The following is a 59895-nucleotide window of genomic DNA, read 5'->3' as shown; positions in this document are numbered from 1 at the left end:
ATCTTCAGAAATTGTATAATTTATAAAAGACATCATTAGTATTATTTAACATATGTATATTATTTATGGTTTTATAATTATGTTTTACTTTAGATATAAGCAATTATAGTGTTATAATTATTTTTTTAATGCTTTTTTAAATTTACTATGTTGTATCTAGAGATTAGAAATACTAATATATAAATTATACTAAGAAGTTATAGTTATTAAAATTACATTCCATTAAAACGCACGTATTCCACTTAATGATATATATATATATATAGCATTTACTTAAAAATTAATTTTATATAGTTTATATTAAGACATTGAATATTTTCTTAATAGTATAATTCTTTATATATATATGTTCTTACATACAATTATATGACCACTTTTAAGTATTAATGATTTAATATGGACTAAATCTTAATTAAAATGTATATTTCTTTCTATTAATTAATATAAATATAATTGTTCACTTATTAAAAAAATAACATATTACTGAGATATATTAGAGAAAATTTAATTATAACATATACTTTATGAAAAGCAAAATAAATAAATATATGGTAACAAAAAAAGTAATAATATAATTTAAAGCAAATAGAATAATATATCACATTATATAATACAAAAATATTGAAATCTTATAATTATTTTACTCTAATTATTTATAGATATACTCTAAAGAATAGTTTAAAAAGATGTTATTTGTTTTTTGTTTTTATTATATATTTCATAACTATAAGAAAATATCTTATAACAATATTAATAAATATTATTTTTCCATTTAAAAAGAAAAAATTAAGGTATTGTTTTATAATACTTTTTAATGCTTTAATCATTAAATGAAATAACAGAACCTTTTAAAAGTATTTACAGCAGTTAGGATTACTCTATTACAATTCAAATATATTATTTCTAATTTCAACTTGTAATTTGAAAAAAATATATAAGAGATACGAAATAGTTATAAAATTAAAAAAAAAATTTATATTAATGAAATATTTTCGTAAATAATTACTTCACATAGATAATTAAGTTATCACAGTATGGTTTAATCAATGTACGGTAAAAAAAAAAAAAAATTTTGTTTCATTTATTTCAAAATTTTAAACTAAAATTTATTTTAATTTATTGTAGTATTTTTTCTTTTTATTTTAATTTCTTACATTCCTTACAATATGTTTTAAAAAATATATTGATTAATACCAATATACGGAAGAATATAAATAAATATATATTATTTCTTAAGATATTAAATATTTAAATTGTTGTATTTGTATATGTTACATATATGATAAGCATAATAAATAAAGAACTTACAAAATGGGTTTATATATATCAACATAAAAGAAAATATTATTTTCTCAAATATATATAAAGCACCATAAATATATGGAGAAATATTTATTTTAAAAAATATATATACGAATATTTATTTTCTATTTTATTTTTTTTTCTGCTTTGTAATTATATGAAAATATTCTTTTTTTGTTTATGTATTTTTTAATATATAATTGAATAAACCACATGCTTCTGAAGTTTGTTAATCACATATTATTTAAAGGAAAAAAAATTAATATTCATATGAATTATTCAATATCCTTTCTCGCTATATGAATATATAATTATTTTATTTGAAAAATATTATTTAACTTTAAAATATATGCTTAACAGGTATTTTTTTTCACATTAGATACAATAATAAAATTGGAATATATATGTGATGTAGCAGAATAATGAATGAAATATACGTACAGGTAACCGTATTTAACATTATTTAGTTAAGATAAATAATATATTTTAACTTTTTCATATTTAATATATATACATACACAATATAAGAACCGTGGTATATATTATTAAAAAAAATAACTTACATATTTATATTTATAGTTCACATTATTTCATACTATATTTCAGATTATCTATATATTATGAGAGTGGAAACAGCCTTATAATAAAATATATCTGAAAAATAATATAAAAAAATTTATTTTGATAATATGTATGTTTTAATCTTTATATTATTCTTTTATTTTTATGTATAAATATAGAATGGAAATATATTATACAAGGAACTCGCCTTTATGAATCATTTCGCTTATAATGTATTAAATTTTATTTATACACATTATCTTAATATAAAAAGAGTGATATTAATGTTCATTTTTAATTAATATAATATAATTTCATAGATTACATATTACTTTTTTGTATAAAATATATTTAATATGAAATTCTATATACATAACTCAGAACTCTCAATATTTTAGTTATGGAAAATGTCGCATATCTGAGAATTTAGTTTTTCCAGTATAAAAATAATTATATAAACATTAATTATACATTAATATATATGATGAATTTATAATTTTAACATTTTAGTACATTTAATAAAAATTTCATTTTTACACTATAACGTTTAATAAAATTATGCATATATATTTATTGAATTGCATCATATATGTATATGATATAAATGTTCTTTTCATTATAAATAAGACGTATCCTATGTTAAACTTGAGTAATAATATCGATGTTGTTTGTGTAATTAATATTAACTTATCTGTATATTTGCGTTATCTTTTTTTTATAAATAATAAATTTCCATAAAATAATTACCCCTTAACTTCATATTATATTTTCTTATCTACATAAACATGTTTTATAGCATATTTTTATACGATTTTTCTATAGTATTATGTGAATTAGCTATATTTGCATAATAATATATTTGTAATTTTATCACTTAAAAATCTTATTTTAATATTTTTGTTTTGTATTTTTTCAAAATAAATTTGAATTAATTTGTTCAAGGCTCCATTATATATGACGAAATACATGTATTAATGAAAATTTTTAAATTAGAATTTGGTACATTATGAAGTGTTGTAAAACATTTGCTTTCACATAATTGTGTCGGATTATTTTAGGAATCTTTTTTTAATATGTGTTTATTTTGTTCAACTATATATTTCAAAGTTTTTATATTTGTTCTTAATGAATATAGTATAATGGTACAAATGATGTAAGCTAGTTTTCGAGAAATTACGTGTTCGTAAATACAGTACTACTGCTACAGTAATTATATATTGTATTAAAGTAGAGAGATGTATAAAGACATTTACATTTTTAATTGGTATAATTCATGTTATTAGAAAAAAGTAAAAATTATAAAAATACGGTAATATATGTTAATGTGTTTGTTGGAAATAAAGAGATAAATAAATATCAGCTGAGTATGAATGTGTTTCTTCTGATAATAGTGAACACTTGATTACGAACTTTTTTGTAACTTATTTTCACTAAGATATAGTAGCTTTAAGTAGATAATTAATACGTTCCATGAACGGTTCACTTATGCATTAAGTTATATAATCTTTATTATTACTATACGTATTTTTAATCATTTGTTACTGCATACGAAAATTACTGCGATTTTGCATAACTCATCTATTAAGAGGACTGCTATATAATTAATAGCATTCTTCGGTACAGATAAAGGGATAATACATACTAACTGGATTATGAGAGCGTTTTAGAAATAGTAAAACATATAATTAATGTGTTAAACTATAAGAGTATAGAACGTTACACAGTTTTCTTTGTGTATAAGCGATGTATATGTTTCTCTATGTAAATTATAAAAAAAAATATATGAGAAAAATTTTACTTTCCACAAAAATAAAATATTTAAATGAATAAATTAATTCTTGCAGGTATAGTACTATGCTGATAGTAAAAATATGAAAATAATATTTTGAAAATTGAAATTTAATATTATTTTATATTTTACTTGTTTTATTATTAAGCAATAATATTTTTTATTATATATAAAGAAATTATAACAGGGAAATCATGTAAAATTTATTGAGCTATGCATGTATATAGGGAAAAAATTATATTCTAATACATATATACTGTATAAGAAGAAAATTAATTATTTTACGAGAAAATTAAAATATTTGTCTATAGCTTCTTAATTTAGAATAAGAATAAATAATTTAAAAAAATAAAATATTACATAAAAGAAAGAAAGGCTTTAAAAATTGTTTACAAAAAAGGAATATAGCTAAAACGAAAAATTTGCATTTATAAGCTAATATATAACAGTATATTATTATACATACTCTTTCTTTTCATAATTTATTTTATAATATATATATATATATATATAATTATAAAGTTTAAAATAGGTAAATTTTTATTACACAGAAATATTAACAAAGATTAAATAAATGACATGGATAAAATATACGAAATTCTTATGAAACTAATTAAATATTACAGAAATGTCAGATTGAGAATAGAACTAACTTAATTTAATATAAATACAATAATTTTAACTTATGTACGACTTTTTTTTTTGTTTTAACTCTTTTCATAGGAGTATGATATTTTAAGAGAAAATTATATGTTTTCATATTAGATGATCCACTTAATTTATTAAATACATAGTATTTTTTAATTTTTCATTTTGTTCTGTTATAATATGTAGGAACATAAATATTTCGAGAGATCGAAATTTTGCCGTTAAAGATATTTTTATCAAAATATAATTTTATGTACATTAATTTGTATCTCTAAAAAATATTTTTAGTATAATGTTTTTGTACATGAATAAACAAAAAAAAATTATTTTTTCAAATATTATCGGCAGTAATATTACGAAATAAAACATTTTACAGAATTATTTTGTTATTTTGTTTATTTATTATATACATTTCATAGCGCGTATATAATATTCATATGGTAAATATATTTCATCCAAAATATCTATGACTTATATTGTGTACACGATTTTTACATCAATTTTAACTTCCTTTTTTTTTTTTTTTTCTTTTCTTTTTTCCTTTAAATTTTATTAATATTTCTTCTAAAAGTATAAATTTTATTACAAAAAAAAAAAATATAAATAAAGTAGACTAATTTTAAAACTTATCATTTAGAAATATCCATATAAATTAATTATAAATTATAATTTATAATATTTAAGGTTCAAATATAAGAACTCTGTTTTTTTTAATTGATTTTAAAATTGATATTTTTTTAGTACATTAATATCGTATAATTTTGATTTTTTAATTATAAAATACATCAAAAAAAGTACGAGTTTTAAAATTAAAATTATACAAAATTTGTAAAAATGTTTTTATTTTAGTTCATTATTACTATTATTATATTGTTACGATAATGAATATTTTTTAAAAATAATAATCATTTGTTCCAAAATATAATGTTTATCAAAAATAACTATTAATAAGGAATTATAATTAAAATTAGCATTTATTCTCTTAATATACAAAACATTGTAATATATATATTTTATACATTATATATTTTATATAAAATGAATGTTTGAAGTATTAAGAAATAATAATTTTTTTTATTTAATTTTGAAATGGATTAATATAATAATTATTTAGTTATTTTACTACACAGTATAACATAATTAGATATTTTAAATAACTATTAATACATTAAATTATTTTATTAAATTAATGTTAGTTTTTTATAAATAATATTAAGGTTAAAATAAGATAATAAAATTTTAAAGTTCTCTTATATTTTCTATATTGTAAAATGTATTATACTTATTATATGCATGTTATTAATTTTTTATGAAAAAAAAATTTAGTATCTCATATCATTGAAAGAATATTTATTATTAGTAATTTGTTATTAACAGGAAATAATACAATGTTAATAATTTACATTATGAAAAGGAAATTTAAGTTATTCATTTTTATTAAAATTGCTACGTTTATCTTTTTAAAATGAATATGTCATTTTAATATTCATGTGGTATAATATATTTTAATTAAAGATATCTTTATTATCCATTTTCGTGTTTTTTTTTTATTTTTATTAATATTTCTTAATAGGATGAATTTATTTTTTTTTTCAAATCGTGAATATTTCTTTTTTTTATTTTAGCATACCTTTTGTAAATATATGGATGAGAAAGACATTATTGATGAAAAATTCTATACAAGAACTTGTCGTTTACTAGCAATGAATAAAAAGAAAAATTATTTAAATGTCACATGGAAAAAAGAAAATATTCGAAATAATGGAAAATATGAAAAGAAACATATATCTAATAGTGAAAGTGTAACCAAAGGAAAAAATAAACTTCGAAAGAAATGTACATCAAATAATTCAGGAGGCTGTAAACAAGCTCGGGAAAGTAAATCTTCTGTATGAAATAATGTAAATAACTATTCTGATAAAAGAATGTTAGACAAAATATATTATAATAATGTACTTAGATATAGTAGAAATGCTGATTTTAAGTTTTTAAGAAATAGTATACAAAGAAAAGTTGCTGTATACATTGCTTTATTTATCTTCCACTTAATAGTTGGAATATCAGGTGCTATATTTTATCGTTTTATAACTTCTGAAAGAGAGGGGATAAGTGTTTCGTATTTATTTAAAATATTTTCACCAATATGCATATTATGGATTATAGTTTTAGTAGGGCTTTTTTATATTTTTAGAAAAACTATAAAATATGGAAAGTTATTACATTTAAAAAGTAATTTTAATTACACAAAATAAACTTATTTACTAAAAATAGTACTTTATAGTGATTAAAATCTACAGTTTTCTAATTGATTTATACAACTAACAATTGTATCTATAATTTCATGGATTTAATAGGTAGACCTACAGGTAACGGGGTTTTTTGATCCGCAACAGTAAAAAGTTACACTTTCAATTTTTTTTTTTATTCGCATTTTATTTTAAAATATTTTTTCATTTAAATGAAATATTTTAATATAAATATTTATTTTTGTATATAGCAATAACTTTTTGAAAAATATATCTATCTTTATACAAGTATATAAAAGCACAGTTTATGCAATTTTATTGATATATATGCCAACTTATATTTGTAATTGTAAATAAAATAATGTTTGCTCAACTTTATATTATTTTAGTTTTATTTACTATTTTCTGATGTAATTAAAAAATGTATGATTAGTCTTTTGAATTAAGAATAATCATGTAATGTTTTTTGTTTGAATGTAGGATATGAATGCATGTATATATATGGTTTTATATAGATTTTATTATTTTAATTTTTTTTTTTTTGTATATAAATAATAAATGAATTATGATTTGAACTAAACTCATAACAGTACTTTTTTTTTAATTTAAAAGATAAATGTGTTTTATAAGAAATAAGATTAAATATTAAAAAAAGAAAACCAATGAAACCTATTGAATTAGATCAATAATGTAATTTTAGTTAATATATATAATAATTGATTTTTTTTTTTTTTTTTTTGTTATATTTTTATTATTTTAAAATAACTTGTCTAATCAATAATAATATTTTTTTTAATAAACAAATGTGTATAGAACATTTATGTCATTTTATATAGTAGAAGATAAATGATAAGGAACTTTTTTATTTATTTTTATATTCTAATTCTGTTAAAAAATTTTATTGAATTATAAATATTTTTATATTTACACATTATTTTACTGCACAATTTATGGTTAATAGCAGGTTCCACTATATAGTGTAACATAGAATATTATTTTCAATTTTTATTTTAAATGTTTTTTAATGAATCCCATTATTATTATTTATATATAAGAAAAGGAATATATATTTAGTGAATAAAATTGATTATTTTATATATGTTTGTTCTACATTTTGTTATATATGTTTATTGAATTATACATTTTATAATAGGAGCATTAATTATTTTACCTTTATTTATTTATATATATATTTATTTTTCTGTTATCCTTATATTAGTTAAATGTATATAAACTTATGTATTATACTAATGCGTTAAAAACGTTTTGAATGTGGTAGATTAATCATAAAAAAATTAATATTAATAAAGTATTATAGTAAAATAGGAAAAAGTATATTGGAAAAAATCACTAGATTAAAAAAGGAGTTTCAGTCATTTTCGTGATTAATTAAGATATATATGTTTTTGTGGTGATATAATTGTATGTTTCTATTAGTAGTAATAGCTTAGTTGAGAAGAAATAATATATTTATAGTAAATATCCATTTAAAAGGGTTATTAATGGAACAAAAGAAAAATAAAGTTTTGTGTGAAAATACGTGTAATATACTAGCATTTAATTTTAAACAATATATTGGAATCAAAAACGTTATACGTCCTATAATTATATAACATTAGTAACATTACTGATTGGAAGAAGTATAATCAATTATTATAAAGCACATACTCAAGATAAATGAGTATTGTGTGTGATATTATATATAGGAGAAGTCACAGAATATAAATATTCATATACCTAATAATATTACACTTTTATATTTTATACATTTAATCAAGGGCAAATTAAATATTACTAGCTTTAATGTTCAGGTTATTTCTATGAAATATTTTGTATTTGTTTGTATTATTTAATTTTTAGTAGAATTTTTTTGTGAAGGATTATTAATTTTGTGCATTTTTTGGTTGCTATATTGAATAAATTACTTTTATAATTATCTTTCTATTATTATACGTAAATAATTTTTACTTAATTATATAAATATATTTAATTATTTATGATAAAATATACTGATGAAAAAATAGAATTTCTATTTTTATTTTTGACGTAAATAAACAAATAGATCTATACATATTTCTATTAAATATATAGTAAAATAAATTTTTTTTTAATAAATATATATATTTCGAAGCATTCTAGAGAATGTAGATTAATTTAAATACTATCTTAAAATAGAATATTTATGCTTTTGTAATTTATTTAATAATATAACTAATAAACTGCTTTTTTTACCAATTTTTATGAGTTAAACATTTTTTTATTAGTAAACTTTTTTTTAAATTATTAAAATATGTCTGTAAAAAATAAGAGATTTTAAAGGATATTAAATAAGCATTTTTATGGATGTTGTAAAATACGTACAGATAATATTATGGAATAAAAATATAATTATGCTAAATTTTCAATTTCGTAATTCAAAAAAACTCCTTTAAATATAATATATGTGTTTTTTTTAAATTATAATAAATTTTTTTTTTACATATAATAATTTATTATTATTAGTCGTTGTGTTATAATTTAGATGTTATAATAATAGTATATAAAATAATTTTCTTGTTATATGAAATTATAATATATTATAGAAATATTAATTGTATAAGGATTCTCTTAAATATATTTCTGTAGTAGTATGTAATTAAAAACTCATAGTATATTTTGAATTTTTTCAATATATTTGCATTAGAAAAATTAAAGTTTTCATATTACTAAATTTCTTTTATTATCATTATTTGTAACTTTATTTTATATTTGCTTTGTTGTAATATTATATGCCTATAAAAATTTTTGAATTTATTGAATTGCATGCTTGCTTTTATGATAAATTTATTTTTATCTTCTGTTTTTCAATATATTAATATTTCTGTATGTATATGTTTATCCATTTTTTTAAAATGAACATATAAAATATAAAATTTGTAATTTTTTATGTATGACATTAGATGAGAAAAAATTATATTTAGATAGATATACAAATTATAATAATGCAAAAACATTACGAAAAAATATAACCTTAATTATTATAGTAAATTTAAAAACATATGTCAATTACGAAATTATTTGTAGGAATAAATTTTATTTTGTTAATATATATCAGTTTATAAAAAAACTTGTATTTTTTTATATGGAAAATGACCTATATTTTATATAATTATAAATATTTTCCTGAACTTTGTATACTTTTTCTATTATTTTTGTTTCTACAATAATTAATGTTATTTAACTAAAGAGGGAATATATAAACAAAAAAAAAAAAAAACATATAGAATTAGATTTATTACCTGGAAGCAATGTAAAATTTTGTGATTGACTTCTAAAAGTATATTAGTACATTTTATATGTTATGTATATTCCTTAAAATAAAAAAAAAATAAAAAAATGATCACTGGATATATAATTTTTTCCTTTGATTTTAGTTTATTTATTGTTTCTCTTCATATTATTTTATTTTATTATTTTTTTTTTAATACAATAATCCATATATATATATATTTTACTATTTCATTTTTAATGTCATTCTTATATTGTAAAATTTAATATGAGCTATATCTATATACATATAATGTATTCTGTTTAAAATGTTAATAAAAAAATCAAAAATAATATAAAATGTTTATTTTATAATTATGATGTTTTAAAATATAGTTTATATTTTTATTATCCTATATACAAATGTATTAAAGTGTTTTACAATGAAAGAAAAATTTAAGTTCCTCTTTTTTATTAAAATATTTGTATTTAACTTTTTAATTTAGGTATTCTATTACAACAATAATATGGTATTATAATAATATTTCCTATTTATTTTGGTGTCACTGTTTACTTTTAGGAATTACATTTTCAAGTATAGAAATACATATACTTGTAAATAATAAATGTTTACCTTCTCTTTTTTTGTGTAAATGTGGTAATTCTTTGGATAAAAAGCATAATCTAGATACCTACTAGGGTTTAACAAATAATAGACATCTATCAGAGTGTTCATTGGACATAGAATCAACGAGAAATACATCGTTTGACGAAGGTAACACTGAATTAATGGATAAAAAGAAAGATATATCTAAAAATGTCAATGATCTTAAATCACGAAGAAAAATAATAAAAGAAATTTTATTAAAAGAAGAGGAAAGAAATATATTATTAATCGGAAAAAAATTTATTTTGCTTAATAAAATGGATTCATTTCTTGAAAAAAAAATATTCAATGAATTAGTTTGCATAGGTAAAACGAAGAATAACAATAAAATTGAAAAAAAGGCTGCAAAAGGAATGATACATAAATAGGTTTATTTAGAAGTTATTCCATTCGTTTTGGTTTTTCTGGTAGGAATAGTATGCCTAATAAGCTTTTATGTATTAGAATTATCTACAGAACGTCCAACGGATTATATTTCATTATATTATTTACTATTATTAATAATTTCAGCAATTTTAATATCCGTGATTTTCTTATCTATATTAGCTTTTATGTATACGTTCATCAAAGTTGAAAAATTTGAAAAATCAAAGGCAAAAAATCGTAAAATTTGCTATAAAGTTGTTAATCCTTTTGGAAAAAAAAAAATTAATATGAAATAAGAAGTTATGTAGTATATTAAAATGTTATATATATCCATGGCATGCACATATAATTACTAAATTATTGTAAAATCACATATATATATAATTATTTTAATATTAAGTATAAAATATGAATTATTAATACTTATTTTTACTATTTTATTTTTTAATTTTGCATTTTTTGTAATTGTATGAACGTAATATTTTGTTATAATATATATGCATATATGAAATATATGTATATTGAATAAATTTTCCATAAGAGTTCATTTAATATTATTTACTTAAATTAATAGAAAATTTCTTGTTTTTATCATTATAATGTATGCAGAATTTATTTCCGTTTGATTTACTTTTTTTAGTCCAGATTGATAATTTAGTGACCTAAGCGAAAGAAATTTGTTATATATTTAAATTAATTGTACATACCTTTTTTCGTATTTTATAAAACTAAAAGTATTTTTTTTCTTTTGGTTCTTTTAAAAAGAAAATATAATTCTTTTTTTTTATGGATGATATTATGATAAATATATCACCATATATATTTAATACAAAATTTTTTTAAATATATTTTTAAATTATTGTATTTTTAAAATATTATAATATAAATATATAATAAAGAAAGTGATTTTAAAATGAATTATATGGTCCATTTAAAATTTTTAGGAATATAATTACCTGTATGTAAAATAGAACTATGTATATTTAACATTTTATTTACTTAAAATATGCTATTCTTTGGATTCTATAAGAGTCATTTAAATATACATTATAAAGAAATGACATAAATATATTAATTCTGCTTTTGATATTTTCTTATTATTAAATATTTTAATATTCTTATAAATTATTTAATTTTATATATATTTATTTTATATTGCAACGTATTATAAATAAAACTTACTTTTTATACTAGAACTAATTTAATATTCCATAGCGCACATTTAACTAGAAATAATAAATATGTTTAGGGCTCTTGTATATATTCATTTTCTATAAAACACAATGCATATTGTAATTGAAATTTTATTTTAACTTTTTTCATTTTGAATTTTTAATTTTATATATGGTATTTATTTATGTAGTAAAATTTGTAAAGTAAAACATATATGCACATATATATAATACGGTAAAATTAAGAACAAAATTTAGAAAATTACAAAAAATTAAGTAGTGTCTTTATATTTATTAGAAGTATGAATAATACACTAAGCACTTTTTTATTACATAAATTTATGTTAACTATGAATGGGTAAGAAAAATAAACATTAGTACCTCTTCATTACAGAAGCCCATGAATTTATTCTAATTATATGAAAATGCTCATGAATCATCAATATGGAATAATTTTTATAATAAGGATTTTTTTTTTTATTCTATTGAACATGATAATAAGTATAATACTATAAATTTTATATATAAATTTATATCTAAAATCTAGATATACTGTAATATTAAAGGATATACAAAATGATATGCAATAATTAAAATGAGTGAATATTCTGAAGTAACTAAATGACAAAATGTAGAGGCACATGAAAAGTTTACATAATGTAAAAAGCGATACTAAATTTCAAAAAATTTTATTTTCATCTGAATGTATATATAATGAATACTATGGAAACGAAAAGGTATAATTCTACTAGAAACCTGTGGAAAAGAAAAATTTCTTTTTAATTTTATTAATTCTTTTCATAGAATTGTGTTACTTTATATTACACTCATGGAAATATTTGTATTTTTTCTATTTCATAGAGTCAAAATGAAATAAAGTGATACAATTACTATTAGTTACCATCATAATGCACTTTCGTGAAATATTTATAATTATACAATAATTTTATATATTTTTTTCATTTATCATATATCGATATTTTTAATCCCCTTTAATGTTATGTACATAAAAGAATTTTAATGGAGAAAAAAAAATTAGGTACAGTGATAGAGAAGAATATATTTATGAATAATTAAGTAATGTTTAGGAATATGCTCACTCAAATAAGAACATGAGGAAAATTTATATGGATATTCATGTAAAAATAACCTTATTTCAATGACAAAAATAGTAGCTATCAGTTGAAAGTAAAAATTTTAAAATGGTTGTATAATGGGTTAAATATTTAATTGTATTTATTTGCAAGGAACAAATATTATTAAAAATCTTAAAATAAAGTTATATATAAAATATATTTTTAATTTTTTTTTTTTGAATAATGTTATAATTTTATGATTTTTCTTATTTATATATATAATAATGTAATTGGTAATATTTTCAATGTATTGTTTGTTTCTTTTTTTTTTTTGTCTTTTTTAATTCTTAAGTAATAAACTTTACTTAATAATATTGTATACGAAAATATTTTTCTTATAATTTATTGTTATGTATTTATTCTTAAAAATTATTTATTGAGTATTCCATAGATAATATTATGAATAAGTTTATTTTGTTCTATTTACTATTATAGGAGCATTATATTTACGGTATAATTTTCTTCTAATAATTTTTATGTCAATAATTCTATAATTTTGATCGACACTTGTTAAGTTTTTATTATTTAGTTTATCATATTTATTAATTAATTTCTATGTACAAGTAATTTTTATAATACATATTATTCAGTGTTCCAATGAAAATATTATAAAGTGTAATTTTTGCATTAGTGGTCTGCATGAGCAATATATCCTATGGTATGAAAGCTTTCTTTTTAATATATATAAACTTATTCATGGATGTTTTTTATATATTCTCTGGTTATTATTTTCAACATCTTCATGTTCAATTATTATTTTTCATTTTAAACGACTATATAATCACGACTTTATTGGAGTTAACTGTATAAAATGATTATATATGTATTCTTAAAAATATGATAGTTTTTTGCTAGTAATTTTTTTCTAAAATATATGACATGAAATATAATACAGTAATAACATTATAAAGTATAATTTTTTTTTACCTTATGTAAGAAAAATAAGATGAAAACTTTTAGTAATACAACAGTTATTGTTAAGCAGGAAACAAGTACATAACTGTTTTTAGGTGCTAAAATTTTTGGTACACAATAACATTCAGTTACATTGCGTATTTTGTCATAATATTCTTTCTTAAAATTGCTTAATTTCTCACTAAATTCGTTAATAATATTTTCTTCGCATTCCTTGCAAGGATTAATAAAAAAATTCATAACATTTATTAGGATGTTCATAATTTCTTATTGATGTTTTATCTTCTTGAGAAATAAATCTGTTAATATCCTCATATAAATTGTATAGACCTATATATTTTATTAAAATATCAGGATCAATTTTTTTTATATAAATATTTTATATATTCGTTTCTTTTTTGATAAAAGTTGCTGAAGTGTACTAAAACAATCATAATAATTATGAATAGGTTTATTATTTAAAATATAATTCAATTATTTATAAGTATTTTCCATTAAATGCATAGTTCTCATATACATTTATTAAGTGTCCATAAATCTTTTGACATGTAGAGTTACAAATATTATGATCAGTAAATTATCCAAATGGTGGAAAAGTAATGGTACAAAAATTAGAAGTATTTTCAGCATATGGTTGAGTATAGGACTCGAATACTTATTAGTATTTAAGAAACAATTCCACAGAATTATGCTTAAAATAAAAAATAGTAATAATAATAATACAGAAACTAATGCAAAAATGGTTAATTATTGGACGTGAAGCATTTTTACTGTTTATGATATAAAAGAAGGAATTTTGTATATATGTGTTTTTTCCCTTCAATGAATATATATTATCAGAAAGGTTTAAAATTTACGAATAAAAAATATTCGTATTGGGTAAAAATTATCGTAAAATTAATTTAAATATTTAGTTAAGACCCCACAATATTGCGTATATTGTTTTTTTCAGAAAAATTATCTTTAATTTACATATAACGAACATGGATGCAAATTCACGAAATACATTCTACTAAAAAGGATAATTATAAAACTTAATAATGTTATATATTTACAAATACACACTATATATAGAAATACAAAAAAAAAAAAATTAAATAAATATAATACAAATCTCAGTAAAACAAATGCTAAAAATACAATTTTGGTAAAATAACACAATCACAAATACATGTATACTTCCCAAATATATAAATAAAAAAATATGAAGTAGAAAAAAAATAATTTAAATATTTACATTTTTTTAAAGAATTTTTTAAAAATTAAATATATTAATTAAAACAAACATATAAATGATCTATTTAAACTGCTTCATATAATAGTAACACTAGATGGATTTATATATATAACAATTGAATATAAGAGAACTCATGTACCGAGTATATAATAGGAGAATTTACGTACTATGAAATGAATTAAATTTTATGTACATTAAAATAAATGCTTTAGATTTAATGATGTCCATAGATGATTCATTAATATAACACTAATAAGAGTACAGAAAATATTTTTACTTATTTGGACTACTTACTCGCTTCATTTTTATTCAATTTTTTATGTGAATTTAAAGTAGAGTTTGCATATGATATTAAATCAGATAAAATTACTTCATCTAATGAAGGTTCTAGGTATGGGATGTATTGAAATGAATAATGTGTTCCTGCTAACATTGGAATAGTAAGCTTAAGCATTTTTTTAGTTTTGGGGTTCAGATAAAATTTGTAAAAAATTTTTGTATTTTTCATTGTTAGAATGTCTCCGAGTTTTTAGTTTATTTTTATATTTTAATTCTAAATAAAATAAAAGAGTATATATATATTTTGTTATTTCTTTTTCTCTTGAAATATATTCTTCTTCGTTTTGATTTGCATTTTCTTTTAATTTTTCATATAATTGTGCAAGAAAATAATTAGATACTGTTGAATCATATGTATTTAAAATGATGTCCAAATATTTTGATGTATCTATGCATCCCATAATTTGGGGAAAACAACCCTTTTTTAAATGTTTTTTTCTGTCTTTACAACCTACATATCTTTCTGTACTTAATAATCTACTTATCCCTACATCTAAGGTATCATTTGCATATATCTTCTTATTCCATGTTTTTATAGAGACATTTGTCTAAAAATTTTAGTAAATATTTAATATTTATAAAAATATTTTCATTTCCATATGAGTAATATATTAGTTTTAAAATGAAAATACACGATTAAAAAGAATATATAGAAATTATTAAATGTAATAATAATTCTACCTCATAGGCGTCCTGGAATATCCATATTAATAGGGAAAATAAAAAAATTTTAATAAGTAAAGTTAATTTATTTGAATTTGCCCTCATTTCGAATTTATTTATAGATGCCAAAAGTTATGTGATAATTGAATCTTTGGAATATAATTTTTTCGATAATACTAAATAGAAGATTTTTTATAATTTTGTTTTATTTGCTTTGTGATACTTTAAAATATTAAAAATCCTACTTTTAAATATAATAATTATGTGATATTTTCAAATGTAGTACAAGATAAAATTCGTTTAATAAAAATATTATAGTAGTTTTTCTATGCAAAAGTATTAATTAAAATGATGTGAATAGAACAGTTCCTGAAAAAGCATTAAAAAACAGATTATTATGTGATTGGAACTAGAGAAATTTATAAATAATTTATTTCATAAAAATTTTGTTAACATAGTACATAAATATATTGATAAAGCGCTTCGTTGTTTTGTTTATTAAAATGGATAAAATATAATAAAATTATTAGACATAATATATGTAACTTTTCTTTAAGATAAATATAATTTTTATTTTCTATATTTAATTAGAATAATAAAATATATAATAAAGTTATCTTAAGTCTTACATATGAAAAACTGCTTTAAAATAATTTGCAAAAAAAATATTGATTATAGAAAAAAAATATATATATGTAATAATTATAAATTAATATAATTTACTCACTGTACCTGCGGATTTATACAATATCAGCATAATTATATAATTTTTTAATAAATATTCAACTGTCTGTTAATAATAAAATATATATTATTTGTGTCTAATTTTAGTGTTATATTCTATAAGATAAATTAAATAATTATTTTTTTAATAGAAATAAAACATATTTTTATTCATTTTTTCTCGGAATTTAGTGATTTTAATATTAATAAAAAAAAAATTTTTACAGCATATGAAATAATATTAAAAATAAAGATATGAACAAGCGAAATTTATTTTTAAAAATTTTTTCAGAAAAAAAATTATATTATTAAAAAAAAAAAATTAATATAAAATAATAAGTAATAAATATAATTATTGTAAAAATGTTATAATATTTTATTACACAAAATTAAATGAAATGTTATTTATTTTTTATACAGCTAATATTACTTTTTTTACATTTTAGAATAATGAAAAATGCACTTGACATCATAGAAAAATGGATTTTCTCATATAAAATTAACAAATAATAAAAATGAAAACTAAATAAAAAGAATTAATATATATTAATAGTAATAAAAAATTGTTACTTAATGTTACATACATTATTTTTATAATATAACATAAAAATATTATTAATTTTTTTTTCATATTTTGTTAGTATATGATTTCGTAATGTTTATTGTAGAAATATAAAAATATATAACGTTTATTAGATATTTTATCACTCTAATATAATATATAATGAATATGTTATGATCGATTCTTTACGCTGGTTATGTTTATAATAAAGAATAAATTACTATTTTTAACTAAAGTTTTCATTTATACATAAATACATATGCCAGTTTTTAAAATAATTTTATTTTTAAAAGCGATAAAATTATTTAGTATGTTAAAACAATTTTTATTAAGTTTTATAACGAAGTATTGTTAACTATTTAAAATATATTTATATTTTTATGGTGTATAGATATATTTATTTAATGGATTTTTTCACGTGAAATGCAATTAATATCATAAAAAAGGAGCCTTAATTCGTATGTGATTTAAATTTACAGATTCTTCATATGGGTCTTATAGAAAAAATTGCTAAAAATGGTGAATTATGGCTTAAGAGTTTTTTTCTATTCATGAATTATATATATAAAATATGAATTAATATATTAAATTTTAGAACTAGGGTTTTAAATTGAAGATTATTTTTATTTATAATACATATTTAACATAATGATAATTAAGAAGTTATTACATATTCAAACAAATATGCATGTGATAAAAATTTATAAGTAGTGATACTTTAAAATAAAATATATAAGAAAAGTTTTAATGATTTGCATTTTAAATATGTTTACTTATTATATTATGAGATGGATACATTTACAAAGCTTTATTTTATAAATTTTAAATTATCTAAAAGGAATTCAAATGAAAAATTACTAAATGAAGAAATATGTAATAACATGTAGTTTATTATTTTTTAACCAATGTCATTATATACATTTCTAATAAGTTAAATTAATTCTCATATATAGCTTAAATAAATAATGCTCATAATAAATGAACGAGCTATATATATTAGAAATACATTATACTTAAAATGAAATAATGACTGATTTTTGTGAATTCAAGTAATTTGTAAAATGTTTATATATGTAAAAAAAAGGTATATAAAATTACATAGATAAAACAAATGCAAAAGTAAAGTTGAAGGAATAATAATGTTATAATTTATTTTTCTATTGTAAATGTGGTGTATGAAATTATTCTAAATTTATTTTTTTTAAAATTCCTGAAAAGTTACATTTAAGTTTTCTCTAATTTTTTATGTAATAAATATATTTAATTATAAAAAGTAATTTAAGTTAATTTCTTCTTTAATACCATACAATTATATAACATAGAATATAGTAAAACTGAGCAAAAGGAAAAAAATTAGTAATATATTATTAAATAATTGAAAATTTTTTTCGAAAAATAAACATGAAATTTTAATAAAACTATATTTTACTACTTTTAAATATTTTATAAACTCTCATTTTATATTACAGAAAAATAGTAAATAATGTAGTACATATTAATAAATTTTCCATTTTTCTGTTTCTTTACTTTATAAATAAAAAAAATATTATATAGACATTAATAAATATTTAATTATTTACATTAAAGCTAATTCCATTTTTATGGTTATCTTTTACAACTAATTTATTAACAATAATTATATTTTCCAAATTTTAAAAAATATTTTAAAATCTTCACATTAGGTGTCATAAATAGATATACAGGAAACAACATATCTTTTTTATGCAAAAAAAAATATATACTCATGGATGATAAGTATATGATAATGTATATTTTTACAAATTCAAAAATATAAAATTATGAATATAATATAATATTATTAATTAAGGGTATTATAGCCTAGGAAAATAAAATTATTTATTATACATATATATATATTATACTTTTCAATACATTAAGACAAAAAGAAAATACAGTTATTTATTTAATATAGTATTTGATTAAAAATAAATTCATTAAAATTTATATTAGATTATATATTGTAAAAAGTGATATTCACCATAACATGTTACTTTATATTATATTATGAAAGAAAAATAAGTTAAGAATGTAATAATTTTTCTTTTTAAAGGTGAGTTAAAGATGTTTTTATTATAGCTCAGAGTAAAAGGAAATTACTCTTAAAGAAAACGTAAAAAGAATTAATATATAATTTACATACAATTAAATAAATTCTTTTGTAGAGTACAAATCTTTTCTTTAATATTATTATTTTGGGAGCCTGATTTTCAATATTCTGTATTAATTTAACATATATATATGTATAAAAGACGTTAATATGCATTTATTATCGTAACTTATATACTTATCTTAGAATTTTACTGATAAAATTTGTTATTACAAATTCAATTAAAAAAAATTACTTAGAATTCCGAGAATTAATATCCTAATAATTAATTTTTTCTTTATATATGTATTAATAAATTCCTAGTTTTGTTGATTTAAAGATTAATATAAATTTTTTGTAGATATCCTTGAAGAAATAAAAAAAATTATGTGTTAAGTATATCTTTTAAAAACTTGAATATTAATAATTATATATAACTTTCGTTTATTTCTTTTTCATTGCTCATTACGTTACTCTTCTTAGTTCCCTTATTATATCAGAGTATATAAGAAATATCTTTCATGTAAAACATATTTTTTATCTTAAATATGATCAGATTATATTTTCAATTTATGCCTATGAATTTATATGTTTTCCTCATTTTTCAACAGTTTTGTCTAATTTATCATCATTAAATGTGAAATTTACATTTATGTCTTATTCACTTATCCAATCATTTATCTCCTTTCTAAAGTTTTCTTCCCCTATATGATCAATATTTTCCCTATATACTGAAACAGTTCCTTCAACATTATGTTTTTTGTTATTTCTGAATTTTTCACCAAAATTAGTTATGTTTTCCATTCACTTATGGAAATATCCCAGTATGACTGACTCTTTTTTATATTTTCCTTTTTTTTGAATTCTTGTAATATCATCATATGTAGGAATATACATAATTTTGGTAGTAACCGTTTTATATATATATATGTATTATTTTATAATTTTCTTTATTATGAAATCCTTATGTATTTATTAATGATAATTTTTTTTTTTTTTTTCTTCATATTCCTATATAATATTGTGTTATTCTTAAATCAATTCCATAGGGAATTCCTGTTTTAAGTAGTGTTCAGTATACTATAACCTTTATTGACATCCACTGTTTCCATGTATCTTTTTCTGTCTGTATAAATGGAATATTCTTATTTCCATTAGAATATTTCTAATTTAATTATTCGATTTTTTTTATGTGTTCCTTTTCTTTCTTCCATTAATTTTTCAAATTATCGAACCACTATACTTTTTTAAATTTCTCAGGAATATTTCTGCTTTTATACCAGCTAATTTTATAGAATTTTTTGGTTTTAAATATAATTCCTACAATTAATATTTTTTATTAGTTAATGATTAGTTAAATTAGGATATGTGCTATATACCTCTTTAATGAACTCTTTTAAGCACACAGATAAAAAGTCGTCTTTATTAATTTCTCCTTCTTCATTTCTGCATTCTCTGAGTTCTTCTATATGTATTTTTACAGTAATTTTTAATTTGTTGCTTTAAACATTCGACGAATTTAAGTCTTTTATTATATAGTTTTCATTTATTTTTATATTTTTTATTATTTTACATGGCATATTTAATATTCTAAGTGATCGTGTTTTAAAATCTCTTTTTCCCTATCAGAATGTGAAAGTAATAATATTTCAATAATTTTACTTATCTTCTTTTTAACTTTTTTGTTCTTTTTTAAGAGTTCTATTATCGTGTACTACAATATAAAATAAATATATTTATAAAATATATTACTACAATTATCAATACTTATTACATATTTTATTAGTCTAATTAATGAAAATTTTACTTTTCTATTATGACTAGTGATAAAATATATTCTTATTAATTTTTATAATTGTTTTTATATATATATGTATATATTATATGAATTTTTTTTTTGCAAAAAATACTACATATTCTATCTATGTTAATCCATAGTGCTAACGTTAATATAGGTTGTTTAATTAACAATAACATATTATTATTTTATTTTTATCACTTTATTAAGATATATACTTTTTCATAAAATAAATTCCCTTTATTTCTATGTATTTTTTTCGTTATGCACATGGACTCAGTTGAAAGCACCTTTTTGTATGAGAATTTTGTAGTTTCCCTCTGAACATGCTTATATAATATTACTTTGAAATATTATAATTAAAAAAATTATGACAACTTTTTTTTTGTACATTTTTAAAATTTATTCCATTTAACTTGTTTAATACTTTATTTTAGTTGAACATATATAATTATTATTGAACATTTATAAATTATAATTTTGTACAGTATGATATATTATATAATACTTACTGTTATATGAATAGTTTTATCATCTTTATAACCATTTATTAGCATTTGCTGCTTATGTTTACCAATACATTTCTAAATATTTATATTTTTTTATTGTATAATGCGAAAAAATTCAGATAATTTAAAAGGTTCAAAAAAAAAATAACATGTATATAATTTCAATAATATTACAGTGGTAATTAACTCTCATAAAAGAGTGACTATAGTCAGTTGTTCAAATATTTAATTCGAATAATTTTTATTGTTAGAAAAAAAATATGTAAAATATTAAAAAAAAAATGTTAATGTAAATCATGGAAATAAGGAGGAAATTTCATATTTATTTTACTTAGAAGGTGTCTTTTCTTAATATAACAGCCTAAGTGACGATTTTACATTAATTGGGATTCATTGAAATTGATTATAATCCTGTAGAATATTGAAGAATTTTATGAATGATACACGTTTGGACCTGGTAATATGATTTTTACGAGTAGCATATTCATTTCTAAAGTTTTTTAATTGATTATATATATTATTTCAATTTTGTAGAACAATTTTATTTATGAAATTATTACTTAATGACTCATTTGTTTTCTATATATATGAAAATTATATCTGTTTATTGAAGTATGCAAAATCTTTAGAAATAGTAAATTATGGAATTTTTGACTAATCTTATAAAAAGGAAAAATTTGGAAATATTGTGTAATAGTAGAAATCAGAAATTCAGGTTTCTCTGTAAATTATAATTAAGCCATATTAATAACACATTATATTGGATAAAAATTGAACATTTTAATTAATATATTTTTTATATATATTGCAATATATAGCTAGTATATATGTGAAAACAATATTTTGAAAGTTCGATTTTATTACTATTTTATATTTATCTTGTTTATTTGAATATTTTAAACATTAATGGCATTTTTACTATATATAAAAAAGGCATAGCATATGAACATAAAAACATTATAATGATAGGTATATGTAAAAGAAAATCATTGATATATTATATATACATTTAATAATGAGTAAATTGTAGATTTTTCAAGGATATTAAACTATATGTTTATGATTTCTTAATTTAGGAGTATCGTAAATAATTTATCAAATATTCGTTTATTCCTTAGAAAAATATCTCAACAAATTTTTAATAAACTATGAATATAAGTAAATTGAAATGGCTCATTTATAAATAAACCTTTAACAGCATTTTAATTATATATCTTTTATTTTTCCTAATTTATTATCTAATTTATATGAATAATATTAATATAAAAATTTTAAATGGGATAATGCTTTTTATATAAAGATATATTTATGGTACGTAAAAGATAAGATGAATAAAATGTTGGATAAACTAAAAATATATAAGAGTTTTCATAAATGTTACTACAATAATAGATATATATTAAAACAATAAAAATATGGTAATATTAATTTTTGTTATTTAAAATTATATATATTTTTCTCTTTTATAATTATTTATATAGAAGTTTACACCCTTTAAGAGCAATAATATAAATTTTTATTTCACAAAATTACAATAATTTGTATGTATATAATATTTTTAAAATTGTTTGATTCATCGATATAGCTATAATGATCAGAAATATTCAGAAATATTATGATTTACATACTACAGATATATTTAGTAAATATCATATATTTATACATTTATGGCATTATAGTATGGTTAGCTTGCAAATTATATTTACAGAACTATATATTTATAAAAGAATATACAAAAAACAATGTATTCGTTATAAAATTATAAATAGAAAAATTAGTATATCATATAATTAGTAGCATATATCATTATATATTCTCATTTCTTATGTATATATTACATATTATATATTATTAGTAAATTCATTTCAGTTGATATATATTTAAATAATGAAAATCTGTGAAATATTTTGCTACCTCTTTTGTTTTTAATCTCTTGTTTTTCCCTTTTTTTTTTTCTGTTTTTTTACTATGTTAATATTTCTTGTAAATATATTTATATTTAATTAAAAAAAATAAATAATTTAAGTAAATAAATAAATATAAATGTTTGTTATTTAGAAATAATCGTATAAATTATATGTTAATACAAATTATAATTGTCAAAAGTTATGATACAAAAATAAAAAATCAGTTCTTTGTCACTATTAGCGTAAGCATCTCTTGGTTGTTTAGGTAATTCCGTATTAAGTCATTTTTTTAAAAAAATTATACACTATAAAAGGTTTTACATATTTATGGAGGAATTAATTTACGTCATATAATTAGTATAATATAATTTTTTTTTTTCTATTAATATTACTATTATTATAAAAATTAATATATTATTAAAAATAAATAGCTTTTCAAAAATGCAAAGTCTATATAACTAAAATTATTAATATGATAGTGTTTTAAAAATTGGTAATTATTATTTTAATAAAAGAGGAACATATTTCTATATGTATTCTCTACATTCCCTAGAGTCTATAAACACAATACTAATAAATATTAAGAAATTATATATTTTTTTTTATTTTGAAAATAATTAACAGTATATTTTTTTAATCACTGTATTATATTATGTAATTAAATTGTATTTCATAAATATTTGTGAATGAATTCAAATTATTTTATTTTAATGAAAATAATTTTTTTTTTTATTAATATTAAAATAAAAATTATTTAATATATTTTTGAAGCTAATTAACTTTGTATATGTGGCAAAAACTATCATTGCTTATACCTTAGTGGTTCTTTGAAAAAAAATAAAAAATAATAAAAAATAAAATAAGTAATTATAGTGTTAATTAACATTAGGCATATTATATTATTATTATTTTTTTAGTTTTCGAATGAATTAGAATATTAAAGATGTATACATTGGATACAAAAAACATGTTAGTCCTTTTTATAAAAATTTCAACTTTTGTCCTTTTATTTTGGATAAATCCTTTCAACATGAATGCGGTATAATAATATAATATAAAGATATTTATTATTATTTACATTTTTCGTGTTTTACAATTAATAATGCAATTTTTCGCCATTAGATTATATATTCAATTAAATAATAAATATTTTATTTGTTCTTTTAGAGTATGTATAGTAAATCTATAGATGCGCTATGTAACATTGGTAAAATATTATATAGAAAAAATTATCGATTACTAGCAAAATATAAACAAATAAATGATTCAAATAATGTATGTTTAAACAAAATCATTCCTATTAGTGGTGTGGACGAAAAAAAAGAAATATATAATAATGTAAAAGAACCCAAAGAAAGAAACAACAAATCAAGTAGAAAATTATTGAATAAGGCAGAATTTTATACAGAAGTTATAGATTATAACAATGGAATGTTTGACGGAAGGCATTTCCATTTTGAAAAAAAATTGATAAAAAAAAAGGATCATGATAATTTTCTTGAAAGAAACAGGAGAATTAGCGATGTAGCTTTAAAAAAAATAAAATTTAATCGTATATAAAAACTTTTTTTATGAGTTCTCAAACAATAAAATTTTTAGTAATTTAAAACACATATATATTAATAGTTATTTTCTATTTTTATTATTATATCAGGTTTAATTCCGTAATACATGAGAATAAACCTTAATTGTCACTGTGATTTACAGGCTCCTAAACTAAGTTATATGTGATAAAACATTAACGTGGATAAAATATATTTTAAAGAAGTTCCCTTGTATATGTATTTTATATATAAAATATTAATTACTCTGTTAACGTGTGAAATGAAAGTTATTTAACTTATACGAATAATAATATAAAACTCAATGTTTTATCGTTAATACAATCTTTTATGAATTTTTTCTGGAACTAATAAATAATTCAAAGGAATATTTGTTAATATTTTTATATAAATAATAAAAATAAAATAAGAAATATCAATATAAAGATGATTTAATAGATAATTCATAATAATTATAATACCTCTAATAATATATTACAAAAAAATAATAAAAATTCATATATGAATAAATATTATATATTTCTTTTATAGACCTCTGAAAATAATAAAGATACATTATATATATATATATATATATATATATATATATATATGTATATATATGTATATTTATCAATATATGAGACGACAAATTAAAACTATAGTAATTTCATAATTGTCTTTTAGTATTAATTTAACAAAACTGATCGTAGTTTTTAGTTATTCAAAAATATTTTAATATTTTATTTTATATAATAGTATATCTTATATATATAAGATAATGGTTCTCTTGGAATATGTATATATATATATATATATATTTTATACATATAGAATATAATATGTGGAATATAGTAAACTATTATTAATTAAGTGTATTTTAACTCTGAATTATACTAATTATTTATTGTAAGTATATTATTACTATATTTCTTATGAATCAAAGAAAATTTATGTTATATTTGTTAATTACATTTTAGGTAGTAGATTCAATAATATTTTTAAGAGTTACATATAATATAAAGTTCTATTTATAATAACTTATTTTTTTTTATATTAATATGAAAGAAAAATAAATTATTAATGAATGTAATTATTCTTTTTTTTCCATAATGCATTAAAAATTATATTACTATTAAACAACAAGTATACAATTATTTTTAATGAAAAACATAATATTATATATCTAAAATATTTAAATATTAAATTACATAAAATAATAATAAACATATTAATTATTTTAAAAAATCGAAAAAAAAATTAACGAATAATATATTATGTATATATATAGATGAATTTTTATGTAAAGTATTAATCTATGCTTGAACATTTTAATTTGGAAAATGAGATTACCAATATTAGTTAATGTAATAGTCTATCATATATATAAAGAAGAAAGTATACATCTTAAATAATTAAGTTATAACTTCAATATGTCTTTTGATTTCTTTGAAAGGATTTATTTATTATGAAATATAACGGAAATATAATTTTTAGAATTTCATAAATCAATATGCTATTATTTAATATATAAAAATAAATTTTTTTTTTTTTAATATATATGAATTAAAATCTTGCTATACTTATTAAAACATGCGTTAATATTGCGTTCATATGTAAAATTTTTAAGAAATAAAAAAAATTATATAATCGGAATAATTTTTAAATATCTTCATTTCTACCGTTATGTTCCATGGTTCATTGTTCTTTTATATTAATTGTTACGTTTTTTTTTGTGCTTGTTTCCTTCAAATATATAAAACTTTAAGACTTCAGTTTTACAATTATCTAATATCTCTTGAATATGGTTAGAGAATACTTTGTATGTACATTTATCAATTTATAGGAACGTTTATCTTATAATTTAATAAAAATTTTCTAAAATATTTTCATTATCTGTGGAATTTATATCTGTATCATCTTTTTTTATCCAATCTTCTAGATCCTGTATAGGAATATCTTTATTTTTATAACTATGCATGTCCAAATTTTCTCTATTCTGCAGTACATTTCCTTTAGATAAAAATGTATTTTCTGTAATAGCTGATTTCCTATCTGAATGTTCTAATGTGATCCATTCATTTATGGAACTATCCATATAGGATTCCCTATATTCTATATGCTCCTCTTTTTTGCAGTCTTCTAATACCATTATGAGTACGAGTATACACAGCTTTTTTAGCAATTTTATTTTTATATATTTATTTAATTCTTCATAACTTTTTTTTTCATCCATTTCTTTTATATTAAATAGTGATTCATCTACATATTCATCTGTTATATTCAGGAATTCCTTTGCCAACCCGTTAAACCAGTCATGTTCCAAATGTTGTTCTATAATCTTACCCTTTTTTGATATCCACTGTCTCCATATATCTTTTTGACATTCTATAAAAGGAATTTTATGATTTTCATTTGACAATGTTGTTTTTAAATCTTCACTTATTTTTAAGTAAGCTTGTTCTATTTTCCATTCGTTTTTCAAATTACTAAACCAGTCTTCTTTTTTCAATTTTTCAGTAAGATATCTATATTTTTCTATCCATTTATTCCATATGATTTTTTGATTTACAGTATCATTTATATTTTTAGCATTTACCATTATATTATCATTAGTTAAGTTAGTGCTTATTCCATATTGCTCTTTTGAGAACTCTTGTAGGCATATTTCCAAAAATTCTACTTTGTTGGATTCCCATTCTTCATTTTTATATTCTTCAAGTACTTCCATATGTACTTCAATAATAGTTTTGCTTCTTTCCTTTTTCCTTGATATGCTTACATTTTTGTTTATATTGTATTCATGTATTTTTATATTTTTTACAATTTCTTTATCATAATACATTGGATGTTCCATGTGATTATTTGTTAAAAAATCACTTTTTTTTTTAGAAAGTGAAGGTAGTAGTATTCTGAGAAATTTCATTTGTCTTCTTTCTATCTTTTTTTTTGTTTTAAACTTTCGTATTAAAGCAAACTATGGTATAAGAAAAACATTTTCTAAAGTAAATTATTACAATAAATAAATGATTATCATATTTTTAAACTTTTATTTTTATATTACCTTAATAAAAAGAGAAAGAATGAAACTAATTATTAAACTTATTAATATAGATGATATGTATTTATTACTCGGATTCACTGCTGAACCTATAGGTGTATTATATATATATGTATGTATATATTTTTTAGTATGGTTATTTCGAATGTATAAATATAAGTATCATTAGTAATATCTGTAGTATGAGGAATTTCAGGAGGACCATATGCTAAGGTATTAGTTGATACTTCAGGAGTTGATGGAGTATTTTTACCATCAGAAGATACTTGTGTGTCTTGATTAACTGGATGAGGTAATGCATTATTATCTGCTGATACCTCTGCATTATCATGACTTTTAGATGTTTCTAATGGTGTAAATCCTGAAGATATTATGTCAGTAGCTTCTTTAGTTGCACTTTGCAGGATTGAATCTTCAATTTCCGGAAGTTTTGAAGGAACTTGTACTGAAATATGTTGTTCATGTTCAATTTGAGGCTTGATTATAATTGGCTCATCAGCTTCTTGTTGATCTTGAAATTTTGGCAACATATAATCTGCTTCTTGAGTTTGAGTTTGTAAACTTTTATTTTCTTGTTCAAGTAAATGTTGAGTACTTTCATCTAAATTTACAGATAAGCAATCAGGAAGCTCTTTAAATGTATCATGATCCAGTATGTCGCATAATTGTTCTGGAATTTGTTTATTTCTTTTCTTTTTTGGAATTTCTTTTTTGTAACAATTTTCAAAGAGGCTTTTTCTTGTTTCGAAACTTTTCTCCATTTCTTTAATCCAATTATTATACACTTTACATTTCGTAAAACATTTATTTTCACATCTATTTGAGTTTTTTTGTTTTAATAACTCTATTTCTTGTATATCCTTAGTTTTTTTTTTACAGAAATCTTCTTCTTCATATTTTAATTTTAAACGTTCTTTATCATCGTTCTCTAATATCATAAAACATCCACCATGTTTAGTTAGACCTTCAAAGTACTGCTTTAGCCGGAATTTTAAGGTGGATTCCCACATTCGCGAACTTACGTATTCTGGTGGAGATTTATTTTCAATTAGATAATCAGCCAATTTTAGGCATTCATCTCTAAACATTTTTTCATTCATATTTTTTAAGGAATTAGTTGTATTTTTTACGTGAATTTTAATAGGGTTAAATTTTCTATTCACGGATGGTTCAAATCCCATTGAACCTACAATTGTTGAATACTTGATTCAAAATAATTATTAAAAATTAAGTAAGTATTAATTTTCACGTTAGTTTTATTATATTTTATAATAAATTAATAATTTATGAATAAATTTAACAATTTTAAAAAATAATGAATATTACCTTGGGTATACAATTTTCCATAATAACTGAATATTTATTCTTTAGTTTGTTGTAAATAAAAATCTTGAAGAATAATAATAGTGTATATCTTATATTAATTGTTTTTTTAAAAATTAATATGTATTAATATTATTTTAAAATTTTTTTCGACGATTAAATTTGTATTAGAAATATAAATTAAATAAAAATATTAACATAATTTCTGTGAGATTTTTATCGCATATTATTTTAAATACATATGGAACAACTTCAGATATATCTTAATTATGTGTTGAGATTAAAAGACCGTTAAGTATATATTAGAATAGGAATAGCATATTACTTTCACTAATAGAAAACCCAACAAAATAAAAAATAGAATTACATACAGAATACATCAACAAGCTATATCAATTTTTTGTATAGAAATATTATTAATCTATGTATCGAATTTTTTTAACTTTTTTTAATACCCTTATAGATGTATAAATATTATTACCTGTATTAATTTAGATAATTCTTTTTATAATTGTTTCTTCCGAAAATAAATAACTTATAAACCAAATAATTATTAGTACGGATACTATGTTTTTTACTTATTATGATGTTTCTATTATTTTTTCTCTATTGCGTATTATGATATTGAAATTATCTTGCTAATAGTTTTTTATTTCTAATACTTTATATCTGTAGACGAGAAATAATAATATATAAATTATACCATATCATTTCTATAGTTGAGAAGAGTACAAAACATTATAATGTACCTATGAAATCTAATACTATATGAATAAAATTTACCTAAAAATTAATAATTTATGGTACATATTATGCTATAGAATAGTTTTAAATAAACTACCTTATTATATATATATATTGTGTATAAATTTATTACCATTTTTAAGTAGATATGATTTCATTTGGAATAAACTTTAATTAATAAAGTACATATTAGATATATGAATTACTAAAAAACTGTTTAAGTGCTTATTTAAAATATGAAAAATTATTAGAATATACTTGCAGAAGGTTAATTATAATGTATATCTAAAAAAAGTAAAATAAATTATAACTACGAAATAGAAAAAAAATAATATTATAATTTCAAGTAAATATAATAATATATTACATTAAATAATACAAAATTATTGAAGTATTATAACTATTTTTCTTTAATTATTTGCATATATATTCTAATAAATAGAATAAAAGGATTTTTTTTTTATTTTTCCTTTTTTTTTTGAATTCCTTATGTATATGAAATTATCGTTTTAAAACTATTATTAATCATTATTTTACCATTTAAAATGAAAAAGTTAATTATTATTTTATAACATATTTTAAATTATTAATCTGTAAATTAAATCATAGAACTATTTAAAGGTATTACTGGTAACATAATTCATTGTTTTATAATGTAGATATATTATTTCTTATTTTAAAGCTTTTTTTGAAACAAGCATATAAAAGATAATGAATAAACAAAAAATTAAGAAAAAATATATATTAAAAAATTTTAGTAAATAATTTCATAGCATTAGCAATTGAGGTATTTTAATTATATTTTATCAATCTGTTATATTAAAGAATTATTAATATTATTTATTTGTAATTTTTCAATTTATTATTACTCAAAATTCTTTTTTTTTATCTTTTCTTTTTATTTTAATACCTTATATTCCTTCGCATTATTTTTAAAACATATTTTGATTTATTATAATGTACCTGGGCACATACGTAACAATAAATCATCATTGTTTAAAATATTATATATTTAAAATATCTCATTTGAATATATAAAATATATGGCGAACATAATATTTAATAAATATGTAATAGTGGATGATTATGTGGCAAAACAAAAGAAAATATAAGTTTCTGAAATATTTGAAACTATATTGAAAGAACATTATTATTATTGTTATGAAGTGTATATAAAACAATTTTTTTCTTTTGTTTTTTTATTTTTTATTGTTTTATATATGTATGAAATATCTCATTGCTGTTGATGTATATTTTAATTTTACATTTTTAATATATAATCAAATTTTTAGCATAATATTGCAGTTTGTACATCACGTTTATTTAAAATAAATGAAAGAATAGTAAATATTATTATGAATTATGTGATGTTTCTCCATAGTACGATGATTATTTTATTTATTTATTTAAAAAATAAGTTTTAATGTCAAAATAGATATATTAAATAGGTGAAATTTTCATATAAAATAAACTAATGAAATTCCAGTATGCATATATATATATAAATAATATTTTATAAAAAATACTTTTAACAGGAACAGTATGCAAAAATATTTGTATTCTTTATGTATTAAAACAAACCTATTAATAATTATAAAAAAAATATATTCGCAATATTAATTATAATAATCTAAATACACTATACTAATGTTCACTTAAAAAAATATTTTTCATCTAATTGAATAATAATAAAAAAAAAAAAAAAATAAAAAACAGTAATATATTATTATATTATTATATTTTTAATATATATATAATTTTGTTATGACAGCATTTACGGAAGAACTTATTTAGTTTTTCTTAGGTTTTAGCACAACTAGGTTCTCTAACGGTCTTACATATAGCTGATGTTCAGAATGAAATACTTATTTATCCATTTTTATATATTCATAATAATACAAATGTAACTTACAAGAAAGAATAAAAATAAACATTGTATATATTGAAGTTCGCTTGAACATTTACATTTAAAAATTTTTTTTCCATTTTAGTAACTATCACTGTTCCTATATATTTTTTTGGGATGTTTTAATAAAACAAAATATATATATTTGACTAAATAATTCATGTTTTTTTATATTAATAAATACTATAAAAATGATATAATATACTTGTAAAATATTATATATTCTCCTTATTGATTATATATAATATATACTGACTGCGATCTTATATTTACACTTCAATAAAATTTACATGTTTTTCACATTATGGCGTTCTTATATTTACTAAATAATACGTAAAAATAAAAAAATATATATATATATAAAATAATTTGAACTGTAAATTTATAAAATACTATTTTTATATTAATACTAACTATATATTTCAATATGTACAAAAAATAAAATATTCTATTTTTATGGAATGTAATGTTTTATTAATAGGGTTTTAGATACAGCTTACTTGAAGATATCTATTTTATCACTTTTCTACGAAAAAAAATTCTTTAAAAATTTTCTCTTTATTATATTTTTAATGTAAATAATATGTTTTGCTGATACAAAAATTTCCTATATCTCAATTTAATAAGTATAATCATAGCATCCACAGTGAAAAATATCAATAATTATATAATAGTCATGAAAACATATGTGCTGAGCAAAATTGAAATAATTTTTGTATTCAATTGTAAAACTTTGTGAAAGAATATGATACTTATAAAAAATATGTGACTAAGTACAAAAATGTAGAACAGATAAAATATATTCATGAACTGCATCAAGTTACTGAACATGAGTCATAAATATGTCCATTAAAATCCTAATTAGAAAATGTACTATCATCATATGAAACACCTTATGATGCTACTAGATATTAGTTTGTCTATTAATTTTACATAATTAAATTAACATTTATTTCAATATTTTTCATATTGTTGCTTTTGTATTATACTATATTTTGTTCGAACTAAAAATATGATACTTTTTTATCACCCTTATATATGACGATTATAGTTCTTTAATGTAATAGTACTGTGTCTATGTCCAAATAATTCTTAGTAATATTAGTTTATTTCATTTGAAAATGATGTTGTCTTCAATGAATAAAAAATAAAAATGTGTCGAAATGTGTATATGTACAAAACAACAAAATACTGATAAATGGTTTTGAAAGTGATCACATACATTCGGGTGACTAAAGATGTTATATAGAATATACAGCAAAAAATACTAGTTTATAAATTTTCAATAACAGGTATCTTTGTGAATATAAAAAAAAAACATAATGAACTTATTAATGAGTGCTTTATAAAAATACAAAAAAAAAAAATTAGAATAATTTTTTTTAAAAATAATACTACAAGTGTAATAGTATAAATGTGTAATTCTAACAGAATTACGAAAAGTTTATGAACAATGACCAGTATAATCTATTTTAACAATGTGAAAAAAAATATATATATTAAATTAGAAGATTAATATTTTACTTCAAATTTTAAGGTATAAAGTACAGAGGGATAATGAATAATAAAAGAATTAATTTTAATTGAATAATCAATATCATTATAATTTTGAGTATCATCATAGTAAGTATACGTATTATTTTTTACAAGTAATCCATCTCTATAATATATATAAATTGATAATAGAGAAGGGAAATAAAATAACTGCAAAAGTATACTATGAATAGTAAGCGCAATAGATAAATAGGATTATAATTAACTTAACTAAAAATTTGTGATAGAGTACGTCATATATATTAATATATGATTAATATATAAATTATATTTTTTGTACTGTAATAATTGAAATATCAGAAATATCATAAAGTCCGGAATCTAAAATTTGAAATCTGAATGATATAAAATAGAATTTGATATTAAAAAAATTATATAGAGTACTAAAATATATAACCCAATAGGATTAAAAGATATTATTTAAATATTGGAGTAATGTCTTTTACTTTATATTAAGACAATATGTACAAATGTAATTTATTTCATTTTTACTGAAATAACATATATAGGATGTTCCTTGCATAGTATAATATGATTCAATATTTATGTGTTTAACTAAAGGAATATGGGTAAAATATTAATATATTTATCATAAAATATATTTTTTTATTTTAATTTTCAGACATTATTTTATAAGAATGATAGAACTATTAGAATATATCTATAATTACAGACTGTAGAACTATATAATATAAACTATAAATTTTAATATGTAAGTGCCATTTTATAATAATATATATTACGGTTATATAAACTCTTCATTTACACTAAATAAATGTGAAACAGTTATAATATGTTATATGAACTAAATGAAGAATATTAATTAGGATTATTTTTGATTATATTTCCAGCTACAAAATATGGTACTTTATATTGAAATACTTATTAATGTGTTTGTTGTTAAACGTTTAAATGTCAAGCACACATATTTTAATGTTAAATATTATTTTTTAAATGAATAATATGTTCATGGTACTATGAAGAAATATTCAATAATTCGTTTGAATTTTAACTAATTTTGCATTACTTTTAATGAATTTTGAAGTGTAAATTTCAGCATTATGATATGACTTTGGATATTTATAAAATCAGAATAATAAAAATTACACTAAGAAAAAAAATATATATTTTTTCATATATTTATAAAATAATAAAAAAAAAAAAAAAAAAGATTTTGTAATATAAATTTATGATAAGTAATTTTATTTTTTCTTTTCATAATCTAAATTTATTTTGAGAAAATTATATATATTTTTATGTTTGTACATATTCATCTACAATTTTAACTTCATTATAAATGTAAATAATATTTTCAATTACAACTTAAATAAATAATATCCTAAAATATAATAAAATTATATTTATATATATTCCAGTATATATCGTTATTAGAAAACACATTCCCAAAAAAAATGGCATAGAACGTAAGAGATTAAAACAAAAAGATTTTGTTTAAGAAGTAACAAAAAATTGTATATAGCTAAATTGAAAAGTTAAAAATATTTAATTTCATTAATTCTTAAATAGAATGAATAAACATAACTATAATAAATTTAATTGTTTATGTGAACGAATTATTAAAAAATTAATTATTAATTAATAATTTTTTTTTTATATAATTTTTTCAATATTTTTAATCCTGTATTTACATAATTCAATTGAAGCGTTAAAATTAGATATAAATTTACATTATAATGGAATAACATAATAATGTTGATAATACATTTAAATTGTACTGTGATTTTTTTTGACAATTCATGTATTAAAAATATTGTAAAATAATATATGAACGTTTTTATTTTTTATGTTAAATAATATTTAATGACAGCGCTAAAAAGATAATATATTCATATAGTTATCAAATGCGGTAAAAACTGAAAAAATAAATAACAAATATTAATCTATTTATTTGAAAATATATATTAATAATTAAAGAAAAATAATTACGAAACTTCAGAATTTTTGTTTAATTTAATATAATATTCCATTTATATGGAATTATTGTATTTTTATTTTTTATTGTAATGTTCTAACAAAATTTACTTTTTTTTTAATTATATAGTATAATTAATTTTATTATAAGTATAACCTAATAATTTTTCTTATTTTGTATAAATAGTTAAACGTATTTTTATTAATAAATATTCGTTAATGTACAATTTATTAATTAAAATTTAGTCTAAATGAAATCAATCATATACAAAAGAGATAATAGATGTATATGGATCATTTATATAAAATAAATTATGCAATTTTAAAATTAATTATTTGAATAATATATACCGTTAGTAGTCAATTTTTAGGAAATTGACATATATATAGTAAGTATCCTGAGGGAATTTCAATGGTATGCAATTTCCTAACTATAGCAATAATTTAATATAACTTGTACATTATTAATTCTCATATATAGATACAACCTAGTAAATATAAAAAACTATTAACTTACTAATTATAATAATGTAATATTTTAAGTAAAATATATGTATCAAATTAACGTGGTAAAAAGGAAATATACTATCGGAACTACTAATTATTTTGTTTATTAATTATTTATTTTAATAAAAAAGAAAAAAGAAAAAGAATGATATGAATGAGCACTGGTAATGATATATATGCATATGAAATAAAGAAAAGAAAAATACAATACATAGTTGTGTTAATTTTACACAACTTTTATATTAATTATATATAATTTTTTATTGTTGGAAGTTTAAATTTTTCTTTCTAGAGAAAAAATATTACATAAAAATATATAAGTAACTGTGATTTAATATCAAATCATGATTAGTATAAATCTAATGTTTTAATATGTTTATATAATTAAACAAAGTTAAGCATATAAAATTGAAAATAATTCTTTCTTTTATTTTATAGTTATCGTACATGTTCTACGCGGTTAATATTTTTATATTTTTTGTTAAATTACATTAATTTAAAATTATTGTATTAATAAATAAAAAGATATAAATTTGTATTTTTTCATCCAGAGAGGTATTTACAACTATCTATAGTAATAATGTAGTGTCATAATGGTATAAATAAAATTTATTGATTTATAATATTTGTAAATTTATGCATAAATTTTTTATATACAACAAAAAATAATTATAATACATCTTCGAAATTAATGCTTAAATAATTTATTATAATTCTTTTTAACCTAGAGTTACCATGGATACGGTTATTCATCATTTCAGTATCTTTTAAATGGAAAATTTAGAAATATTAGAAATCATATTCTAAGTGTAACGTCTATATTAGAGAAAGAGAAAAGAAAAAGTGTATTTAGGGAGAAATGCTTAGAATTAGCTGATTATATAATTTCTGAAAATAAAGCACCACCAAACTTTGAACAAAATAAATGGAACCAAGCATTAAAGAACTTGAGTGAATATAAATACAGGGCGTTAAGTAGACATGGAGGTTGTCCTATGATTCTTGAGCAGAATGATAGAGATCTTTTAGTTTTAAAATATGATGCAGAAGATTTTTATAAAAAAAAACAATGGGAACTGAAACGAATAGAACAGTTCCAAAAAGAAGAAAATATATATGATTGTAATGAAAATAGGTTCTGTATGAAAAAATATAAGGAATATAATGTATGGATTAAGGAGAGAGAGAAATATTTTCAGAATAAGAAATCCATTATTGATAGAAATTCTAGTAATGAACAAACCAAAATCACATTTACAACACCCATAAGTAAGTTACTTAGTTCTGAGACATTTAGTGAACTTTCTGAAATCTCAATCTCTAGTTCACCCCCAGCTGATGAAAAAATAGAAAATCTTAATCCAAAGGAAAGTGAAACACTCCAAAAGAAAATTTCAATATCATCTCCATCAACACATGAAGCAGGAACTGAAGCTTCACCAAAGAAAATATCAAGTGACTCATCTGAAGATACACAGTCTGAACACCAATCAAAAACAAATGGTTCTGAAAGTTCTGAAGTTTCGCAATCAACTGTGGTACTTAATGATCCATCTACTTCAGAAACTACAGCCATTGTGACCATTCCAGGTACTAAGGAAACTATCGATGATCCAGAGATTTCAGCTAATCAAAATCATCCATCTGATACAATCGCGGATGCATCTCAAAATTCTCAAATTTCTTCTACATCTTTTAGCTCATCAAGTCATTCCTTACCTACTCATGTTTTACCTATACATCCTAAAAGTTCGGGTATAATTAAAGAAATACATTTTTCTATTTTTGTAATAACAATATAAAATATATATATTTAAAAAATTATTGCAGGTCAATTAAGAAAACCCAGTAATACATACATATCGTATATTTTAACAAGCTTTCTAGTTATTATAGTATTTTCCTTTTTTATTAAAGTAAAATAAAACTAAAATATTAAAAATAACATAAACTTGTAATTAATGTAATATTTTATTTTATAAATATATTTCTATTAAATTGTAGTATGTTTTAATAGGTATGTTTAAAAAAAAGAAAAAGATAAAAAGAACAGAAGTTAAATTTCTGAGAATATTAGTACCTTCCTATTATAACAGAAGTAAATTTTTAAGACATAATCTTTTGGAACACCCAATAAATGAAGATGAAGAAATCATTAAAAAAATAAAAATACAAGAACATAATATGAACAAAAATGAAAATGTATCATACGGAAAAAAGGACAGATCTATAACTATTATAGAAGTACATATGGAAATACTGGAAGAATGCAGAAATAAAGAATGGGAATATAACAAAGGAGAATTTTTAGCAATATGCCAAGAAGTATTAACAAAAAAAGAAAATAGAACCAACACTAACTTAAAAGATGATGAAGTAGTAATGGATAATACTAAAAGTACCAATGAAATTGAAAAACAAAAAAGTCTATGGAGTAAATGGGTGGAAAGACATAAAATATTTTTGGAAAAATTGAGAAAAAAGGATTGGTTTAACAATCTGAAAAATGATTGGAAAGAAGAAAGATCATACATAAAAAATAGGGAAAAATTAAGAAAATATCTTTCAAATGAAAATGAAAAAGATCCATTTTTAGAAAGAAAAAAAGATATATGGAGACATTGGGTGTCAAGGAAGGGTACTATTGTAGAAAAATATTTGGAAGAGGAATTGTTTGAAAAATTGACAGAGGAAATATATAATATGTTAGATACATATGAAAATGAAGGAAGAAAGGATGATATATTATTTATGAATAAAGAAGAATTGGAAAACAAAGAAAATTATGAAGTATTATATAAATACTTTAAAACAAAATTATTAGAAAAACTGTGTATACTAGTATTTATGATGGTACTAGAGGAATGTAAAAATGAGGAGTATATAGAAAATATGGAATCACATTTCGATAATTCTATAAATGAATGTATAACAGGAAAAAACTTAGATATTAAACCAGAAATTGAGGAAAATTTAACTGATATTAACGGAGATGTTTTAGGGAATATAAAAAATAATAAAAATTATACTTATGAGGGAGAAGACTGTTTCAGAGAAGAATTGAAAGAATGGATAAGAGAAAATGATGCATACATAAATTCCTTAGATAGTGATAATAACATAGACGAATGCTATCAAGTGGTAGAATAATACATGCTATATATTAATAAAGACAAATTCAAAATATATTTGAATAATAATCAGGAGAAGTTGTACGATATCTATGAAATAAATTTCTTAAATTTTGTTATAATCTAAGGAAGAAAGAAAAAGTAGAATGCAAAGAAATGAGTTATGTAAAATAGAAAAAGAGGCATAGTACATGAAGATTCAAACGTTTTTATTTAAAAGATATTCCAAGATTATATAATTGTTTTTATTCTTATTAGAATATTTCTACAAAAGTTATAGTTACACATGATTCAATAAAAATAGCAATATTTTAATGTGTATATAAAACAAATAGTAATTTTTATATGTTATATAATAGCATATTTATTTAAAAAGTTTTAAGCAATGTTTTTTTTTTTTTGATTCCTTAATAAAAGTTTTTTTTTATTGAAATATTTGGATATGTTAAATTTTTTACATATATTATTAAATTGTATTTATATTATTATCTATATTTTAGATAAGTATATAGTAAAATTGTCGGTGCCCGGTTCCCATGAAATTGATATTAATGCGTATATCAGGATCTTATATAAAAATTTTTTTTTAGTATATATATATTACATTATTTGTTAATTCTTAAATTTTCATAAATTTCACTTTAGAAATAATAAAAAGAATGCATTATTTTATATTATATAAAAACAATAATATGTCAATTAAAATAAGATGGTACAATTATATAAAACTGTTAAATTGGATAATACGTTTTAAAATAAAAACATTTGTACGTTAATTTAATCCTAGAATATAAATTTTATATTTTTACTGTATAAATTCTTTTCATGTCGTAGGTTCATGTCACATTTTAATAAAACATGTGTCATATAAAAAATTTGTGTTATTTTATTTTTTTTTTCTTTCATTCCTATCAATACTGTTGTATGTAGTACAAATATTTATATTTTTTAATTATAACGTAATTTTTAGAGGGTATAAACTGTATATAGCCAAAAGATCATTTTTTGGATGATAAGCAACAAATTAATAACTATATACATTGTATAAGCTAATGCACCAATTTTCACAGCATATATTATATTTATACTAATTCTGAAATAAAATCACTATGAACTAAAGAAGTCATTTTATTTTAATTTTATTATGGAAATTATTGATTATAAAAATTTAGAATTGTTCTGTTCGAATATTAATATATATATATATATATATATATATTCTTTTTTTTTTTTGGAACGTTTAGGAATATTATTGAATTTACAAAAAATTATTTTTTTTTTTATTGCTTTTTATATAAATTTGTTGAAAATATTTACAAAAATATATTTAAAATTATATATGGTTTTTTATACTTTATATTTATATTCTATTTATATATCTTTATGCGTTTTTAAGTATAAAAGGACAATGCAAATACATATATATTTATATCGCTATCTTGTAGATAAACAGTTATTATTTTTTTTAATTAAAAATATTGTAAAATTAAACAATACTAATATGAAAGAAAAAATGTAATCTTTTATTATAGTAAAAAATCAGAATTATATTTTTTATTTAGGGATGTTCTAATTTATATTGCATGGCCTAATGATAACATAGCTGAGAATTTAACTTATAATTTTTGATATCTGAAATTAAATGTATTATAAGAAAATTTCCATTATATGTACATTTATAATATTATAAATAATAAAAATATATTTTTTTCATTAATCGTATCCTAGATAAATATTTTGTTAACTAGAACTGTGAACATGGAACCTTAGATTCAGCAACCGATATATTATTATCAGAAAATGAGAAAAAACAAATAATATATAATTAAAGATATATTATTTAAAATTGGATAAGATGATTCTGAAAATGAAAGTGATTATATTGAATCGACTTATTGATGAAAAGGTTAGTGTAATGTCAAACATAATTCAAATTCTACAGAAAAAAAATTAATCAAGGAATGAGTGTTTATTATATGTTAGTCATTTGAGGTAATATATTTTTGTTTTTGAAAAATAATTATATAGAGGATTTAGTTCTATATATTAACGTCGAAAATATATTAGTACTACTCAGAAAAAAAGTATACAGTATTTAGCTTGTATGAATATATTTTTATTACTTACCTTGTAGGAATATTTTTGTTACTTTTTTAATTTTTTAATCCTTTAGAAAATTTATTGTTTATTAAGAAATAAATTACGGAGAAGAATATTTTACTCTATCAATAAAGGTACAACTACAATGAACATAGTTACTTTATTTTGCAGTTTAATTACCATTTATGTACTTGTAAATTTTTTAAAATATATCGTTGGTATTTGAGAAAATTAGTTATATCCTATTTATATTTCATATATTGTTTTTATAAATAATATTCTTCATGAATCTAATGAAGTTTTTCTTTATACTTAATGGAATTATATCCTTAGCAAGAACAACTGTTTCATAATTATAAATTTTTTCTTATGAGCACTGAATATTATATAAATATATATGGATACATAAAAGTAGAAAAAAATATATTAAACAGTTTTAACATTTTGCATGTTTATACATTAGCTCTATCATAATAATTAATCACTTTTTGGAGTAATTTAATACTCCTATGAATTGTATATAAATATATATTTTTCTAAGCATATAAAAGTAAAATTGATATTTCTCAATATTCATAATATAAATATTTGCTTTATAAGAAAAAATTATACGTACAATATATATCATGTGTATTTACGTTGTGATAAGTATGTGATCGGGTAAATTAATTTATAAAATTAGAGTTAATATAACTTTTCTAACCTAGTGAATTAATTCATATTTTTAAAAATTATATAATTTTTTTTTTTTTTATTGTTCTAAGTGATCACTTGAATGAACTTTTAAAAACGTATTTTATGCATTAGTTTTATTTTCATTATATTACGTTGTTCTTCATATATTAAAATCAAAACCATATCTGTTCTCATGTTTATATGTATTTTTTATTTAAAGGTAAATATAACAAGTCATATTTATAAAAAAATTATTATGTGAAATATATGTTTTATAACTTATTTGATATAAAGTTTTTTTCAGTAGATATTTTTTTTTGCGAAAGTATGAAATTATGAATACATAAGTATATAATTCCTTTTTAAAATATAAATTATTGAAAGAAAATTATAGATTTAAGAATTATTGAAACATTATTTTTATATTAGAATCTTAAAAATTTATATGATTACTTTTTATGTTATATAATCTTTTGAGCTAAGAACTTTTTTAAAAAATTAATTATATGTGAAACATATATTTATAAAAAAAAATTATATTGACTTTGCTATCGAATTAATTAACTAAATTATATTACCTATAATGTTTTTATGTAATATACCTTGTAAAAAATTTCTCTATAAATATTTAACAATTTTTTATTATATATCTTATAAATATATATATAACATTAAAAAAGAAAAAGGTAATATAAAATAAGTAGATAAATTTATAAACATTTCTTATAGACATAATAATATAAATAATATATAATTAAATACTATAACCTTCAATATTTATATTAAGGAAGTAAATGATAAGTTCTTATATATCTTCCAAATATGTACTTTTTCAGTAGTTCATATACTATAAATTTGATGTTATAAATACATTATAAATCATAATATAAAGCGCATTTTTATAAAAGAATTAAGAAATATACGACGAAGAGAATAAAAGAAAAAGTTGTAATAAATGTTGTTTTCTTCATTTATTATTGTATTGTTAAATTTATTAATAAAATTTTGGGAATAACCAGTTTTTCCTTGATATATAAAATAAAAAGATATACAAATTAATAAGGATACATCAATTAAATGAGTTATACTTTACTTAATATACAGAATAACGTATTATGTATGTTCTCTACATTCTATATTTTCTATATATTTCATACTTGGACATATTATGAAAACATATATATAATTTTTTATTTTATTTTGTAAATTAAAAACATTATTATTTAATTAATTTACTGTATTTAATAAATAACTTATGTACTTTGAATATTTATTGATGTATTATATTTATAGTATATTTTGTAATGTTACCTTTTTATAAATAATATTAACATAACAATTTTAGATTATATTTTTGAAGTTATAATTCCCTTTTTCACTGTAATATAAATTGTAATTATACAATATTTTTTATAATTTTATCAAAAAAAAAAAAAAATTAAATAAATAATAATAGAGTTCTATACCATTAAAATTATATTATATTGTTGCTAATTATATCATTTCTGCGTTTATTAGCGTATTAAATACTTATATTATGGAACAAAAATTTACGTCATTCTTATATATTAAAATTTCTACCTTTATAATTTTAACTTGGATATGTCATTTTTACATTTATATGGTTATGATAATGACTTCTAAGCATATATGTATTATTTATTTTTTTTGAGTTTTATTATTGTTAGTATTTTGTTTTACTGAGAATTTATTTATTTGATTAAAAAATAATTTTTTTCTATTTTTTCAGAGTAGGCAAAGTAAATCATTGGTTGAATGCTACAACCAACATAGACGGTTATACGCAAAAAATTACCGTTTACTTGCAATATATAAGCAAGATAAGGATTCAAGTAATGTGTATTTAAAAAAAGAGATACCAAATCGAGTAAACAATATAGATGATATATTTAATAATGAAAAATATTCCTCAGGAAAAACTAAACAATTAAATGGGAGTTCACAAGGAAATAAAAGAAGACATCAAAAAGTTGTGAAAAATAAATCTTGTACATTTGAAACGAAAAAATATTCCCATTTAGAAAAAAAAGTCTTCAAAGAACTTGATTATGTAGATTTTCTCAAAAACAACAAAACAATTAGTGATAAGATTTACAAAAAAATAATGATTAAGAAATGCGGATTACGAGTAGCCTTACCAATATTACTGTTTTTTGTGTTAGCAGTATCATTCATATTAGATAATTTTTGTGGATGTGGTCTTACACATGGTTTGCTTAAAGTAATAGTTCTTATTTCACCTGCCGTAGGTGTTAGTGAGCTTCAAACATATTCATATCTTGAAGGAATTGGAAATCTTTCAAATATAATTACTGATAAGGCTTCTCCCGCTCTATTAATTTTGCATATCTGGTTAATGAAATCACCTTTAAAAAGGTTCACACAAACATTGGTAGTAAACCCATCTACGAATAAGTTGAGCAACTATTGTGCGTCAGGATTCTTGGGATTTCTTATATATTTTGTACCTATTTTCATATTAAGTATAATTCTTATATCAGGACTTGTTTATTATCATAAAAAAGTTAAAAAATATGAAAAAATTAAATTCAGGAAAAGGTAAAATGAATAATAAGCAATATTTTCTTTAATGTAATGAAAACTTCAATATGAACTAATATATATAATATATTAAATGATATTCATATGTGTACAACCATAGTTGCTTATATTTTATGAATGTACGCACATGTACCTGATATCATTGATACGCACCAGTGAAAAAAAGTTGTTCTTATGTTTTTTTTGTATTTGAGTATTTTAATATTTTTCACTTTGTAGTTTAAGTCATAATTTCAACTTAATTTTTTATTTTGTATTTATGTATATATATTTTTTATATCTATAGATTCCAATGAAAAATATGTACTTGTGAGTTATAATTAATATATTGTAGGACAATTTGTATAATTCTTTTTGTGACTAGTGTTGATTTGAATTTTAACTATAAATAATACAATTTTATATTTTTTTAATTTTATCTAGTCTAAAATAGATAATTGTTGACTTATTTTGAAAAAAGTTTGATAAGATTTAAATTGGAAAATATGTGTCTTTTTTTGTCTTCATTTATATAATATTAAATGCATTTTGTTGTATTGGCGTACATATATATATATAAATATATTATATAAAGAAGAACTTTATATTTATTATGGAAAATAAGTATTATGAGAAATATGTTATTGAATTATTTCCTGATAAAACCTATTTAAGGGACTTTTATTTTTTTTTTTTCAGTGATATAAAATATAAATATATAATAAGATATCATTACTAAATTTCAGGTACTTAAAATAGGTTAATAACTTTGTAATTCTAAATATGTACATTTAAAGGTAGAATTACCGTGATTTATTACTTTATTATTGTGATTAATTTTAGTGTTAATTCTATATCTCAAAAATTAATTCTATAAATATTATATTGAAATTTTATAAATATAGAATATATATTTTATATTTTTTACAATATTAATAGTTTAAGTTCATACATTAAACGTAGTAAAAATATGATTATATAACATGAATATATACATTTTCTTTTTCATAATCAAAAAATTTCAAATGCATTCATATCTATCGAAAAAGATATATTATTATTAGGGGCAATGAAAAAATATATAAGTTTTCTACGTTCATATAATAATTTACTAATGTTTTTTTAGTTATATTTCGTCGTTTTTTTATGTTTATTAATATATTATATAATTAGTTAATATTATTTTATAGATGTATGAAAATATAGGTAGGTTTTATTGAAAAACACTAATTAATTTATATTAATAATGCTCTTTTTTTAAATAAAATTAAATTAAAAACATATAATTATTTTTTGTAAGTGATTTGTAATTACATTACTTTTATTTTCGATTACATGAGTGTTAATTAATTCTATTAAAAAAAATTTTATATTTTTGTAGAAGTTTTAATTAAATAAGTGTAATAATTTGATATTAAAAATAATAAAGAATTTTTAAAAGTTAAAAAATAAAAAAAAGTCATAGAATTTGTGTTGTAAATGTAAAAATATTCTAAATACATATTAGACAATAATATTAAATGATAAAATAATAATTATTTCAAACGATTATAGATTTGAGAATCTTATAAACTAAAAATACAATAAATTTGTATAAAAAATATGTTTAGACGATAGCTTTTCCGATTATAATATTGTATCTACGGGTGAATAAAATAACAATATTTCTTTAATACGAATGTATATATAAGAGAGCAATTCACATATGATTTTCCTATTAAAAAAGGAAAAAAACAAATATATTTTAAGAAAATTTATCTATTTGTATATCATTTAATAGTTTAGTAAATATATAAATGGTTTAAAAAATATACAATATTTTAACAAACAAAACTCAAAAAATATTTATAAATTATGAATATTTCTGAAACGGAAAAGAGTATTTATAAGTATTTGTTTAGAATAATTACATTACTATACGAACTTATTTTTCAAAATTAATTTTATAACATATATACGGATTATTATGAATTTTAAAAATGGGTAGTTTATATTATATATGGGAATATCAGTTGTGAATGAAAATGTTAAAAGGAAAAATCATAGTATCAAGTAAAAATAACTATATAAGCGTCTTCCTAAGTGGTAAGACGAATGAATAAATACTGTAAAAACATAAATATATAATAATGTTAATTTTAGTAATATTTATATTGATTTTTAATTTTTTAATTGTTCTCAAGGAAAAGTAATGATTTTTAAGAGAAAAATTAAATAATGATGCATTTCAAATGTTTACTTTTATATTTTGTGAGTATAATATATTTATAATTTTAATTACTATGGTTACAGAATATAAGGAATATAAATATTTATGTTTGATATATTTTCTTTAAAAATATTTATAATAAAATATATTTTTTTATGTATTTATATCCATTTATTTTATTGAACCTTTAAAATGTGATTCTGACATAATATATTTTTTAAGGAAAAAATACATAATAACTTGTGCTTTCTAAAAATAACAACAGAAAAATTGTCAAATAATAAATTTTAGTAAATTACCTTGTTATTCTTTCTTATTATCCATGTATATATTATACACTATATATACATTGTTATTATATGTTAGTGTATTCATATGAAATAATATGAAAATAATGTAAATGTATATTGTATATGTACAACAATTTTAACTTGAATATTCTTTTTTTTAAAATGTGTCAATATTTATTCTAAATATATGTAATTAATTAAAAAAAATAGTTAATAAATTAAGTAGATAAATATAATGATTTTTCATTTTGATATAATAGCATAAATTAAACTTCAAAAAATATAATAACTCTAATATGTTAAGCTAAAAAGAAAAGTATTCATTATTATATAATAGAATACATGGGTTTTTATAAATTAGGTAGTACCATATAAATAGGAATTATTAAAAAAATTATGCAAAATGAATGAATGCTTGTCGCTACGGAGGAATTAGTGGATGTTTTATAATTAGCATAATATAATATGTTTTATTTTTTTATTACTTCTGATATTATAATAATAAACATATTATTATAAATAAATAGTTTTCCAAATAGATGATATTTATAAAATTAGAAATTTTAATAGAAACGTATACTTAAATTAGTAATTGTTATATTAATATATAGAGGGATCTTTAATATATATGTTCTCTACATTCTATACAGAAGATAAACTCAATATTTACATATAATAAGAAAACGTTTATTTATTTCCTAATTAATTCTGAAAAAAATTAAATAAAAATTATTTAATGAATGCACTATATTAAATGAACAAATTATATATTTTAAATATTTATGAATCAATTAATATTATTATTTAATTTTAGTTAAATTGAGTTTTTTTTATATAAAGTTATGATAAAAATTATATAACATATTTTTACTGTTATTTTATTTTTTATATGTGATACATTCTATAATAATTATATACATTTTATTATATTTTTACGAAATAAAAAAAATAAATTTTTACGCAAATATTGTGTCAATTATAATTAAAAATATAATATATAATTGTTAGCTTCTTAATATTTTATAAAATTATAAGTCTATATAATGGAAAAAAAAATTAATTCAATTAAATTTATTAAACTTTCTGTATTTCTATTTTTAAATTTGATTTTCCACTTAAACAATGATGTGGTATGACAAAATTATTTATATATTTTTGTATTATTGTTATTTTTTATATTTAACTTTTATTAATTTCGTTTTTACCATTAAACTTTGTTTACTATTATATAGCAAATATTTACATTATTCTTTTAGAGTATAATTAGTAAATCCGTAGATGATAACTTTTATCTTGGTAAAAAATTAGATACAAGATATTATCGATCACTATCAAAATATAAACAAGATAATGATTCAAACAATATTTGTTTAAGAGAAAGGTTTTCAAATAATGGGGTAAATGAACGAAGAGATATATTTAATGATAAAAAAGTAGTAAGAAAAAAAAATCAACAATTAATAAGAAGCTCATTAAATAATGCGCAATATTTTACAGAAATTTTAGATTATAATAAAGGGATGTTTGATGGAAAGCATTTCCATTTTGAAAAGAAATGGATTAGAAGAAAAGATTACGATCATTTTCATGAAAAAAATAGAAGAATTCGTGATATATCATTAAAAAAAATAGGATTCAGAGATTACGGATTTGCAGTTATTATAATTTCTATATTACTACTGTTAGGAATAGGATATCCCATATTACTAGGATTAGGACATATGAATACTCTAGGGGAAAAGATTAAAAGTTTACTAGAAGGAGCTTCTATAATAAGTAACGGTACAGAAATACCATCTTATACTTATATATTAACCTTTGCTGTGAATGTTATTATATTATCTATCATACTAATAATAGCTATGACAAAGATTTTTAAAAATAATGAAAAATATAATAAAATTAAGTTAATTTATGGATAAAATGGATAACTAGGAATATGTATCATTCTGTAAAAAATCTCATAGTATGAAATAATAAATGTTATATCAATAATGATATATTTAATAAGCATAATTGTAATTACAGTAATATGGTAAGGGAATGTCTTCTTAACTGTTCTTTTTAATATATAACAAGAAAGTTTATATTGTTCATTTTACTTCTTTATTTAAGGGATATAGAGATTTTAATTTATATTTCATCGTAATATTTGTGTGGAATTCAAAATATTATATGTTATTATGTATATTTATATATATATATATTTGTCTAATAAAAATATATGTGTTATATAATTAATATAAAATAACATACTTAACATAGTTTTTTTATAACTCTAATTGTTTATATTTGTTCTATGGAATTTCATTTTTCCGTTTATATATTGTTCTATTGTATATTTATTATTTTTTTATTTATTTTTGTAAATGTTCCATTTATGTTAAATTTAAAATAAATGTTTCTTATTTTATGTATAATCAAAGGATATGAAATTATTACACAATATAAATATACATATAATCTTTTGCTTATTGAAAAATTCTACTTCGTAGTAATTTTAAATATAATTTTTATGAGATATAAGAAACTAAAAATATTTATTCTAAAAATATTATTGACGGACAGTTTTTTTTGATCATACAAATATGAAATTAAAAGTTTATAATAAGGAAACATACCATTTTAATTATGGATTATTTATAACTAATTACTAAATTATGGATCATAAATAATTATAATTAAATAAAGAATTAAAAAGTTTAATAATTTTATAATTCTACTTCATAATACAATTAATATGATTTTGTAGAAATTACCTAAATATATATTATACTGAAATCTACTGTGTAAATAAGACTAACATTTTGTTTATTTTTTGTGTAATTAAAAGAATATACCAATGAGTTAAACTTAATTAGATATTAATAGATTAATTTTTGATATACCATCTTTTTTTTTCTTTTAAAATATATAATATTTATTTATCTATCATATGACATTTTTTTGTATAATTTCAATTCTTTTTATTTTAATAATTGATACAAATTTTAAATTTCGCATGGTTGTCATTTAATATTGATCTGAAAAATATACATAATCAATTAGAAAAATCTCTGTTATTTAATAAGAACTATCATCTTTTTTTTTTACAAAATTAAAGGCTTTTATTTCTAACAAAAAATTATAATTTCAGCCACAACTGTGTATAGAATTTGGTAAACATAATGTTTCCATAATATTATTGTACATTTTGCATATGTTATTTCAATATTTTAAACTATATTTGAGTCTGTATAAAAGTCTAATCACAAAGAGTTCAGTTTATTTATAATACTTATAATTAAAGTTTTAATATTATTTTTTACATTATTTCTTTAAATATTTACAATTCCTGAAGAAAATTCAAAATAAGATATATAATGAAATTATTACACAAATGAATAACTTAATTATTAGAAAATATTAAAAACTTAACGTAATATATATATACTTATCGTTTACATATTATTATTCATAAAGTATTATAATGTTCTAAATTTTTTGTTCTTCCTCATCTGAGAAAAACACCAAACATTTCCCTTGTTTAACCTATTAATAATAAATTAAGCATAAATAAAAATATGTTAATTTTTACATAAATAAGAAAATTTCATTTGTCTGAAATTACTTCTGAGAAATAAATTTTTATGAATTTTAATAACCATATAATTAGAAGAATGTAAAATATAATTTAAGAAAAATATTATAATTTAGTAATCTATTATTAATATATGAAGTCTATACTTTTAATTAAAATCAAATGGATTTAAAAGCATAGCATCATTTTGAGACTGTTTGGAAAAAAGAAGAAATATAGAAAAATATAGACACACATAAATGAAGGAATATGTCTAAGAAAAAAGAAAAAAATTATTATAGCTATAATATGGGAAAAAAAAAAAAAAATTAATAATGAAATAAGAATAAGGCGAATTTCTAGAAAATGTAATTATGAATGCTTCTGAAAGAATAAAAAAAATTAAAAGAATATCGTGGAAAATATTTCTAATTTGAATTTGGTGTATGTTACATAAAATATTAATATAATATAAAGAAAAAACTAAATATGCAGTGCTTCTATTTGTATAAGGATATATTAGATAAAAAAAACAAAATATATAAATGGAAATAAAGTACATAAAAAACTATTTAGAAAGGAATATTCAGAAAGTAGCTACAGAAGTAATAATTAAATAAATTGTCTACATATCCTTGTTCATAAAAAGAAAAAAAAATAATTTATATATATATGTATATGCAATATAATAGAAAAAACATAATGAATTTTATGTGGAACATAATTATCTACAAATTTAACTTATGCATATGAAGGAAATAAATAAATTATAATAAAAAGAAGGAATACACAAAATTTGCGAGTTCATTATTAAAGAATTCTGCAAATTTTCGAGATAAAGAATATGTTGCATATAAAATTCCTTGAAGAAGATAAGCCAGAATTATCTATGAAAACAAATAGATATTATACAAATAATATACAAAATTACATAACCATGCTTTTACAGTGTAGTTTGTATGAGGGGGGAAAGCTTAGTATACAAGGGGGAAAAAAAAAAGAACTAATAAATCATGTGAACATATATATATACGAACTTATATTTTTTTGGAAAAATATTTGTGCTCATAAATTATAAAAATAATTATAATAATATACAGTGCTAAAAATTATATGTTTTATATTTTTTCTATATTTATATTTTTTTTTAAATATTAATATTTAGTGCATTTATAACATTTTTAAAATATTTTCTTTTTTTCAATTTATTTATTATTTTTTATTTTCCTATTTAGCAGTATATTTACTTTAACTAACTGAAACAATATTTTTTTTAAAAAACATGTTTATATATCTATTATTCATAAAAATTATGTTAACATATTGTAGATCATAAAAAAATATATTTATAAAAAGAGAGGAGTGTTATCGTTATTTATAAGAAATTGAGAACATTTACTAGAGTAATATTTATTTATAGTAGTAATTGTATCATTGAGAATATTAATAAATAGTATTATAATGCTTTATCCGTAACTAAAAAAATAGCAACAAGTGTTAATAAACTAATGTAATTGTTGATCTAACTCTATTTTGCATAATTTAGTTAAATATTTATGATATAATCATTTGATAACGAAAAAAGATATTAATTTTAATTACAAAAAGAATGGACAAAAAATTATTGAACTAAGGGTGTAAGGACAATATTACGGTTAATAGAATTATAGCAGCCTTTTTTTTTTTTTCATTATATTATATTACAAATTCCTCTATATATATAATTTAAAAAAATAAAATAATAATAGAACATTTAAAAATAATACGGTGTACTAGCAATGTATATTTTAAAATTAATTAAAAATTATTATTATAGAAAAATAAATTATTATAATTTATTAACTTTTTAAATATATATATTTTTTCTAGATTTAGTATTATGCTATAAATTCGACCTTTTATATACAAAATAAAGGTAAACGTGTTATAATTCTTATATCGTAAACTTTTTTGGAATATATTACTTTCTTTATTTGTTATTAGGTGGGTCTGTAAATATAATAATTAATAATACTTAAAAATGACCTGTTTTTACAAAATATAATGTTTATAAAATTATAATTATTATCAAAAGGACACTATTAAAAATAGAAATTACTATTTTAGTATATAGAAGAGCGTATTATCTATACTCTATATCTTCTGTATTCTATATATTCCGTATTGTATATAAATTCAATATACATATATTAAAAAATATTTTTTTTTAATGGAGTCAATGAAAAAATTCTATATGCATTGTATCTCATTAAGTAAAGGAATTATATATTTTGAACATTTATAAATGTACACAAATTACTGTATTTTAGTGAAGATAATACTCTTTGAAATTAAATTAAAATAAATATTATATTATATATTTTAAAATTTATATTTCCTTGGATATGTTGTAAAAAGTTTATAATTATATACGTTTTATATGTTATTGCAAAATCATAACAAAATATATAATTAATAATTATGATTTTTTATCATTGTTAAAAGTACATTATATTATTATTAATTTCTTCCTTATTTTATATACTGCAATATTAAATAAATATATCATGGAAAAACAAATTAACATTCAGTTTTTTATTAAAATTTCTACTTTTGTCATTATATTTTGGAATTCTAATTTTTACAATGTAGTATGATTAAATTATTTAAAAATATTTATACTATTAAATTTTTTGTGATTTATTTTCATTCATATAATATTTTTATAATTAAATTATTTATTCTTTTACATTATCAATATTTACCTTTGTTTTTAAGAATGGGTTTAACAAATCGTTAAATGAGAACTACAGTATTGATAGAAAAATAGGTACAAGATTTTACCGGTTACTAGGAAAATACAAACCGAATAAGAATTCAAGTATTCTACAGTTAAGAGAAAAGATACCAAATGATGGAATTAACGAAAAGATAGATATATGTAATGATGAAACAGGAAAAACGGGGTTAAAGGAAAAATTAAGTGAAAATTGGTTAAAGAATGTAAAAGGACGTAATTTAACTATGAAAAATAAATCATGTATATTTGAAACAAAAAAATATTCCATTATAGAAAAAAAAATATTCAAAGAACTTGATTATGCAGATTTTCTTAAAAATAACAAGACAATTAGTGGTAAAATTTACAAAAAAATAATACTTAAAAAATATGGATTACGTATTGCTTTACCTATAATACTATTTTTGTTGTTAATAACAGTATTAGTACTCGATTTGTCATGGGGCTTGTTGAAGAAAGAAAGTATATGGAAGGCAACAGGTTTAGGTAAAGAGCAATTAAAAGTATTGGAAGACCTATTATCGTTCATTTTAGAACCTTTGGCAAAATTAGAATTTTTTAAGCACAGTACATTTGGGGAATTGACTGCTAGTTGTAGTTTGTGCACTGGTGTCGCTACTAATGGATTAAAAGTTAGTAAAACCTGCATATTAGGACAGTTAATTGGACTTTTAATATATGTCATACCTTTCTTTATTTTAGGTGTCACAGTTATATCAGCGATTTTTTTTTACCATAAAAAAGTTAAAAAATACGAAAAAATTAAGTTCAAGAAACAGTAAAATGAACAATAAGAAATATGTTTCATTTTATAAAAATTTTTTTAACATGAAATAATATCTGTAAAATCATCATTAAATATTTCTTAAACATATCTCTAATTATTCATTGCAAATATGAACACATAAAAGTAATCGGTGTGATATACAACAACAAAACAAAGAGGATATTCTATTTTTGTATACTTGAATTTTCAATGTTTTTTAATTTGAATTCTAAATTATATTCTGTGTTTAACTGTATATTGTTTTTTAATATGTACATTATTGTATTTAAATAGAATTTTAAGAAAAGTATATTTATATATGTTATATTAATATATAACGGAAGAATTCATGAAAATTACTGATGTTTGATAATTTATACATGAATTATAATGTCATGATTTTTTTTTATAGTTTTCTGTGCTAAGATGATAATTTTTGCGGTTATTAAGAAAGTATATTATCAATTTCTTATTAATGTTAAATGTCCTATTTTGTTTTGATGGAAGTTTCTGAATATTTTTTGTTGCAATTATTTGCATATATTTTTTTCTTTCATTGAAAAGAAACTTATTATTATTCCATAAAATGTATTTTAATAATGACATATAATATAATTACTGTAAATAATTTTCTATGAACTTTTTTTTGTATGAACTAAATTTGAAAATATATGTATATATACTCTTATAAAATATCGATTATTTATAGTGATTTTCTAATTTATGGATAATATAACCTTGCAATTAAATTAAAAATAAAATTAATTTATTATTTTATTATTGTGCTTAAATGTGGTATTAGTTTATTTTTGTGGAAATAAATTAAGTAGATATTGTATCTAAATTTTATAAATAAATCTATATATATATATATTTTTTTATTTTATACATTATTAAAAAATTATTCTAATGAATTAAAAATAATTATACATTTATAGATAAGATGTATAAATCCTTCTTTTTGTATATCTGTAGTAGTATATTTCTAATAATACTTTATATATTTGTTAAAAGATAAATTATTATTAGAAGTTGTAAAAATAAATAGTTAGGTTTTATAATCTTATATCAATATGCAGGTATATGCGTATGTATTTTTGCTATTTTTTATGTTCTCAAATATATTATTAGCTAAGTTTATTTTAAGAACATATAAAAAATATATAGATTATACAAAAAAATAGTAATTCTTTAACATATATAAAGCTCATTTTTTAAATTTAAAATAAGGTAATAATACAAAAAAATTTTGTTATATATTATTAATATATAATTAATAATATTTAAATTTATTAAATAGGTATTAATAAGTTTTATCTTATAAAGTGATCCATTTGCTGTTAGAATGTTTAATTAAATTAGTGTAATATGTTCAGTTTTCCATTAATTTTTTTTTGGAAAGTAATTTTAATCTAAAAATTTCATTTATTATATTTGATTTTCTATAGATAGATACGAAATTATTATTGTGATAGTAATATATATTTTAGTTACTATACATAGCAACTCATAAAAAGTGTTTATTAAATTAGGTTGGAAATAGATATTTTTTTTTTTTTTTTTTTTTTAATATATGATGTATAAAAGTAAAATATTCTAAGAGAACTAATCTATCATATGCTAATTCTTCAATGTAAAAACTTTTAAACATTAGATATGTATATACTTTTGCATTCGAAATTGGTAAAATATTTTAATATCATAAAAGATATTAAATTTTTTTATTTCTATATGTAATATTATAATACTTGTTATATAAATTTTCATATATTCATGAGTATTTTAAAATGTATACTTCAAAAAATTTATTTATTTCATTTTTCACTTTAAATATCTATTCTTATAAAATGTTAACACAATTTCACTCGATACTTATATATTTTAAAAAGTCAATACTAGAAATGAAATTATACACTAGTAATTTAATAATGTTATTTATTAAATAGATGTTAATATAAATTTTTAAGCTAAGTAGGGAAAAACAATTAAATTATCCTTTATTATTATTAATTAAAAATTATTGTTAAATGTATGGAGGAATATATATGTTCTACATAATATGTACCATGTCATTATTGTTCTATTCCTTTTATAGATTCCTTGGATGTTAGTGAATACATAATATTTTAAATATAATAGTTAGAATATTATTGTGAGTCTAATTATTTATTAAGTAATGTAATATTTTTTTTGACTATGATTACAGTGCATGTGTTGTTTTCATGTGATATGAATCTTTAAAAAAAATACTTGTTTACATTATATGAATAATGAAATAAGATAGTTAATATATTAAGTACATTTACTTTTGTTAGATATAATATATTAATCTACTTGTTAATTGTTTTATATTCACTTGAACTGTTTCTGAATATATGTAATATTTATTTTATATTTAAAAAATATTATAAAAAAAAAAAATATATATGTTAATTAAAACTAGTTATTTTAGAATTAGTAAAAAAATATAATATGCAGAAGAAAAAAATATAAATAAACAAATATCATATTTATAGTTAATAAATTCCTGTATGGTTAGTTAAATATTCTCTGATATATCATTTAATATTAATATATTATTTTGTTTTGAATGATATATATTGCTGATATTCATATGGAATACTGTAATATGATCTCGAAAACAAATTTATAATAAATTAAAATAACCTAATTATTTCACTTAGTAAAACAATTAACTATTATGCAGTACAATAAAATAAGGAAATAGTAAAAAACATTTTTATTCTTTTATCATTATTAAATGCTTTTCTTTTATAGAACATTATGTTTTAGTGTAGATATTTGTTATAACTACAAAAATAAAATTATTTAACATTATTACTTTTATCAGTTATAAAATAAGAATTTATCATTAATATCGTATTTATTTTTGTTTATTCATGATTTCATCTAACGTTTTATATAATAATTGCATTTATTTTAACATTTTATTCATGCGACCTAAACCTACATTTTAGTGTTTGTACACCTCTCCTCCATATACAAATTTATATATTCTCCTTTGTTTTGAATTTTTATGAATTTTTTACAAATATATACATGAATATATGAGAAATGAAGATATATTAATTGTGTAAATATATATTTAAAACGTTGTTCAATTTTGTATTTCCCCTTTTTATTTATCTTTTACACTTCTATGTGTTACCTTCCTTTTTTTCTGTATATATTTTCTTTTACCCTTGCATTTAATATTCGAAAAATTATAATTATAAAACATAAAATTTTTATATTTTAAGTAAATCACCATGTACAGTAATTTAAAAAAAAAGGGAAAAACTAGAATTAGTTTTTTGCTATTGTCACGAAGTTAGTGATGAATGTATCGAACAATGAACAGTTATAAGAATTCTTGTATTTTATGTAATTATAATTATAAATTTTAATTTGCTTTCTGTTATTTTTATAGTATTATTTTTTATCTAAAAGATAAAAGATAGTGAACAAACAATTTTAGTAAAAAAGAAAATAGAGAATAGAGATCATAGCAATATGTAAAATGTAAAAATAGAAATAAGCAAATAATCAACATTACACTTTAATTTATTTAAGTTACATTTTTATCTATTGGGGGGACGTAATATTAGTAAAAGAATGTTATTCTAAAAAAAATGGCAATGAAGAAAAAGAAATACGATAGCTAAGAGACCACGCAAAAGTAAAGTGGAACAAATGAAAACAGGAAATATAAAAAAAAAAAAATAAAATAAAGTACAATTAAGTATGAAAACAAATATATAAGAGTAATATACATTTAAAAAATGTTTCTTATATTATTTCCCTGTGTGAAGGGACAATTAAAAAGAAATTCTTCTATAAAAAGAAGATGAATATAAATATAAATGTTTAATGGAAAGCATATATGAATAATAAAATTAGTAAAAGTAAATGTTTACAGCTCTCTTTTACAGCATTTTTTCTTGTCTTTGTCCGTGTACGAGGACTAAAAACTGCGAAAACAAATTTATAATTATGTACGTTATTCGAATATATGATTATAAAAAATAAAATCTATTTTATTCGAAAAAATTTTATGTATCATATATGTTTCTACCTCATGTACATGTAACTGAGAATGCATATATGTATATATATGCATGAAATAGATAGGATTATGTGTCCATTCATTTGTTTCCACATATGCACATTCCTAAATTTCATATTATGCATATTTACTTTTATACGTATAAAATACATTATATTATTTGATCATATTTTAAAGGTGATAAAGGAAGATTTTATTACTGAATAAAGGACACATAATCAAATTAAAACAAACAAATGAAATAAAATGTATTTTATATGGAATGATTTATCTTTTCTCACTTACGATATGGTCTCATTATATTATTATTGTAACTGAGTTTAATAAATATATGTGTAAATTTTTTTTTATGTTATAGTCCCCATCAAAAGAATACTTTTATAAAGGTGATAATGTGTACATAGATCGTTTAAAACAAAATAAATCGACTAATACATCTATGGTATGGATGTAATTTCATGTAGATAAATAAATGAAATAGTTTGAGGATACAATTACGTGGATGTCCATGTATGTTCATTAGATAGCATTAATCGTGTGTGAATATTTATGTAAGCATATAAAACACACTTGCATATATATATATTTCCTTTTTTTAATGAACTATCTTTCCTTGTACGTGTTAGAATATTTATGTTGTCAAGTCATATATACATGTGAATGTGCATGTATATATAAGCAAACTTTTGCATGTTGATATTTTTCTTTTCTTGTTTTTTAACACATTACCATATTATTTGCTCACATTTTAGATATATCTATATAAAAGTATATGCAAATAGGATAGAAAGAGTCAAACTATAGAATACCAGTATATGACAAGAAAAAATATCACCAATGCATAATGTTCATTGAAAAAGATATTTCCCATAAGGATGATAATAAAGAAAAACATTATACGGAAATATATACGGCAACTAAACAGGGTTTAATTTATATTAATCAGATGCACAGTAAAATTGTCCAACAGAATATGTATTATATTACATTCAAATTACAAACGTACTTTTTATTAAATTTATCGAATATTCCTATTCAGAGTTTTAATAAGCACAATATTTGTAAGCATTGAGAAAACCAATACACATACCTAATGCAAATGATTAAAGTGCAATGTTATAAAGAAAAAATATATAAGTTAAACTCCTTAATCATTTTTTTAGTAATAATTTCTTTAGAATTACCCATAAGTATATTTGGCCTTTTATATACAGTTTGCAATTGTTTTGGTAGTTCGCTTTTATCATGAAAATCTAGTATTTCTAAATTTGGACATGTTAATGGTTATATACTATAT

General features: G+C 18.9%; 10 protein-coding genes across 10 annotated transcripts; 6 read left to right on the top strand and 4 right to left on the bottom strand.

Annotated features, from left to right (window-relative positions):
* Nucleotides 1-5943: 5943 nt before the first annotated feature.
* On the top strand, nt 5944-6552 carry MKS88_004042 (uncharacterized protein; the record flags this gene model as incomplete). The annotated part of the gene is made up of 2 exons (XM_067217187.1): nt 5944-6178; nt 6353-6552. The coding sequence occupies 2 exons, from the start codon at nt 5944-5946 to the stop codon at nt 6550-6552; spliced, it is 435 nt and encodes a 144-aa protein (XP_067071641.1).
* Nucleotides 6553-15743: 9191 nt separating this feature from the next.
* On the bottom strand, nt 15744-16392 carry MKS88_004041 (uncharacterized protein; the record flags this gene model as incomplete). The annotated part of the gene is made up of 2 exons (XM_067217186.1): nt 15744-16172; nt 16306-16392. The coding sequence occupies 2 exons, from the start codon at nt 16390-16392 to the stop codon at nt 15744-15746; spliced, it is 516 nt and encodes a 171-aa protein (XP_067071640.1).
* A 3944-nt stretch (nt 16393-20336) lies between these two features.
* On the bottom strand, nt 20337-22034 carry MKS88_004040 (uncharacterized protein; the record flags this gene model as incomplete). Its single annotated transcript, XM_067217185.1, has 6 exons — nt 20337-20448; nt 20488-20530; nt 20915-20999; nt 21059-21125; nt 21195-21301; nt 21990-22034. The coding sequence occupies 6 exons, from the start codon at nt 22032-22034 to the stop codon at nt 20337-20339; spliced, it is 459 nt and encodes a 152-aa protein (XP_067071639.1).
* Nucleotides 22035-24836: 2802 nt separating this feature from the next.
* On the top strand, nt 24837-25453 carry MKS88_004039 (uncharacterized protein; the record flags this gene model as incomplete). The annotated part of the gene is made up of 2 exons (XM_067217184.1): nt 24837-24932; nt 25061-25453. 2 exons carry the CDS (start codon nt 24837-24839, stop codon nt 25451-25453), a joined length of 489 nt encoding a protein of 162 aa, XP_067071638.1.
* A 1845-nt stretch (nt 25454-27298) lies between these two features.
* MKS88_004038 (uncharacterized protein) lies at nt 27299-28360 on the bottom strand (the record flags this gene model as incomplete). Its single annotated transcript, XM_067217183.1, has 1 exon — nt 27299-28360. One exon carries the CDS (start codon nt 28358-28360, stop codon nt 27299-27301), a length of 1062 nt encoding a protein of 353 aa, XP_067071637.1.
* A 224-nt stretch (nt 28361-28584) lies between these two features.
* MKS88_004037 (uncharacterized protein) lies at nt 28585-29676 on the bottom strand (the record flags this gene model as incomplete). Its single annotated transcript, XM_067217182.1, has 1 exon — nt 28585-29676. The coding sequence occupies one exon, from the start codon at nt 29674-29676 to the stop codon at nt 28585-28587; it is 1092 nt and encodes a 363-aa protein (XP_067071636.1).
* A 7378-nt stretch (nt 29677-37054) lies between these two features.
* Nucleotides 37055-39611, top strand: MKS88_004036 (uncharacterized protein; the record flags this gene model as incomplete). Its single annotated transcript, XM_067217181.1, has 3 exons — nt 37055-37057; nt 37190-38216; nt 38479-39611. The coding sequence occupies 3 exons, from the start codon at nt 37055-37057 to the stop codon at nt 39609-39611; spliced, it is 2163 nt and encodes a 720-aa protein (XP_067071635.1).
* Nucleotides 39612-43904: 4293 nt separating this feature from the next.
* On the top strand, nt 43905-44951 carry MKS88_004035 (uncharacterized protein; the record flags this gene model as incomplete). The annotated part of the gene is made up of 2 exons (XM_067217180.1): nt 43905-43991; nt 44118-44951. The coding sequence occupies 2 exons, from the start codon at nt 43905-43907 to the stop codon at nt 44949-44951; spliced, it is 921 nt and encodes a 306-aa protein (XP_067071634.1).
* A 3520-nt stretch (nt 44952-48471) lies between these two features.
* On the top strand, nt 48472-49350 carry MKS88_004034 (uncharacterized protein; the record flags this gene model as incomplete). The annotated part of the gene is made up of 2 exons (XM_067217178.1): nt 48472-48558; nt 48685-49350. The coding sequence occupies 2 exons, from the start codon at nt 48472-48474 to the stop codon at nt 49348-49350; spliced, it is 753 nt and encodes a 250-aa protein (XP_067071633.1).
* Nucleotides 49351-53533: 4183 nt separating this feature from the next.
* On the top strand, nt 53534-54548 carry MKS88_004033 (uncharacterized protein; the record flags this gene model as incomplete). The annotated part of the gene is made up of 2 exons (XM_067217177.1): nt 53534-53617; nt 53745-54548. 2 exons carry the CDS (start codon nt 53534-53536, stop codon nt 54546-54548), a joined length of 888 nt encoding a protein of 295 aa, XP_067071632.1.
* Nucleotides 54549-59895: the final 5347 nt, after the last annotated feature.

The sequence above is a fragment of the Plasmodium brasilianum genome, chromosome 12 (assembly GCF_023973825.1).
Source record: "Plasmodium brasilianum strain Bolivian I chromosome 12, whole genome shotgun sequence".
Lineage (NCBI taxonomy): Eukaryota > Apicomplexa > Aconoidasida > Haemosporida > Plasmodiidae > Plasmodium > Plasmodium brasilianum.
The sequence above is the reverse complement of the archived record's forward strand: the minus strand, read 5'-3'. Positions and strand labels throughout refer to the sequence as shown.